At 39.5% G+C, this 72089-nt stretch overlaps 2 protein-coding genes across 2 annotated transcripts; both read right to left on the bottom strand.

Moving 5' to 3' along the window:
* Positions 1-16449: 16449 nt before the first annotated feature.
* LOC149285286 (G protein-coupled receptor 84-like) lies at positions 16450-17556 on the bottom strand. Its single transcript, XM_089495630.1, has one exon. It carries the CDS (start codon positions 17554-17556, stop codon positions 16450-16452), a length of 1107 nt encoding a protein of 368 aa, XP_089351756.1.
* Positions 17557-41426: 23870 nt separating this feature from the next.
* Positions 41427-67942, bottom strand: LOC149285285 (zinc finger protein 385A-like). The gene is made up of 7 exons (XM_089495629.1): positions 67850-67942; positions 65637-65747; positions 56099-56261; positions 43791-44075; positions 42876-43054; positions 42181-42276; positions 41427-41648 (listed from the first exon to the last, which is right to left on the bottom strand). The coding sequence occupies exons 1-7, from the start codon at positions 67940-67942 to the stop codon at positions 41427-41429; spliced, it is 1149 nt and encodes a 382-aa protein (XP_089351755.1).
* Between the last annotated feature and the right edge of the window lie 4147 nt (positions 67943-72089).

The following is a 72089-nucleotide window of genomic DNA, read 5'->3' as shown; positions in this document are numbered from 1 at the left end:
CCATGACTTTTTGGGTACCATTTTTTTTTTAACTCAATTGACTACATAATATTACTTGAAAATGTTTTAAATATCTCTCAAGGTTAGACTGCTTGGGGACAGCTCCAAACCATGTTTCTTTAATGAAACACACTTAAGAGGCTGTAATGATGCAAATGACAACATAGGAACTGAGCTAACAGTAGATTAGAGGCCATGGACACAAGTTATTTTTGGCAAGATCTCTCGACATTGTGCGCACATCTCCGGAGTTACTGCAGCCAGTAACTCAGGGTGGAGTAAAGAAAATGTACAAATATAATATATGGTTTTAATTATGTATTTTATACCAAGAATTATTTACATGGCATAGAATTCAAAATAGGGTGAGGCACTCATAACAACTTCAATAACATATTTCAGGTTAGTTGCTTGATTTCAACGACATCATTCCAAGCACGTACAATGTACACCTATATCAGGTCACAGGTCACACACCCGAAATGTCAGCCCTGGCACCCAGAGAAGTTGCTCACACAGTGAGTAGTGATTTCCAGCAAGCTTAAAGGGCAATATCCCACTAGCCTGCTCTGATTTAGATGATTGATGCCACTAGCAAAACACTTTTTTGTTAGTTTTTACTTGCAATTTCATATAGAACCATTGGGGTGTCACAAGTAACAAGTAACTGTAGACAAAAGTTACAGAATTAATGGATCCTTTCTGTGCTTTGTTTATGGGCTTTCCATTCAATCTCTTCTGAGAATACATGTTGCATAAGGATAGGAATATGGCTTGACAATGTTATGTCAAAAGACCAGAACAAGTTGACAACCAGGTTTTTTCTAAACCGGGCTAGCAAGGGTTGTAGTTGGTAAACATCAAGGTCTTTTTCCTATAATCATACATGATATGATTTAATACATGTTGATCCATTAGCTTGTGTAGAGGCATGTTGTAGCCTAGGCCAGACATTATGGGAATGCAGAATTTCTGGGGTGATTGGATCTTTCATGTGTCTTTGCTCAGTGGGCCGTTTAATGAGATTAGCGATCTCCCTTGAAGCCACCTCCAGGGATCCAAGTCTCCTGCTTACATGGATTATCAGAATACTGTATGATGTCATGGTTTAGCTCCCTGAACGTCGATTAAAGGATTCTTCCTGTAACGCTTTCTTAAAAGGGAATAATATACAAGAGAGAGAGTTAAATGTTTATGTTATTATATATTTCTGATATTATTTATAATACAATTACAATTATTTATATTACATAATAACTAAACAATTTCGTAAAATATTTTCTTAAAGATAACAAATTTCTATGGCTTGATGTCATGAACATAAGTAATCTTTCACAACAATCTTTCATAAGTAATTTTTCCCAGGTTTTACCACGCCTTTCTTGGTGTGTATGAACAAGTGATGTCACAATCCACAGTGTTTAGATTGAAGATCAGACTAATATTTTCATTATTATGTTATATAGTACAGACAGTGATATGTTGAATTATATATTTCACAAAAAGTTGATCAAAGTTGTAGTTTATACTTGTGTGAAATAATTCTCCTGAGCATCATATTTTACTACGAGGGTAGTACATAAGTGAAACAGCCTCCCAGCAGAAGTTGTAAAGGGAGTGAGGGAATTAAAATATGCATTTTATAGGCATGTGGCTATCCTGAAGACAATACCAAAGACTGATTAAGGCTTGAGTCTCTACATCAGGAAAAACAGGAAAACTATATGGACCGAACAGTTCTTATCTGCCGTCAAATTCTATGTTTATATTTATTTATTTTTATATTATTTTTACATGTTTAGATTTTTGATGATATATGTTGTAATCGTCTTGTGCCCAGATTTGGTAGAACCTTAGTGTGTTAGTCCTACTCGAAACTGAAGGCACAAACTAGAATGCCTGGCAAAGCAAAGTTTCACCAGGAGACTCCAGGTGAAACCTGATAAGTTTCCAGCTATGGTAAGGACGGTTACCCTGTCCATTACAAGGCACCATAATGACTTACTGTGTAGTAGATTTGGCTTATAGCTATTCTAATCAACATTACATAAAAACATTATATTTATATTTTCTTATTATATTTATATATAATGCAATCATATTCCAAAGCACAACATAATGTTGTGTTTTATTGTACATATATAGTACTATAAAATATAATTTATGAATTCTGTGCGTTTTATGAAAATTTTGGACTGTTATTTATTTTTACAATACCCTCTCTTAATTTAGGAAACTGCTTCATATAATAAACAGGCTGATATGTGACTTGACAAGCTGCCAGTCACAATTTACAAAATATAACCCTGTGTACGCATGTCTTCATTGCCAGGAATAACACCCAATACCGTACACAGGGCGGTTTCTACATGCGCATTCTATCTGTTACTATGGTGTCAAAGCATATTTATCAGGATCGAGACATACCGTATATCAACCAACCAGGAATGTAGTTCATGAATATTATTCTTACAGGCAGCAATGTATATGAAGTAAGATCATTAGTGGATGGATCCTGGAGACTCCAAGTAACTGAGGGGCTTAAAATAGTTATGTCTAGCGCAGGAATGCATTAAAATCTACACCCACCAATATGTGTATGAACAAAGACCTCTAATTCTCAACAGAACAAGAGGTTAGAGTGTTAGGCGTATAAATATTTAACATATGCCAAGACCGTGAGCCCAACTTGCCCATACCTAATACGTAGTATTTTTCAACTCCTTAAATGCAGAGAAACATATTATATTCTGAATCTTGTTGTGATACAATGAAACCTACAGAAACATCCGGCATAAAGGACTTAAAGATACCATGGTGTAGAATAGTCAGAACTTGAGGGCCACAAACAGGCTTTAATTTTTTAAACACCCAAGCTTGAGCACTGGCATTTTATTTTAAGAACAAACCATTAAGTTACTTGTGTTCAGGAAAGCATACACACGGTCCGTGTTTGTGGCCCATGAGGACTAGAAGGTGAAAACCACACTGGTGTAGAAATGGAAAACAATCAGGACTATTATTGATTCTTGATAACTGGTTTGAGAATGATGATGTATTTTATAAACTTCTGAAGTCTCAAGAAAGCAAGGTCCAAGAGTCCCCTGAAATAGATTTGATCAAATGTCACCAGTATTTTGGATGTGTTTTCTCTTTAAGTAATCGGGAAGTAAACGCACCATATGATTTTGCAGAAATAATGGGTGTAATTATAGCAATAGGAACCAAGAAGTACCATACATTTCACAATATTTAAGCACACAAAATAAACAGGCATTTTTCTCTTAGCCGTGAAAAACGGACTAAACAAAATGAGCGGGAATAATGGCAATATAGATTTTATAGGCTACATTATAATGCCAGTTCTAATAATGTGCAAATCAATTAATTTTCAATGTAATTTGTAATCAGTTAGATATGGTTAGATTTAGATTTAGATAGGGGTTAAAAATAAAAACAAAAAAATTAAGAAAACTTAAAATAAATAAAAAGTATTGGGGGTTCCAAATCAGTGCAAGAATATTTTTGGAGGCATTTTTTGTCATTTATACTATATATAGTCGTGTGAAAAAGAACGTACATCCTTTTTTAATTCTATGGCTTTACATATCAGGACATAATAATATTCATGTTTCATTAGGCAAATACAACCTCAGATGAACAACAACACATGACATATTACACAGTATCATTTATTCAACAAAAATAAAGCCACAATGGAGAAGCCATGTGTGAAAAATTAAGTACACCCTTACTACACCCATAGGAATTAAGATACTAGGCAGCAGACAGGTGCTGCCAATCAAATCCACTTGATTAGTTGATCATCAGCAAGTGTGACCACCTCTGTAAAAGCTGAATTGTGTGCAGTTTGCTGGTCTGAAGCATTCGGGTGTGTGTTAGCACAATGCCAAGGAGGAACGACATCAGCAATGATCTTAAAGAAGTAATTGTTGCTGCCCATCAATCTAGGACAGGTTATAACTAAGGTCATTTCCAAACAATTTAAAGTCCATCATTCTATAGTGAGAGAATTTTCAAAAGTGGAAAACATTAAGTTGCCAATCTTCCCTGGAGTGGACGTCCCAGCAAATTCACCCCAAGGTCAGATTCTGCAAAAAAGGTTACAAAAAAAACAAAAGTTACATCTCAGACTCTACAGGCCTCAGCGTGTTAAATGTGTAAGTTCATGACAGTACTATTAGAAAAAGCCTGAACAAGTATGGTTTGTTTGGAAGGGTTGCCAGGAAAAAGTCTCTTCTCTCTAAAAAAAAAAATACGGCAAATAAGGCTTTGGTTTGCAAAGTTGCATCTGAACAAACCATAAGACTTCTGGAACAATGTCCTTTGGACAGACGAATCCAAACTGGAGATGTTTTGCCATAATATACAACGCCACTTTTGGCGAAAACCAAACACAGCATATCAACACAAACACCTCAGGCCAACTGATGATTTGGGCTTGTTAAATTACAAGCTTTTGAATCATAAGACGCGCTTAGTTTTTTTTACACATGGCTTCTCCATTTTGTCTTTATTCTTGTTTAATAAATCATGACACAGTGTTACATGCCATATGTTGTTGTTCATTTGAGGTTGTATACCTGTAAAAATGTAAATAAATGTTTTTTGTTTTTTTTTAATTTTCCATTTTCCAAGTTTCCATTTCAATTAAGCAACTTTACTGGGCATTATGCATCCTGAAAAATGAAAGAATTCCAAACAAACTTAAATTTTATGACTAATGAATTGCTAAATGAATGTTAAATTGCGACATAGGTCCAAATATCTTCCCTACTTCCTGTGGAAACCCACAAATGGATGTTTTAGCCACAGAGTCTAAATGTAATACTGTGGGTAGGTGACATGACTGTATAGTAAAGGCAAGGCTCTGTTGGGGGCCATGGAACAATTATAGCAAGGACCTGAGTACATGCATGATACAAGAAACGTAGTAATTTCATTCATTTATATTCATGTTTGATGACACGGTCCCTTACTCTTCAAGTATAAATATTTATTTCTTACACTTTTGTTGCATGCTTGTATTATCAGGCATTATTTGTGCAACTAACACTTATCGCACGCAACCATACACACGCGGTTTTGTTCTGGGGTGGATGTGTATTCTTTTATAAAATATCTTCATAGTTTTTGTTTTCCCTATAAGCTTATGTAGTCTATATAATTAGCATGTGTACCCTAGTAACCCATTTTCTATGAGGTCTATACAGTTTCACAAAGAATAGAAGGAAGTAGAAAGATGGAAGGTCACAAAAATACTTGAAATTATTGCAAAATTTCTTGCAGTGTAAGATTAACTGCAGGTCACTCGTTCCAACCTTCCCTTTCAGAGTGCATTCTACCGAATGATACTGTATGTCAGTCCAGTGCTGAAATTATTAGAAATTCCTGACTCAGGCACAGGGTTGCTAGATTCAAAACAGAAAAATTAGCCTTAAGACAGCATATTAGTAACAGCACCCCACCATTGCAGCCATGATGCCTTGCACGCACCCATCAATCTGGCACATCCTTTACATTATACCATGCCACCCCGGCTTCTCTATGCAAGAAATGTCTCACTATATATATGGTCGGTGCCATGGCAGCAGGGGGGCCATGCGCCCGTCCCATCACCAAGGCCAGAGCCACGTCGAGGCGTCAGGGAGAGGAGGAGAGAGAGTGGTCGCACATTAAAAAGCTTTCAGCAACCGCTCAGCCACCCTGACTGCGGTGGTGGAAGCTCGAAACCTTGGTCGCGGTGCGGCGCTTCATGATGAGCGCCGGAATATGACATTCAGCGGTGAAGCTGCGCTCGCGGCGGCAGGACAGCAAAACTGAGGCCTCGTGCTCCTACCACAGGACTTCACCAGGGTAAGTGAACTGCAAAGGTTTCCCCAAGGTTTCATTATGTAAAGCCAACTAAGCTCTTCTAGCACTAGAAGCTCACTGGGGTTGAACTTTATTATTGAACAGTGACGTGAGTGAGTGAAGTGAGGAAGCCACAACTCTCCTTTTAATAAATACATTTAACTGTGTATAGTAAATAATCATCGGAAAATGTTTCTATAAATTGTGGGAATAACACATATTGTTCTTCTGAATCATTTAATTACATAAATAGCCATCAATAGGTCCGGTGAACTGCAAAGGGGGGGGGTAAATAGTAAGACGGAGAGGGGTAGATAGTGAGTAGGGGGAGGAGAGGGGAGTAGATCTCTCCTCACATGTTATCTCTGTTAGTCAACTTGTTATATTACATGCTACTTGTTATGTCCTGTCTACCCATTGTACAGCACTACGGAATTTGATGGCGCTATATAAAACAATAAATAATAATAATAGTGAGTAGTAAATCAATGTTTGATTTACAGCTAAACAAGCAGAGATAGGGTGCAAATGGGATTTCTGACCTGTGACTCATCTTCCATCACAAGCCCTCAACACCAAGGTATGCATGAAACTGAATAGGATACACCTATAAGGTAAATAAAAGAAACAGTTGCAATGAAGGAAATAAACCAAATCAGGAAAAAGTAATTTGCATATTGGAAATTATAATATTAGATGTCAACTCATGTGGAGAACATAATCCCTGAGTTATAATTTGTTGCCTATTCAACTGTACCACTTCTTCACCACCTCTGTCACTTATTTTATTTGTTCTGATGATTAATTTAAATCATTATTGATTGTTTAATCATCTTCTCATTGTTCTGCAGAATTTAAAAGACCTGGTTTTATTCCTAATATTAGGTGAAAAAGATGGTATCAAGCCCATGAAAGCAAAGAAGTTATATGGCTTTCTCTAGTATTGCCCAGGAGACTGTTTCTACTCCTAAAGAGTTGGTGCTTCATAGGATCATTCTCAAAGGACTTGTGGAGAATATCAGCAAGACAGTCAGGAGACCCAGCTAAAGATTCCTAGTTCCCATCACACTAGCGACATCGCAAGTTCACTTTGTGTTACACTACTCTCTCAACTCTCTCCTTCAACCCATTGTACAGCGATACGGAATTGGATGGCGCTATATAAAACAATAAATAATAATTATAACTCTCCCATACAATCACGCACCAAATTCTGCTGCCTACTAATAAAGGTAATTCCTCCACTTATATCCCTCCAATAGCTCCCAATACCTTCCAGAATTAAATTTAAACTAAATTAACCCTTACCCATAGAGTGTGTAACACTACTGCACCCCATTATATCCATTCTTTACTCCAAACACTCACCCAACCTCTTCTTCACTCTGCCCACAACTTGCGTCTATCTTCATCGGTTAACACTTCTTTCCACTTGCAGCGCCAAGATTTTAGCTGTGCTGTTCCCATTCCATGAAAGGCCTTACCTTATTTTAACAGCCTCTCACCTACATATTATTTGTAAACTCACAATACATTTTATTGTGTGTTTACCTTATTGTATATTTTGTATATTGTCAATTTGAATATTTGTTTTCACTACATATTTGTGATATTAATAAAATGAAATGTAAAATCAACAGATTATGTCTGAATAGTGAATTATTTTTATTTTTGTCAAAAGCACAAGAATGTTAAATTGATTGAGATAAAAATATACAGTTAGTAATGTGACTTCACATGGAGGAAGCAGACATACAATTCCAAGTGGATAGTGAAAAGCAACATTTTTGGACATATTTTATAGATTTTAAACTCTTGAACCAAAGACTTAAATGACAAAGATTATGTAAACCTACTTATAATCAGGTAAGTAGCCACGCTAAACCAAGCTGTGCCCGTAGAGGAGTGAATAGAGCAATACATACACTGCTAATTATTAAACCACTGAGAAAAATATTAGATGGACTGTATAGTATCCCAGCTGCTACTTATGGTGAACAAAAGAAATAGCTTTTCCATTTGTCAAGTGCTTCTAATTGCGGGGGCTTCTATGAAACCTTTATTACCAGAAGGATGTAGCCTGATTTCTTCACAGAGATATACCTTTGTATGGGTGACCTGGTACCTTTTGTGGCTGAACCGTGCTGACTGCATTACTTGCTAGCTATAACTAGGTCTTAGGGTATAGAACCTGCGCAGATTGAAACCCAACAGACATTGACGTTTTAAGTGTCAGACATATCTCCACACCACAGATGAACGTAACAGGATATTTAAATATACATGACCCATTTTCTGCTATGTTTTTACAAAGATAACGTCACAGAAAGAGACCCATACGTAGTCTGAAAATGAAATGGTTTGTCCAGTGAAATAATTTCATGTTGCTAGTTTTAACCATCCCATGTGACGTAAATGACTTTTTATTTTCCAAGGAAGAATATAAAATCAATATAAAAAGATACATGTTACAGCAAGAGTAACAGCACAGTGCAGCCAGCATTGACAATGAACATTTTATAGCAAAAACAATGAAAGCCCTTGGTACGGAATAAAACCAACTAGGTAAATATGAGCAGTTATGCCAGGGCAATCTGCTTAGACTTGGGCCATAGCCGTGGGGGAAGGGACTGGGTAGGTGTCAAAGGAATATTGAGGGAAAGAAGAAAAGAAACAACAAATCACCAAAAGAATATTTGTTCATATAATTAACCACCATCCCCCAACAGCAGATTGCAGACCTGCAGCCACCACAGACCCCAACCAGTGAAAATACTTATTTCAATACCTGTCTGCTCCATCATCAGCCAAGAGGACTAGTTGCAGCAGCTAGCACTCCCGCTCAACTCTAAGAACTAGACTTGGGCACCAGGGGGCTCTTCGTGTTCGTCTTCGTGCTCGTCTTCGGAGAAAAAAAAACCTTTGTATTCCGCGAATATTCGCCCGTTCCCGTCTTCTTTTCAGGCGAATATTCGTGGACATTCTTCGTGCTCATTTCATCTTCGTTTTCTCCCGGCTGCGTAGCAGGGGTTAATACGGGGTTAAGAACACATCGGAGCAGCAGCAGCAGCAGATGCGTTCGCGCCGTGAAGGTACGTGTGTGCGACTCTATTGGTCGCCGGAAGGGGGCTGGTCTGGCATCAACAAATGAATTGCAGAACTGCAGAATGCACCTCATTCGTTGATGGCAGGCGAGCCCCCTGCCGAAACGACCAATAGAGTTGCACACATGTACAGAGGTGTACTGTACACAATACACATTGCCCGAAACTGAGGGCCACGTTCCTCCGAGCAGTTGTCTTGTCTGAGACCTAGACAAATGCTCCAAGGAACTTGGCCTCCTTTTTATCATACACAATCACACATCCATAGATGTTTAATAAAAGAATAGGGATTATTTTACATTTTTAAATAGATTTTGCACCACTTGTAATACATGCCTAACATTTGCTACCTATTTAAAATGGCATACTTTGCAACAACCCAACTTTTACTGGACAGGACTGGAAAAAAGCAGGACTGTCCACGAAAATGTTGGATGTGTTGGCAGGTATGCGAATGGAAAAATGTTGGACAAGAACTAAAAAATAGCTTAGGGTTAATGTACGGTTATTTTTAAGATTATTGGCAGTGCACTGTTTTGGTTAAAGATGTATTATGTCTAAATAATCATTTAATTTTAATTTTAATGGGTTTATTAAATTTATATTTATTATTATTTACTTTATTATATTTATTTAATGTTGTAGTGCTACCCTACCCAGCTATACCTATGTGCACTAGCATACCTAGTGTTGGTTGAATTAATGGTCGAATTCTCCTCAGAAAGAGTTTTCCTTTATTTAGATCATGCGCATAATCGAGACAAGGCACACAACACACAAAAGTCGAAGCGTTGTCTGATTACATGTTTGAATTACATGGTTTATATAACCTCTTATCTACTTCTAATAGCATGCATCATTATGATTGGTTACTTTTCAAGCAAGTTACACCTCTTTAAACTGCATAATTAAGGATGGCCTAGACTTGACCCTTTGCACATATATATAGTTTCCAGTTTCCAGTCATAGAAAACACGCGCTCACTTTGAACAGTGGTTGGCGTACATGATAGAAGCTGCTGCGCAACCCATGAGAGTGCAGGCCACACACTCTTCTTTTCATCCCAGTAGCTAAGATGATCAACATTAGGTGCAGAAGGAACTTCACAGAGGTAAAGTTTGACCATTTCAGCAGCACTACTCTCCTTTCTGCTGCTAGCTCTGTCAGATGGTCCAACTATACTCCCATGTGCTTCTTCCCAAAACGCAGCTGCTCCACTCAGCTGTGTTGTGCTGCTTGTGGCACTGCTGCTGATGCTGCTGCTAGAAGTAGCAGACCACATAATCTCTTCCTCCTCCTGCACCTCTCCCTCCTCGGACAGCATTCCCATTTTACGCTGCCAGTCACGCACCTTGTTGACCAATTGCTCCTGGTAGCTACTGAGAACATTGAATTTCAAAGCTAGCTTTCCCTTAATTCTTGGATCGCAAAGGCACGCTAGCATCATTTCGGGACTTTCTTCCATGCGTTTGCGAAGGCGTACTTTTAGCAGATCCTTCAGCTTCCTGACTATGGCTGCTACGTCAGGATGTAGAGTGCCACCTTGAACAGCCTCACGGTTTCCAAGGAACACATCCATCTTGCTGCCTAGATGGGAGAACACTGGGATTACCTGGGCCAGACTGGCAGTGTTTGAGCTTATTTTCAGGCGCATCCCTGAATGGTTTAAGGACTGCCACTAGCTGGGCAATCACTGTCCAATCCTCCCTATTCAATGGAGATGTAATCCCAATATTATGCTCTGAGGCAAGATTATGGATTGCCCTCTGCTGCTCCAAAATCCTCTCCAGCATGTCTAACGTGGAGTTCCACCGTGTACTGACATCCTGACGTAGGCAGTGTACAGGAAGACCTGACCTCTTTTGCTCTTCCCTCAAAAGTTGGCTAGCCTTAACACTATGATCTTTCTGCAGTGGGACAGAACTACTGCTGCCACATTAGTTCCTTCTGACATTGCTGCCTTCACTACAAGATGAATGATGTGGGCTGCACAGCGCACACCAACAATATCACCATCTCGCAGCGCTTTCACCATATTGGCACCTCCGTCAATTACCACAAAAACAACTTCAACATTGGTGCCTGCCTCTGCTCCCACCCAAAGGCTAAACATTTTCCTCATCGCATGCAGAATATTTTGGGAAGTGTGCTTTTCATCCATCACTTCTGCATGGAGAAGGAATGATCGGTAGCCTGCTGCAGCAGCTTCCTTGGGCACACCGGGCTGCCACCAGTGTGCTGTCAAAGAAAGAAAGGCATGCTGCCCACTAGGTGCACTCCACAAATCTGTTGTGAAATGAACACACTGACCAGCAGCCTTGGAAAGCTCCTCTTTCACTGCTGAATCACAGGACCGATACAATGAGGGGACAATGTTCCTGCTGAAAGTGGAACGTGACGGAACTGTATATTGTGGAGCCACAGCCGCCATCAATTGTTTGAAAGGCTCCCCTTCAATCACAGAGAAGGATGCCCCTCCAACAGCAATGAACTGACCAATAAGTCGCGTTACTTTATTGGCCTGCTGTTTGGACATTGACCTTTTGGATTGGAATGCCACAAATTGTTCCAGGGTGGGCTGGACATGCAGTGCTCCAACCTGCCTTGGTCTCTGGCTGCCAGCACTAGCTGCTGCTGCTGCTGCTATTGGCTCAGAAGCAGCTGTTGGGGTTTTTCCACGGCCACCAGCTATGCTGCCTGCACTAAGTTTTACTTCTGCATCTTTCCCCAATAGCACAGCGTTGTGTTGAGTGCTGAGGTGATGCTTCATGCTAGCACTGGTAAAATGGCCAGACACTTTCCCTCTGCTTATTAGCGTCCCACAATGTTTGCACTTTCCATAGCGCCCTTCTTCAACATTTTCAAAGTGCTCCCAAATTGGGGCGCGCATAGCCTTGGAGTGTGCCTTGGTTGCTGCTCCTACTGCTTGGGGTGGATGAACAGAGGCAGAACTAGTGGTGGTGGGACTGGTGGTAACAGTACTGGCCATAGTGGGACTGCTAATTGCTTTAACTTTAGATTTGGTAGGTTTTGCTGCTGCTGGTGGTGGTGATGGTGATGATCGTAGCGGAGAAGGTGGAGGCTCAGGGGAAAATTGTGCACTAGTCATTTGGACACTGCTCCCTGATTAATCTGATTCCTGACCACTCATCTCCTCTACTTCCTCTGGCTCATAGTCTAGTTCTTCATTAGCCAGATTGAATGGAATTCCTGCTAGGCTGGAGCTAAGACTGATATCGTCGTGAGACTCGTGACTAGTAGTAGTGCGAGCAGGAAGAACAGACTCTGTGCTTGGCCTCTCAGTCTCAGGCTCCTCTGCTACCTCGCTAGGTGGAGTTCCACTATGTGTAGCCCTCTCTCTAACTGTCTCTACAAAAATATTGTAAGGACTTCGTGGCTTGCTAGAGGTACTAGGAGGACATGGCGTGGCGGTACCGGTGGGAACAGTAGGCGCAGCACTAGTGGTGGTAGAGGCGGTAGAGGTGGGGGTGGTGGTGGTTTTCCCTAAGAAGGAATGAGATTGCTTTGGTTTGGGACCCCTCTGAGTCTTGCTGCTAATTTGGCTCTGCTTGGTACCTTGCATCCTGCTTGTGAATGGGGAAGATGCTGCTTGGGGCAAAGGGCACTTCTTTTTACTCACTGGGCTAGTAGAAGTACTAATTGTTCTACCCTTTAACTTTGAACGTGCTTCTGGTGCTTTAGGCTTTCCGTAAAAAACCATAGAGCTTGTGGGCCTAGCCGCACTACTACTGCCTGCTTTTGGTGCCTTTCCTTTACTTGATGATCCTTCAAGCAATGCTTCCCCAAATGATAAGCGAGAGCTTGGCCTACTTGGCAGACTAGACTGACGCAAAGGCTGCATCTTAGAACTGGTGGTGGTGCTGGTGGTGGTGGTGATGGTGGTAGATGGAGCTTGTCCCTCCTTAGTCCCAAAAGGAGGATCCATTTCAAATTTTGTGTTGGGTGTGTAGTGTAGTGTTTAAAAAAAAAAAGAGGGATAAAAAAATTAAAGACTTTGAATTTACACGAGCCTAAGAGCCTATCCTACTACTATGCTAAACCTAAAGCTATATTTCTTAGTATTCTAGTCTAACTATAGGCAGACGCTCTCAAGCCCACTAAGCTAAAGTGAGGTTAAGTTATATATAATATTATATTATTAATAGATTAGAATTACTTATATTATGGATTATAGATAGAATAAAGATTATGAATTAGAAAGAATTACTTATATATATTATGAATTAGAATTTATATTATATTATATAATATATTATAGATTAAGAAGATTAAAGATTAGAATTATTTTAGTACTACAGCTAGTAGCTTGAAGCTTTGCTTAGTACAGTTGTTGTCGTCACACAGTCAATTTTTATTCATTAAAATAAAATGTCACAGCAAAACAGTTAGCTTCACTGCTTGCTGAAACACACAGCACTTATGCGGCTGCACTCACTAGCCCAACAAGTTCACTTCACTGATGGACTGAGGTGAGCAAAACACTAAGGGTACTTTTCATAAAATTAAAATAAAATGTAAAATAAATGAGAAAATCTTTGCAAAATAGTTAACGTCACTGCTTGCTGATCAAAAAAGAACACAGCACTTATGCGGTTGCACTCACCAGCCCAACAAGTTCACTTCACTGATGGACTGAGGTGAGTAAAACAAATGAAATAAAATGAAAAATTATTAATAAAGAAAAATTGACTTGGTCTCTTGCTGTTGCTAAAACAAAGCACAAACTATAGAGCTGCAGCACCAGTACTAATAAGATTAGCTGAACTATAAGCTAGTAGTAATTATTAATTATATGTATAGCTAATTTAATTAACTATTAAGATAAGAATTATTGATATTAATGATTTTAGATTAGACACTAGTAGATGTCTTGAATGTCTACAGTACACTCTACACTAGTATACTATTACTAACTATAGTATATATAACTGACAAATATATATATAATTTTATAATGTATTCAATTATTAATTATTAATATTACTGATTTTAGATTAGACACTAGTAGATGTCTTGAATGTCTACAGTACACTCTACACTAGTATACTATTACTAACTATAGTATATATAACTGACAAATATATATATAATTTTATAATGTATTCAATTATTAATTATTAATATTACTGATTTTAGATTAGACACTAGTAGATGTCTTGAATGTCTACAGTACACTCTACACTAGTATACTATTACTAATACTATACTAACTATAGTATATATAACTGACAAATATATATATAATTTTATATGTATTCAATTATTAATAATATATTCTATTAAATTATTTATAAATTCTATTATTTAATTTATTTAAGCAGGACAGGCAGTAGGCACTAGTGCCAGCCCAGGGCAAGGGCACCCCAGTGCCAGTGAGGCACTGAGTGCACTGTCAACTCAACAGCACTACACAGTTGATGACAAATTAAATAAAAAAAATATTAAATTAATCAAATTATTATTATTAAATATTAATTCAGTAGAACTGAAGTGAGGATGAAGTACACTGTGAGAAATGGCAGGCTAAGGCTTACCAGTCTCACACAGAACACAACAATCTCTCTGTAACGCTCGGATGCAGCACAGCAGTGTTGCCAAAGCAGTCACAGCAAAAAATGAATGGATCTCTCAGGCAAGCTCTGGTCTTATAAAGGCACCTTCAGAATTCAAAAAGCAGCAGCACAGGCATTGGACGAGACCCTTAGCGTGACGTCACAAGAGTGAGCTGATTGGACAGACAAGGATCAGCTCACTCCTGTTTGAAATTTTGGCGGCTGCGCGGAAAAACGAAGACGATCACGAAGAATCTTCGATTCTTCGTGGTGTGTGTCTTCGTCTTCTCCTACGTTTTGCCGGCACTGTATTCTCTTCGGCGTGTCTTCGGCACGAACAAAAAAACGGCCTCTTCGTGCTCGTTTACATGTTCGCCTGAAGACGAATGCGCAAGTCTACTAAGAACCCGCTCCCTGAAGAGGGAGGAAATGGGTCGCCCCAATGCAATGGAATCAGGGCTTTCGCTGCTGTCAAAAAAATGAAAAATTACAGATTTTTTTATACCGTGAACTTGGGCGTAGTATGCTGCAGGAGGAGAAACTGTGGCATAAATGGCAATCTGTGAATTTATGTAGTAGTGAGTGGATCTGGCACCAGAAGGGGACTATCTTACGACAAAGCCACCATAGATGTAGGATGATACCTGGGGATGCCCCACATCTTCAACAGGAGTAGCATCTCTTTTTAAAGTGTCCTCAGGACACTGCCTGCTGTTGCTGTTGTCATCTTTAACTTTGTGTGTTCTCTTGACTGAGAGCGATTGTAAGGGTCCCAGGGTTCGGCACCTACCGGGACGCCCGCCCGTCCAATCCGGCAGGTCCCGCGCCGTTCGCGGCGCCTCCTCCTCGTCCATTCGCGGCACGCCAGCTACTAAAACTTTATGCGTTCCCTGCCGCGGACGGCGGGGAACGCGCCTGAGTGACGTCACGCACGTAGGCGTGGCGTTCACAAGCGGGCAATTCAAAAACTGAGCACTGAGACTCATTCAGTGCTCAGTTATTGTGCTGTGCAGTTCGTGAGTTTCTCGCCCTTCGTTCCTGAATTTACCCTTTGTGTACCAGACCCGGCTTGTAGTAGATTGACCCTTTGTGCACCAGACCCGGCTTTGTATGAGATTGACCCTTTGTGTACCAGACCCGGCTTTGTATGAGATTGACCCATTGTGTACCAGACCCGGCTTGTATGAGATTGACCCTTGTGTACCAGACCCGGCTCGTTCAAGATTAACCCCTCGTATACCAGACCCGGCTCCTGTTCCTCAGCCTGCTTCCTGCTTTCCGGTCTCCACCTGTATTTGTTTTTAGGAACTCCTCTAGAGTTCCCTACAGCGATAAAGATTGATTTATTTTTCTCATTGTTTTATAACAATATATTAGCTGATCAATTCAAGGGACAGAAGACATTCCCCTTCTTAGGGCAACGGGGAGAAATGCATGTGTACAAATCCTCTCCTCATTTAAAGGCATTGGCTGTGAGGTTGTTAGCTTCCATTAAATGAACTGTTATTTTTTTTTAAATGTGTTATCTTGAGGAAATAAACAATTGATTTGAATCCAATAAAAAATTACTATTGCTTTCTTATCAAAACAAAGTTAGGGGGGAAAAAAAAACCAAAAGTAACAATAATATAAAGATTTATTATGTACATTTAGAAATATTCATTTTATATACATTTTTACACATATATTTAGAGTAAGGGAAACTAAGGTACAATGGAATGTTCTGCAATACATTAGTGAAAAATATTTCTGCCATTCATATGTCAAAATACCTCTTTTGTTAAGAGTTAAGTATTTGTATGTGATTTAAATATAAACACCAGAGTTCATAAATGACACCAGTTTGTTAAAAAAAAAAAAAAAAAAAAAAAGGAACAACCAACCACATGGTGTTTTCTTTATGATCTTGTTATCTTGCTCATGGTTAATGTAAGAACTCTTCTGTAAGCATCACGGAATTGACGGTTCATGGCTGCATAGAGAATTGGGTTGATGCAACTATTAAGCCAGGTAAGATTCGCAGCCATCATGTGAAGCATCTGTGGGGCTCTGCTTTTAGCATCAAAGATGTTGAGTAGTAGAAACGGGATGTAGCTGACCACAAAGAAAATAAAGACTACAAAGCACATCCGTGTGACTTTTTTGAAATCGGAACCGGTGTCCTTGGGCTGGGACAATGTGACAGATCTTCCATGATCAGTAGATTGTGAAGAGATGTTACTTTTGGAGGACAGAACCTGTTCTGAAATGATCTCACTGGAAGCTGCAGTATCTACTCCACTGTCCATGTCATGATATGAGCCTGGGGTGGTTGAGTTGACATCAACAACCTGTTCTTTGGTTTTTGACTTGGTTGTAAGTTTGTATTGGTCCAGGGCCTTAGCAGCGGATTTAACTTTGCGGTGAATAAGGAAATAAAAGACACCAATGCAACTGAGGCCAATAACAAAATAAAATGCCATGAGAATGGTTGTGTAAGGTCGTCCTTTAATGCGATGGAAGCTGCAGGTGCATACTTTAGGTACTAAAACAAAAACAGGCCAGAGTGGTGCAAAGCTAGCAAAGCCTACCACCCAGGTTGCCAGAAGAATGAGTGCTGTTCCAAGCCTGGAGAAGATTCTGTCAAAGAGTTTATTGTTGGTTATAAGAATGTAACGGCTGACAGCAATAAGACACAAGTTCAGGATGGACACTGAATTGGAGACAAAAAGCAACATCCCAAACACTCGACAGAAGGTGGCACCACTTCTCCAGTAAAGGTGGAGGTATGCATCTATTGAGAAGGGCTGAAGAAATGTACAATACAGTAGGTCAGCCAATGTCAGATTGACAATGAGCAAATTAAAACGTGTCTGTAATTTCTTATCCATAAGGTATGCCAGCACAGTCAGTATATTTCCAACTGTGCCCACTACAGACACAATGATTCCCCATGTCACTCCAAAGTAGCGGTACTCCACAATGGAAGGGTTATAGCAGGAGAAGTTGGAGTCTGAGTCATTCATTACTGGAGGTAGGTATAGCACACCAGATCTGAAAAAGGAAAAAGTGAGAATTTATTTAACACTCAATCCATAAATACCCATCAGAGTTTTAAATACCTATGCATTTTATATTGTCCCACTAGCATTCCAAGTTGTGATATGTTCTGTTAAAAATCTGGCATCGTATACAGCAAAGTCTCATCAACACTTATGGTGTTATTGACGAGATGACAGCTTTCAACACATAGAATAGTACAATCTATGTCAAGCCTACATAGATATAGAGCCAGTAATGATTAACTATAATGTTAGCGCCAGTAAAACTTCCTGTTTAATGCAAATATGGTAAATTATGGAACTTGACTATTTTTAGGTTCATCGCTCCAGGAAGTCTGCATTTTAAGCGCACACAGGAGGTGTTGTGCTTTCAACAGTTGCCATATTTTCAATACCTTCTTAATGGAAATTTCCAGGCATTTTGCAGTAGTAAAGAATGGGCAAAGGATATACTTTTTTTAATCTAGATATTTCAAAGTCTTTCTGCATGCTGTTCTAGATAGATTGTTCCCAATGAACAATGCAGATTCCACAAAAAATATTTGCCCTCTTTAGTATGTTATACACAAAAAAAGGCTTAACTGATCCATCATTTTACTCATTCTTTTTAAGGTTTAAATCACATAAAAACATCTCTGAAGACATTTTTTGTTTTATGGTAACCTATCAGTGTCTGCTTTTTTTTGTCGGAAGACAAGAAAGTGTTGCCCGCAATTAAATTTGTAATTCTGCATTTGGTTCCAAATGGTGTTTCATTGAGCAGATTAGGCAGAACAGAACTTTTAAAACATCTTATACTGAAAACCAGAGCATCAGCTATACATTACTGTGAAGGCTTTAAACATTTGTCACCTGAGAATTACAGATTGCCTAATCCATTTGCTCCAGACACCTGTGGATACATGTTATAAGAATGATTAACCGAGTACCCCAGGGCATGACTGCCGACAAAATAAGGAATGTTAAAAAGCACATTTAAATAGACAATATTAGAAATCCATTCTGTGCCTTTAAATGACTGGAAACAAAAACGGCTGTTGGTAGTTTAGAACAAGATATACTTGAAAGATACCTTACACCAAAATAATGAACATGCTCTTTATGCGACTCATTGTTTCGCTAGTTAAAACACCATAAAATGTAGTTAGAACAATGCCTTTTTTGTTTCTATCCATCAGACACACAGTGTGTGCCAAAGTCAACTGTTTATTTACTAACTTCCAATCATCCATCTGGTTAGTCACTAAAATGAATTCTTCCCACAATCTTGTAGAGTCTCATTTTATCAGCTAAAAGTGTCCAGACCATTTTCCCTTGATTTGCTCTTTCAACCCGTGACACCTACAGAAATTGTATACATTGCTGTGGGACAAGTTGCCCTTGATGAGCCCGGTTAAAGGAGCAATTTGGTCCACATGCTCTGGATGTCCTGGAGAACACTGTTCTAAAACATTAATTAATCTTCTAGCCACTCATTTCAATTCAGTTTGCAGTATCTGGGTTAATCCGGATGGGTGTATAAATATAGAGAATGGTGGCAGCAAATTAACATATACGGGTAATTATTAAAAACATCGGCTGTAAAACTAAGATAGACATTTGTATGGTGAATGTCGCAACCTGATAATAAGCTATTTAAAAGATAGAGGCTGTCTTAACTTCTTGTAGTAATGCTTTGCAGAGGGTCTAATTACATAATTTAAATGACAAATTTAAATCTGATCAAATTACAATAAGCAGCAGAAGGCACACTGTGTACTTTACTCACCTCGTTATAGGTCAGGCTCTGTAGATCTCTAGCATTTTAAGAAACCTACGGCTATATATACTTTCTTCCCCAGCGCAAGTCTTGGAAACCCCACCTTACTCAATCATTTCCCATAACTTCCGTAAAAACCTCACTTCTTGTTTTAACTTGCACTTTTTTCTAGTGACCTGCTGAATGTGATTTCAACCCTTGCACTGCTGGAACAATATGTTCCCCTGTGAATTACTCACACCTAAGAACTCCCGACACACACCAAGAATCTTAGTGATTTATGCCACATTTTGCCATTGCTTACAATCCAACCCAGTTTTGTGCCACGCTTTATCATCATCGTTTCTAAAAGTAGGTAATTGTATCTGCTGTGGACTACTGCTCCCAACACTCTAAGCCTTTCTAGATCCTAAAGGACAACCATTCACAACATGCTTACTAAAATTGTTTTCTACATTGTTTAATATGGGGAATAAGTGAGCATTATAGTCCACAGGAGAATTAAACGTATCCCTGCTATTTGCTCTTTAAAACAGATTTTAGTTTCACCTTATAACTCTCAGTATTAGTTATTGTGAAGTTCTTTCTTAGTTATACAAAATCATATTTAACATTAACATTGTGAGGAAGGATGTTATTGTGCTTGTAGCTGGTATCAGACTGGACATGTAATCAATAACTATATGAACTAATAAATTCCATTACATTGTCGGTCAAAGTCATAAAAACATTTTTTTTTAAAGTCACAATATTTGACAATAGAAAATTGACACAGAAAGGGGTTTCCCCAAACTGAGATTTAAACAATAGCAACATCTGACCATAAGCAGAAGTAAATCACAATTTATAGTGTCTGGTTTTTATTCAGCAATTCTTACAGGGCCAGTCCTCAAACAAATACCACCCCAGGGAAGAAGCCCTTTTGTCACCCCACGCACACACCATGACATATAGAAACATAGAAAGTGACGGCAGATAAGAACCAGTAGGCCCATCCAGTCTGCCCAACCTCCGAGTACTTTCCTTTAGTACTTGCCCTTATCCTATATCTAGCTTGGCCTTATGCCTATCCCATGCTTGCTTAAATGACTTTCCGTAAAGTAATATTTTCTGATGTTACCATTAAACCTTTGCCCCTCTAGTTTATGGTTATGTCCTCTTGTTGTGGTAGTATTTCTCCTTTTAAATAAACTATCTTCCTTTACCTTGTTGATTCCCTTTAAGTATTTAAATGTTTCTATCATATCCCCCCTATCACATCTTTCTTCCAGGCTATATATCTTAAGATCCTTTAACCTGTCCTGGTAAGGTTTATCTTGTAATCCATAAACCATTTTAGTAGCCCTTCTCTGCACTTTCTCCAACATTTCTATATCCTTCTGGAGATACGGTCTCCAGTACTGTACACAATACTCCAAGTGAGGTCTCACCAGTGCTCTGTACAACGGCATGAGCTCTTCCCTCTTTCTACTGCTAATACCTCTCGCTATACAACCAAGCATTCTGCTAGCATTACCTGCTGCTCTACTGCATTGTCTGCCTGCCTTTAAATCCTCTGAAATAATTACCCCATAAATCCCTTTCCTCACACGTTGAGGTTAGGACAGTACCAAATATTCTATACTCTATCCTTGGGTTTTTATGCCCATATAATTATATTATACATAAACATACACACACAGACCTATACTCTTGTGTATATCTCATAAGCATTATGGAGGCTACTGTTATACCCCTGTCAGGTACAAACCCAACTTCTACACATTGGGGCATTTTTTATAGTGACTGCTGGTGCCCCCTGATCCAGGAGCCCCGACAGCTGCCTGACTTGTCTGGCACGGAACCCTGCCCTGAACTCTAGAACATATTTGTTCTAGAGTTCATCTTCATTGTGGGGCAAAAGAGTCAGCCTGCTTACCTTAGAAACCTACAGCAGCTGAATGATGTCTGCACTTACTCTGACTCAGGTATGATTGAGGGGCGTCATCATCATCATCATCAGGGAAGCTTGCTTGGGGCCCCATTAGGTAGAATGACAGTCCTATTACCTCTCAACAACCTGTTGATGAAACCCTATTCTAACCTCTGAGCCCCCAAGTCACATGCTATGAGTCAATAGTATTACACATCTCCTCACGACTAAAAAGGATTATGTCATACGTACCGAAACAAAGGCACAAGCTACCAATATGAGCAAATGTTACTACTGCTATTAATAAACTGTCCTCTGTAAACACACTCACGGCTCTTCAGCGCAATAAAGCCAGGAAACAACACCATAAATAAAAGGTGTATTGGACAGTAAGGATGACATGTTTTCGGTCTTCTCTTTGTATATGGCTTATGCATAATTGTAAAGATAATCATGATAATGTGATCAAACCAAAAAAAAAAAAATCGTCTAAAACACACGATCCAATACAAGTTGGGAAAAGAAAGAAAAAGAACAAAATAAAATCCCCACTTGTTGTGAGCGGTTAAACCTATAGAGAGGGATCAAGAATAAAAAGCCATGGGTATAAAAAGTAATACCAAGCTGGTTTACGGTGGTCAGTAATTAACCATTTATGTGCACACACATGATATACATCAGTAACATCATGTGATTTGGTTTTACAATTACAGGTTCTTTTAGGCAGAGGTTGGCTACAGCGTTACTACTAACTCAATGAACATTAAAGTTAATGACAGGCTGGGATCTCTAGTAATAGCCAGGGTTGCCCTCATATTCTTAATCACAGGTGTGTAGCGCATGTGTTTGAAACAGCACCAACTCTAATACCAGTTAAAACACGTCAGGATTGCATGGTTGCATTCCAATTAAAAAGGATAGGAATGATGTGAATGTGACTCCCAGGTTAAATATAGACCACAAATTAGAAAATAAAAATATCAATGCAATATTCTAATTAGACACTCGCTAATATAAGCTCTCAGGGGAGATACAACCATCCAGCCTTTTGTAGACATGACACCCATCACACTAAGCCAAGGTTTGTCTGAAAGCTCCATCCCAGTTATTGAGAAAGGCTCCCCTGTCCCGCTTTACATAATAAACACATCTTACTTGGCACAGACAATATCCCAATCTAGTGAATGGTGCGATAGGGTTATTACATACCTGGTTTCTACCAAAGGATGGAGATCCTTCTCTTGGCTTATCCCAGCACCTTGTGCAAAGCCTGATGCTGGAGCTACTGGGTATCCAGACTTATCCTGCCTTCTCAGAGTAGACTGAAAACTTTCTGCCCTCTTCTGGGAGGCAGGGAAGGATCATCTCCAGTACAACAGAATGGGTTGGGCAGGGACATGACATGCAGGTAAACAGATTGTAAGAGTTTTAACCCATTCCTGCTCAGGGAACGCAGTCTATCACTTATCTCTCATTAGTCCGAAATAAACGATAGGGTTATAACACTACGGCAATGAACAGTAGGATTTCAAAGGTTTCCATTAAATACTTGACTTATGAAAGCGAGTAGTTTCAGAGATACAGAGTTTAGACTTATAAGATCATAACAAAGCAGTACTGTAATAATGTTTAATCAGATGTAAGTAAATATTTTGAAAAGATTGTAACAGAGCAAGATCAGGGCTCTCCTTCTGTACTAGTATGTCTTACAGCTGTTACATTTCTAGATTGTTTCTATATTTTTACTCTTTTCTATTGTAATAGCACTATGGATAGTGCCATAACAGTAATAATGGATATCTGTCTTTTACCAAACATGAAAAAAGTTTATTGAAATAACAGCTACAGCCAAAGACTCTAAATAGAGTATTTGGTTAATACACACTTGCACCCCTAAATGTTACATTGACTTGTGTATATATTAAATGAAATTAAGAGAGTCATAAAAAATATCCTCAAGGTGGCTCTTTATGCCATAGGCCCTATAGCTATCATGATCTCAATTCATTCTTTCATCCTTCATCGGCTATTTTATGCTCCTTAATTATTGCTACGCAGTTTCGTGTTGTTTAAATATATCTGTAAACTTGGTGCAAATATTAAAATGTTCTATACAGGAAATTGTCTTCGTTGCCTTTAAGTAAATAAGGATATAATTTATTCACACAAAAGAATGGCCCGTATGGCAATGGGTGATTGGCATACCCAGTATGAAGATCATCTTAGAGTTCTAGTAGGATTAGAGTTGAAATATCCTTGTATCATATATATATATATATATGCGCATTCACACAGTTTGTGTGACAGTGAAAGAATAGCAAACAATAATACTACGGGGCATTGTGAAACCACACATGACACATACTTAAGCCATAATAACTCATGTATACAGAGGACATCTGGCACGTATGCATGTAGAGCAATTATAAGATTGAACATCTAATAGGATATCATTGTTATACCCTCTTCTCATCTACACAACCATGTACTGCTTTTGTTTTCAGTTGTTGATTTTTTTTATCATCATTATTATTGATTAATAAAATGCCAATATATTCCACAGTGCTGTACAATCAGTAAACAGCACATAATAAATAGTGCACAACAATTTTCTTTTACCAAAAACAAAACAAAAGTTAAACAGCTCAGCAGGGGATCTGGATCCTCCTCTCTGGCAGCCGGTTGACATCTGCGCGATGCGCGTAGACAACCTCCCCTGCTGCCGCCACTTTCTCCGGGACTTCTATGATGGAGCGCAGGGTGACACAGCCATAGAAGCCGTGGCGGACAGCAGCAGAGGTTGTCTACGTGCATCGTGCAGACGTCCACCGGCTGCCCCCACTAGACACCAGGGAGTCTGAAGCACGGGGGACAAGTCTGGGGATGTATTGGTAAGTCTGGTGGGGGGTAGAGTGGCATATCAGGGGGCAGATGGGCTTATCTGTAAGTAAGGTGCATTATGAATTAAGGGGGGGACCTTAAAATGGCTATTGGCTTTCCAAGTTTCTGTTTGTATATAACATATGCTGACTAACTGCATAATAGATACCAAAAATTTTCAAATACATGGATTCCTGTTCATCAGATAAAATACTGTTTTACTACTCCACTAATGTGTATTTTTTCTTTAAAAATATTTTTTTTTCTTTAAAATAGCACCAAACTTTAAGGGTGCGGCCCAAAATTGAGTCAATACGGTAATAAGGCAAGGTGGACATTCTAACAATGGAAACCATTGTAATTCTCAGTATCATCCTGACCCACCATGAATATGGACTGAATGGCAAAGTAATACAAAAATATATGTATTATGTATGAAATTATAAAGTTAAAAAAAAACTATGTATTGCCTTCCATATTTGTTTTGCAAAGAAATAAAATACAACATTACTTTAAAAAATATGCATAACAAGACCACCAACATACAAATCCAGTCAATTTAATGATTTATGTTACCCTGTTTTTGCCTTCCCAGTGGAGATAGGGAGCAGAAACTCATTAAGCTGCATTGTATGTAACTCCTACACACATTTCAGGAACTCCCCAGTCTTGATGTAATTAACGTGACCCTCCCTATTACCTTCCTACATACCTTGTAACCTGTCTGGGTATCTGGTATTAGTATGCAAGGGTGTATGAGACTGTTTTACATCACTGCTGCCAGTCTTATGCTACAATTATTAGATGTAAGCACTAATAACCTTAATTAATAGATCATATTTAATACCAAAGCATACCGCTGCCCATTAATTACCTAGTTTTATTCTTCTGATGTCCCCTTCAAACCACCCAGCATTAATCATACTATGAATAATACTGTGTCCAGACCCTGCAAACCCAAAAACCACCTTCATATTCCCATAGAACTCTCCTGGATTCTTAGCAAGGCACTCCTTATTGGTATTAACAAGTAGTAACCACCACCCTTCATTCAACAGCCATCCTATCAACTTCTGCCCCCTCACCCCCTGTGAGGCAACGGTATGTTAACAAACATAGTACCTTTAAACAATGTGCTTCTAACAAGATGCAAAGTGAAATCCCTTCTTGAACACAGGTGAAGTCAATCAAAACAATGCTTCAGATCCACTATATCTCAGTCCTTTCTAGTGTTTTTTTTTTTTATAAAAGATATCCTCGTTACCTCTCTGGAACGCAAATGGTTAATTTACATTTTTATTTCTTGTGTAACCTGTTATATTGAGGATAAATTCTAATCATAAATGTCAGCTCCTTTTCTTTATGCTGCCTATTAATGCAAATCCCAACCTTGACATGAGGTGGGACACATAAAACTGCAGGAGTCTGGTTTAAGTCTGGATGCTCAAGCATTTCACAGAATGCTGCTTTTTAGAGTTTGAGAATGTTGGTACATTCACCTATTTGTATGTGTATGTGTATGTGTATGTGTTTTCTGCCAGTAGCTGGTTTGATGAAGGTTGGTAGAGAATTGTAGTTTAAAGGAATATTCAAGCCCAGGTATTAACCCCTTAATGACAAAGCCCATACATGTACGGGCTCAAAATGCATTGTTTTCAAAGGGTTTAGGGACTGCCCATTGTCCTTAAGGGGTTAAGAATTGATGGACATGGATGGCCATTAGAAATATGTAGATCAACGCTAATGATTCAGCATTGTTTAAGGGGTTGCTTTACTGAGTATGGAATGGGACTAACATACACAGTGCCCAGGGTTCTGGTCAGTGTGAACTGGGCAAAATAAATTAGACATTGGAATTGGAGGGGCTTTGAATTGTGCAAAAGAAATTAGACATAGGAATTGGAGGGGCTTGTCAGCAGGAATTAGATTGTTTCTTTAGTTTTAATGAATACATGACATTAAGTTTTTGCTTTAGTTATCTGGTATAAAACCAAATAGCAGTTTTTGAAAACAACTTTTAGATGGATGTTCGTGCGTCGTGTTAATGATTAAATCCTGTGAATCACCCATTTTTAATTGGAATGTGCAATTGTTTGGTTCATGATCACATCAAAGGAGAGCAAAATTTGAAAGCAGAAAAGTTTATTACGATTAAATATGGTAGTAATGGGACAAGATCTTAGGGATTTAGAGTTGCGTGTAATCAATCTAAAATTGGTATGAGTCACAAAGTAAGGTGAATGCTTGATGCGAACTAAAAATATGAACATGGCTTCACAAGTAATTTATTTTTGTCCTCGATACTTCCTGCTATTTCCGCTACGCTATGGTACTATGTATCTTATTCTAGGTGTGTCTCTTGAACCTCATGTGTGTCTTGACTCTTCAGGTGGTGTACTTACGGCAATTTCTTGTGTATGTTCTTTTGTTTCATTTTTCTCTTAGTTTTTGTATTTTTATTTTTTTTTTTCCTCTTTTTCTTCATGGTTTACTTTGTCATTTCTCTGCCCATGCATGTACTTTTGGCAACTAATGTATCCGACGCTCGGAGTCACTTTGTACATCGGGTGTTATGCTGTTTCCATAAGTTCACTTCCATATTCCTGTGCCTTTGGGTACTTTTGGATTGTATCATGATATGTGTTGGCCCTGAAACTCTGCGTTACGCCTGATTGCACCTCAATGCCGCTGTATTGCTATACCGATGTTACGCTGTCACACTTGCACTGTACATCTGTGTTTATGACTTTTATTTTTCAATAAAGAGAATTGAAGGTTAAAAAAAAAAGGAATTTATTTTGGTCAAACCACATGATCAGTATTTATACTGCCTCAATTTTTATTTGAACACCAATTTATGAAAAATATATTTTTTATAAATTAGTGTTTTATACAGTAACATAGGATAGTGTTGGCAAATGTCTGTCTGATTTTATTTCCCTTTGTTCCAATAAACTTTCCTTGTTCAAACATCGCATTGAGCTGATTCTTTATGGCCAATATATATATATATATATAGACTCCCAATAATATAGTGTTCCAAGGCATTTGATTAACAAAGGCAACAGTGTTCAATGTTCACAATCCAAAAATGGACTGCATAAAATGATATAGTGATCAAAGGCCTTGTTATGCTAGACACCCTGGTGGCTATATGTGGAACTGCACGTAAAACACAGAAAAAAAACTAAATATTCAAAGCAGTCCCACTTGCCCGCCTCTGTTTATGTAAAGCCTAATTAAATTTCAAAAGTACGTCAACATTCCCACATTTAGTATTAATAATTTTATGTGGTGCTTTAATCTCTAGCCAATTATAATATACCTTTTATGTTTCATTGTGAATACATTTCTATTAATCTAAAACTAATATTATCTCTGGAGTAAGCTGAGGGATGATTAGCGGCGACTGCTTACAGTGTGATTTTGTATGTAGAAGGCCAATACCGATAAACCTCTCCTGTAAGAATTAGGTGACCTTGCAGAATGCATAGTTAGTGTGGGGAGCACACCTTGTAACTTGCCAGTTGGGACTCTGAGCGTGTGAGTGCCATTCGATCACCCCCACTCACTTCCTGGGTAATACCCACTTCTCACTTACTCTGTTCCCTCCTGTCACACCTTTAAAGTCTAACCCAGGCTAGTCCCACTCCTACATACAGATAGCCCTGTTTCCTGATGCCAGCCACAGCCCCAGAATAATGTGAGTTCCAAACATTGGAATTTCCCAGGTATGCGAGTCATCAGACTGATATGTAAGAACGTAATCCAAAACAAAAGACTAACCCATCTTACTTCATATTCATTGGCAGGACAACTCTGTCACCACACTGCCTGTAGCATCAATCTGTAATCCCTGACCCCACACACGAAGCCTTTAATAATGCTGCTCCATAAATATCTATACTCCTAGGAAAACTCTGCCCATATTTCCTAATGCAAGTCTCGTCTTAGTTTCAGGATAGCCATATGCCTATCCAATGCATGTTTAAATTCCTTTGTCTTTCTACTATACTGTTCCAAGTATCTACTACCCTCACAGAACCTTACATTTAATGTAAGGAAGTTTTACTTACTTAACATTTATTATCCCTGAATACTCTTGCTCTTGTCATATATTATTGTCCCCAGATAGCCTTATTATTGCCCTATTCATTTTTGGCTTGAACCTACATTCCATTAGATGCTCTCAAGCTTCCAGGGATTTAGATATTTCCGAAAAACACCTTTTGGCCTAAACTACCCTTGTCATTTTTATTTTTTTTTTACATTTGATCTGCTCCTTCGAAGCAATGTGCTAAGAGCTCAGTGAGACAGGACTGCTGGAGAACTATGAGACCAAGTGTGCCTGAATGACTTTTTGGAAACTGCATAGATACGATCCAATTATAGGCCAAGTGGAGCACCAATTTTCCTTGATCTTCACCTTGCCTTACTCCATCACTGTGTAGCTCAGATAAGAGGCAAAGTCTAATAGACTTGTAATCTCTCAAGCTCCTCTTCTTTATAAGTATGTCTTAATGTGTGTTATTGTCCATTTTATATATTGTGAGTTTTAAGGTTGTTAATTTTCCCTTACATTTTATAACAGGGCTAGCGTTCAATGAATAAAATATAATGCGATGTAAAGCTCCCTCCATGCTATGAAAACGCACCTATTGGGGATTATGCATTAAATAAAGAGTTGGCAGGAGAGCTGTGGTTTCAAGTCGCCATATTAACTATGGATTATGAAAGCCAACCTTGGCAGCTTTCTCCTATCAGAAGGTACATAGTTCAATCAGTAAGGTGACTTACTAGAAAGCTCTTTGTACATTCAGAAAAATAATAATTTAAGATTTATGGCTGTTGGTGGACTACATATTTATCTTTGTTGCTGCCCTAAGCCAGGCAAGGCCACCACCTGTGCCCTCTGTATGGCTGTCCATACTGCTGAGTGCCAGGATATGACATCACGTCCCAGTCCTCCCCCTGTTAAAAATGCATGGCGTCAGCTAGAAATAAACTATGGATGCTATGCAGACAAGGCACAGTCCTCCATAATGTTAATAGACCGATTGGGGAGGTCATTGATCTCCTTTTTAAACCCGGCTCATTTAAGAGTGGAGCTACAGAGAGCCTGATCATTCAAGTGGCCCCCTGGACTTGCCCCCCCCTAGGCCAGACTACACCACTGACTACAGCACTGTAAGCTCATGAAAGCTGCTGTCAAAGGAAATGCAGGAAATGTATTTTATACAGGTACAGTATCTTAGTGAGATGCTGCTCAACATATTTCCACTAGGTGGCAGAAGTGAGTTAAGACAAATCATTCTAATACAAAATCATTCTAATAAAGCAAAAAGCTTTAGTTTGAGTCATAATATAAAATAATCACTTATATAGTTCTGTGTCCATAGAGTGTTCTCCTTGAAATTTGTTAAATTATGTCACACAAAAGTCACTAACATCAATGTATATGATTCATTTTTAACAATAAGGATAATATTTTTGAAAGTTTTTTTCAGCTTACTGTTTTTTGTTATTCGCTAATTAGCATTGTTATTATCATTGCACATTGAGAGCATTAGCGTATTTTTCAGTTACGTGTAATGGGCAAAATGTATTTCAAAAGATACAATGAACTGGTAGTGCAACAAATTGTTTATCAAGAAGAACCCAGGGGCAAGGTCATAAATCAGAGGAATATTTACGGAGACCGTTGGTGAGAACTGCTCACTATAAATATGAGCCTTTATGGTGGATAGGGCACTGCTGGTATCTTAGTTTTCCTTTTAATTAGTCATTTAGTTATTTTTGTCTTAAAATAAAGTTCTTCATGGTTTTGAAACACAGAAAGCTAGCTGTCCCTGAATTCTCTGTGTATGTTGGAAGACCAATACATGTGTCCAGCACTCATTCCGTTAATTGTATGATTACATCCCAGGTAGATGCAAAGGGCCCTATTGGAAACAACATCGGAAATTTTGGAAGAATGTTGGATTTTTAGCTCCTGATCCAACACATTTTAGCACTCCTGAAATATGAGAAACTATTATTCTAGGTGTGATCACTGGAAGGCTGATGCATCTTAAATAAAATGAGAATACAGGGCTGGCCCCAGGATTTCTAGGTGTTTCTAGCTACCTAGATGAATTTTGTTTCAGGTGCCCCCTACCAGCATCCTGTAGTTTGTTAGCATTGGAGAGGAATCTGTTAGGTCCTTAATAAGGTAAAAATGCAATGACCGTTCCAATATGTAACTGATGCTTTTTTATTTCAATGTCTGCTAACTGTTACAAAGAAAACAACTGTCAACTACCTTTATGTACCTGCCAGCGTCGCCCAATTGATGACATCATGCTTGTACAGAAGCCAGTGTCATCCATTCAAGCAGGCAGCAAGCACAACACTACATCAATACCATTTACCAGCTTAATTATAGTTTTAAACATCAGTGGAAAGAATCAATAAGAGGAAATCCTGGCAATCAGTTATGTTTCAGAATCATTTATTTTAAAGAAAAAAATATATATATTTATATATATCCCACTCCTTCTTCACACTCACATTCCTTCTTGTCATCCCCTAGTGTCCCTTTAGGATTTGGTTGGCCTGACTTGATACATTTGTGAGCCCATTTGTTTTTAATTACTTCTGCATTATCTAGTTCATGACAATTTGCATAGTGTTCTTCTAAAGCTGACATGAAGCCAGCAGTGATGTCACAGTATCAGAACAAATGCTGTGATGTAATGTGTGCCGTGTATTTAACATTTTGCCGATGTGTGTCTATGTTCCGTTGTATGCCGTTGCTGGTAAAAAAAATTGGTGACCTCTCTAAACTGTTACTGTTACTAGTGGGGTACCACAGGGGTCAGTTTTGGGTCCTATTCTTTTTAATATATTTATTAATTACCTTGTAGAGGGATTGTATAATAAAGTATCAATCTTTGCAGACGATACTAAGCTCTGTATCGTGGTTAACACAATAGAGGACAGTGCACGATTACAAATGGATCTGCATAGGTTGGAGGCTTGGGCTGGGATGTGGCAGATGAGGTTCAACACAGATAAATGTAAGGTTATGCACATGGGGAAGAAAAATCCAGGCTGGGAATATGTATTAAATGGGAAAACACTGGGGACGACTGACATGGAAAAGGACTTAGGAGTTTTAGTAAACAGTAAATTTACCTGTAGCGACCAGTGTCAGGCAGCTGCTGCTAAGGCAAATAAAATCATGGGGTGCATCAAAAGGGGCATAGATGCCCACGACAAGGAAATAATTCTACCACTGTACAAGTCACTAGTCAGACCACACATAGAATACTGTGTACAGTACTGGGCACCAGTGTACGAGAAAAATATAGTGGAGCTGGAGAGGGTTCAAAGATGGGCAACCAGAATAATAAGAGGAATGGGAGGACTACAGTACCCAGAAAGATTATCAGAATTAGGGTTATTTAGTTTGGAAAAAAGACGGTTTAGGGGGGACTTAATAACTATGTATAAATATATAAGGGGGCAGTACAGAGATCACTCCCAGGACCTATTTATACCCAGGACTGTATCTATAACAAGGGGACATCCTCTCTGGCTGGAGGAAAGAAGGTTTCTACACCAGCACAGACGAGGGTTCTTTACAGCAAGAGCGGTGAGATTATGGAACTCTCTGCCAGAGGAAGTGGTAATGGTAAACTCAATAAAAGAGTTCAAAAGGAGCCTGGACGTGTTTCTTGAAAGCAATAATATTACAAGTTATGGATATTAGATTAATAGGGACAGAACGTTGATCCAGGGATTTATTCTGATTGCCATATTTGGAGTCGGGAAGGAATTTTCCCCCTGGTATGGGGCAATTGGCATCTGCTTCATAAGGGTTTTTTGCCTTCCTCTGGATCAATACAGTAGGGACACAATATGTATATAGGTTGAACTTGATGGACTTTGGTCTTTTTTCAACCTTATGAACTATGTTACTATGTAAACAAGTAATGCACTGGGAGCCTGCGTAGCTTCTTCAGTAGCAGAACAGTTTATGTATCTATTACTTTATGTTTCATGGATCATATCTGAATTACACAGGAGTATTTATGATTTAGAAGAAAACTGATGAAATTTGTTGTCTTAGTCAACCAGCTTGCTCACATCTATAATGTGCAGACTTTGTGAACAAGATGGTACTGGCACATATTGAAAAACAGCAAAAGTTGTTGGCAATATTAATCAAACCACTAAGCTCCACTAAGCTTTGAATATGATAAACATTTACTATAAATATTTTATATATTTTCTGTATAACAAAACAAACACATCTTGAGACCTCATAAGATGACCATTCTTGCTGGGAACTCTATGTAAAAGTTTCAAGGCTAGGTGGAAAGCTTGCGGGCAGGGTTCTCACTCCTGTTGTATCTGTATTAATGTATATTTGTTATGTATGTGTTAACCACCTCATTTAAATTGTCCAGGGCTGCCTAATTTGTTGGTGCTTAGTAAATAAAATGTAATAATAAATATGTGTATGTTAATTCCAGCTGTGCACTTACAAAAATCTCCACTAGGGGGTAGAAGTGTTTTCTTTCAAAAGCAATACTCTGTCTTCTTTTTTATTTAATATATGGTGCCCTAAAGAATGAAAATTGCATTGTCCTCTTGGGCTTTAAAATGTTATGACACTACATATTGAAGCTGCTGGAGGGGAAAAGAATAACTTCTCCCTGTAACAAAAAGTAGATTAAGCCTCAGTTACTAACTCGAATAATTAAACTATAGTTTTTTAATGAACAATAGCATTTCACCACCAGACTATGAGAAAAGGCTGCTGCAAAGGTTTGCAATACATAGAAGCAGGTCCTGCACATGCCTTGCCAAACTACATTTTCATATCAATTAACTCCAATTAATATGAAAGATAAACTTTTGTTTTATTCATTTGTTACCTGAGGTTAGCATTGCTGTAGAAATGACAATAAATCTCCTAAGTGTACCTATTTGAGACTCAAGTATCCCCTCCCTTCTTCTACCCCTGATGTCCCTGATCTGAAAGAGCTCAGAACCTTTGCTGGTTACACGTGTCTACAACCATAAAATGTCATAACCTCATTAGGTAGACATTGCTAGTACCAGTTGCCTTCAGAACTGCCTTCATTCTTCGTGGCATACTTTCTACAAGGTGCTGGAAACATTCCTTAGAGATTTTGGTCCATATGGACATGATGGCGTCACGCAGTTATGTCTGGTGACTCTGGAGGCCATTGTTCAAGAAACCATTTTGAGATGATGTGAGCTTTGTGACATGGTGCATTATGCTGCTGGAAGTAGCTATCAGAAGACGGGCACACTGTGGTCACAAAGAGATGGACATGGTCAGCAACAATACTTGGGTAGGCTGTCACGATGCTCAGTTGGTACTAAGGGGCCCAAAGTATGCCAGGAAAATGTCCCTCACACCATTACACCACCAACACTAGCCTTAACGGTTGATACAAGGCAGGATGGATCCATGTTTTCATGTTGGACCCTGTTATCTGAATGTCGCAGCTGGAATTGAGACTCATCAGACCAGGCAACATTCTTCCAATTTTGGTGAGCCTGTGCAAAATTGTAGCCTCAGTTTCCTGTTCTTAGCTGATGGGAGTGGCACCCGGTGTGGTCTTCTGCTGCTGTAGCCCATCTGCTTCAAGGTTCGGTGTGTTGTGCATTCAGAGATGGTATTCTGCATACCTTGGTTGTAACGAGTGGTTATTTGACTTATTGTTGCCTTTCTGTCATCTCAAACCAGTCTGCCCACTCTCCTCTGACATCAACAAGGCATTTTCGTCCACACTGCTGCTCACTGGATATTTTTTTGTTCTGTAAACCCTAGAGATGGTTGTGCGTAAAAATCCCAGTAGATCAACAGTTTCTGAAATACTCTGAAGTACCAGCCCTTCTGGCACCAACAACCATGCCACGTTCAAAGTCACTTAAATACCCAATGCTGATGCTGGGTTTGAACCATGTCTACATGCATAAATGCAATAAGTTGCTGCCATGTGATTGGCTGATTAGCTATTTGTGTTAACAAGCAATTCAACAGGTGTACCTAATAAAGTGTCCAGTGAGTGTATATTATACATATTAAATATAAAATGATCTAATTAAGATACATTTATCTTATTCTCATACCCCACCAAAATATCAGTTGTCGAAAGCTGCACACCTGTGTTGCAGTGTCAGGAGGGGGCAGGTCCTTCCTGGTAGTGGATGGGAGGCATGAATAGCCATGACGAGGGAAGCTTTATGCAAGCTATTTTGTACGAAATCAGCAGATTGCTATAAATCTCCCAAATCTGAAATATGTACATTTCTCACGCTTGAGTCAGATATGCACAGATGGAAGTGTGGTTGTGGAGCTGGTAGAATTTTCACATATGAGAGCAATAAAATTGGTTCATGATTTATAGAAAGAAAAAAATAAATCAGATTTTACACTGCGCAGGAAATGTGAAATAGCTTGTAGAGTATGATCTTGCTATCTAAAAGAAGGCTATCCAGGTCATAAACAGAATGCTATATTTAATGCCTATTTGATATTTTTAGTTGCCTTGGAGCTACTGATATGGTTATTTCATGAATATTGAAAATGTTGCATTGCGCCACCCGTATTATTATTTTGTAAACTATTTGAGCAAATATATAAATTGGCTTCTCATAAAAATAGATTTAAAACATGATGGAAACGCATGGGTTGATTATGCCATTAAAAACCCATGGAGACGTGTTTTTTTTTTCTGTATTCTAGGTTTCTGGGCTGAGGCATTCCAAAGAAGAAACAATGCAATATTTGTGATATTTGCAAAATTTATGGAAAATTCCTGCTTGATTAACACATTTAGTTGACAGTAGACATGTGTTTTGAATTGTGGGTCTTGTCAGTGCAGGAATTATGTCTGGACCATCACTCAGATTACATAATTGCTGGAAATAGAAGAATTTAACTTGTCTGTGTTTAAAAACACAGTGTTGTCTGGTATCCTCCAAAATACCCTCTTCATAATATTCAGCAACCTGATAGCTTTATAAGAAGCCATCAAAACCCACTAAATTATGTAACAGTGAATACTAGTATACTATTGAAGAGTGACGTGTCTAGTTGCTCATCAGTATTGCTGTTTGGCTGATTAAGTTCAGACTCTCTATTCCTCTACCACTCCAGAATATCATCTTCATCTCTTCATCTGCTTCTTCAGCGGCTACCATGTCTATCAACATCTCAGTGGTGGAGTAATTGGTATGTGTAATCATAAAATCATGTCAACATGGTGGGTATTTAAACAACACCTCTCTTCAAGCAGGACAATCAGTACCTTATACTAAGGGGCAGCTGCATTTATTATATTCATCGATTAAGCCAGTTCTTTGGGAGTTGTAGTCTACCAGCTAGGAGGGTCGCTGTTGCCCAGAACTGGGGATAAGGGTATATGAGGACAGGGCAGGTTTTTCCTGTAGGATGGACTGCTCTGCATGACCTTTATAAGATCATAGTAACTGCCTGTTGCTTGGAGTAAAACAAAAATACATCACTTCTAGTAACATAGACTAATTTAGATGCAGATTGAGGAAACTAGCAGTTTTAATGTATAGAAACAATATCTAAACGAGGAGTTGATGAGGCTGAATGTATTTTGTTTCTTTACAACTGAATTGACTATATATTTTTAGAGAAACAGTTTATGTTAATGTATGAAACTGCAGTGACCTCACCGGTCATAAAACATTAATATCCTTGGACCTGTTACACTGGTTTTGGTTATTTCCTACCCTTGGGGCTTAGCGTAACAAAGTCTGGCTGAATGTCCATCATAGCAACCAAACATGAGTCATGAAGCTGTTACTCAATGTTTCTTAAAATTAGCACCCACAGTACCACCGTTCTCCAACTAAGACCCAATAATACGGGCTGGCGCTATACACAGGCATGACGCCAGCACGTCAGTTCATCTTTGGAGCGTCTTTTGAGAGTTTCGTGGAGAAATTACCTGCCGATTGCAGTGCCGCACGTGCATTGATAAGTGAAAAAATAAAGTGCCTCACTTTAAATACATTTTAGTTTTCTAAACATGGTCTGGACCCCGTTGTGTATGTTAATGTGGGGTATACCTGTAGTAGATGTCACCGTTAAGTATGTGTCGCTCATTAGAACCATATCTGTTTTTTGTAATTGGGTCCTAGGAAAACGTTGGGACTCCTACGTGTAACCTATGGAATTGTGAGGACAATACATGGCCATGCGATCACATACAACCTTGTTGTTTTATAGGGCACTTCACACTAAGTCACACTCATCCTGTGGGCCGTCTTTAAACATAATGGGACCCGGGGTAAGCCCTGCTGTGGCCTTGTCTTAGCCCAGCCCAACCATGCCTGACTTCTTTAACGGGGCAGCTGCTACTTTTTGCCTTGCATTAAAGGCAGCCCTGTGCATCCTAAAAATACACTATTTCCATATTTCACTAATTTTTCACATGCATAAAGTATTTTTGTGTGCAAAACTCAGCATACATTGTCATGTGTTTTAACACATAAGAGGGGCAACACACAAAGCAGACAGGAAGTGCCAATGGAACAAACCACTTGCATCAGGAAGGATATAGAATCTATACTATGCATGATGTCATACCGGGACAACAAGGGGTCAGATGAATAATTTAAAGGCATAATTGAAATAATTGTTTTGTGCTTAAGACCGCTTTCATTAGAACTGGGCTTTAACTTTAAATTTGGTATGTGACAATTAACAAATAATACGTGTCAGGGCTGCATATACTCAAGGTTGGTGGGATGACCTTGTGATTATTTATTGCGCACCAATAAATGTAAATGGATGTGTTGGCTTCTAATCTAAGAACCCTCAGGAACCGTACTAAATGATCCTACTCTGAGACTCTGCAAATATCATGAAGATCCATGTGACTGCTAATTAAACTTTGTGATTTAACGCTTTTAATACTCTTCCTCATGAATGGCCTAAACTGTTAATATCCTTAATGTTCTAACCTCATGCAGCGTTTTCACCTATGGCCCTCTTAAAGCACCAACTGGGGTGTAATCTAAGAATATCCCAATCAGAGTGTTAACCCAGGCAGTTTCCAGGTATTTTCAAAACTTTGAACGGGTTACGACTCCTGTGTTTTACTTATGTTGTGATTTCGATTTATGTTGCTAATATATACAAGGAGATTTGGCTGCAACATTTGAAAAGTGGTCTTATCGGCATAGCAACCAGTGCAATATTATAGTCAGTACAAATATTCCATTGGTCGCAGTGGTAGTAAAACCAATATTTTTGTCCCTTAGTCTTATAGCACTGCAACGTGCCTTTTTATTGCCCTATTTTAACCTCCTCACCAAATGTCATTACATTTTTTTATATTATGCCTTAAGCACTAGTTGTACAGTAGATTGTATCTTAGTGACTTCAATAGTTTACGTTTGCAAAATCCAACAAAGAATGTTAAGATGGCAATAACATGATTTTCATATTTTTCCCAGGTACCACTGAGGTAAGAAAATTGTTCTTAAAATGACTGCTTGCATTTATCCCAGATTTCAAAGTTCTCCAATGACATTTGTGATACCAGACCAACAAAAATGACACATTCTTAAAAAAAAGAAGGAAGACACGTGTTTTATTCGGGTTTGCCAGTAAGATGCCAGAGACTCCAGGAGCCTGCGGTGTGGTAAGAAACAGTAGCCATAGGTGCAGCTAGGTAACATCTATAGGATTCTCAAACATTAGGAGAGTTTACAATGCTTTCTTAAACAGTCCGCGTTACATATAAATGTTCTCTCCCGTTCCATATTCCGTCTTTCTTCATCAGCCGGCGCCATTTCTTTAAAATACATAAGGTTACCTGAAGTGCTCACTCCCGAGTGCATTACTGTGCCACCCATGACACATATAGCTTATTGCAATGGCAGCTTATAGAAGCTATTACTAATTATCTTATTAAGATAAACATCTAACACAGACTCTGAAGGGACAACAATGTGGCCAATACATTGGTCCTGTAGGTTGTACACCAGTAGCATTTTTTATTTATCCCACACAGCAGCTCCCTCAGTCCACTGACAAAACAGTGTGTACCCGGGTGCAAAATAATACAAGAGGCTTAGTCCAGATCTGGTTGACTTTTCTAACCACACAAAGGTAACAGTGAATAAGGAGCAAAACATATGTTATCTGTAACATGGTATGTAACATGCATAACAGATCCCTTAAATTAGAAGTGCTCTAACTCTGGCTGCTTTACTAACACAAATTACATGAATAAATCAGAGTAGCTAATGGCTTTTTCGTGTAGTGTATGAATATGTAGAGGATATCAATGTACCATTATATCTACTGGCCTTCATGAGTTTTCATGGGTTCTCACTGAACCGGTATAGTAATACATGAGTTGGTGAAGATCTTTCTTATTGTAACTCTGATATATTATTAGATTGGTAATAATAATGTGGAAAACGGATATAGCCGTAGTATCCGGAATAGAAGACTTTAGTCAAAGCTAATAAGTTTTACTAGGCCAACACGGAAAAAGATGCAAAAGCCTTTGGAACCTCCGAGTTCTCAGATGGAAACCTCTGAAGTCCTTAAAAGCATTTGTGACTTTTTGCACCTTTTTCTATGTTGCTCCAATAAAAAGTGTCAAGTTCAACTAAAAACACCATTTCAAAGACAGTCATTGCCCCCCCCAAGATAAGAACTTTTAACTGTTAAAAGGCTGGAAGTCGATAGATTACTAAGACTGGGGCTCCTGTAATCGTTTCCCCCTTTGCATGCAAAATGGCAAAGGTTTACAGGAACTGCATTGGAGTAATGGTGGCAGTGAACTGTTTTAACCCTTCACTGTCAATCACCAGAGCAACTCTCCCTTCTGGCACAGACATGTATGTGCTCCTGTCCGTGCATCTATTCTCAGTTAAAATACTCTGATAGCAAGTTATCCCACCCAGGGCCGGCCGAAGACTTAACGCCGCCTGGGGCGAAGTTTAAAATGCCGCCCCCTGCCGACGCCGAGGGGGGGGCGGCGGCATTATCTACCCCCCCCCACCGGTACTTACCCTTAAACAGTCCTGCGGCGAGTCTCCCTGTGCTGCCACGGTGCCGGCTTGTAATGCTGAGCGCCGGAAATTCACGTCACTTCCGGCGCTCTGCATTACAAGCCGGCACCGAGACCGAACAGGGAAACTCGCCGCAGAGGAGAGAGAGAGGGGCGCCGAGCGGGTAAGCGAAAACCACTCGGTGCCTCTCTCTCTCTCCTCCGCTTCAAAAAAAAAACCGCTTGGGGCGGCAATTGCCCCAGTCGGCTCCATTGTAGGGCCGGCCCTGATCCCACCATATTGACGGTAAATTGACTGCTTGCAAAGTGGCTGGGGTACCGACATACATAGACTTTACTCAGACATTAATGCTAATCCATTCTCTTCTACAGCACAAGTAACTATCTAAGCGCGTGAGTGATATAAGTTCCAACAGAAAAATGTATGTTCATGGCAACAACAAAAAAATGCACAAGCATCGCTTTAAGAATTGCATAGTCTTTAAATTATTAATTTGCCATATAAATAAATCGATTGTCAAAGCACACAAGCTGCAGAAAAAACCCCTCTGTGCCTGGAGCCCCACAATCCCTTCCAGGGATGGAGAAAGTGTACTTATTTTTTTGCACCCCTCTGGCACTTAAAGGTCTTAGGTACCTCAGTCTAAAACTAGTGTTTGACACAGCCAAGAGGTGAGGGGGTTAAAGGGTTAAAATCTGCTCCCCAGCACTGCCTGGAATATATATATATATATAAATTATATTTCCATAAATCTGTTATCTAGGGGGGCTTTATTTCTCAGCGCAATCTGTATCAGATGTCTGCTGTAGGTTAGTTCTCTGATATTCCTCAAGTATGGCGATAAGGGCTTAAATAATTCACTAGACCCTCAGCTGCTTTTTGGTTTTGGGGCATTAGGTTTTATCATGCTATTACAGCACCACTGTTTGCAGGAAGTGTGGAATCAGCAGATATAGTGATTTACTATGCCAGCTCTTCATATTTCTGAGATTGTTTTTTTACTTTATTTCTGAAGTTGTACCACAGTGCATAAGACCACATGCAGTCAAAGAAAGCCCCGCCAATGCTGGGGAACGGTCACCAAAGTGCTATCAGGAGACAACACAGCAGTGTGTGTGTGTGTGTGCTCTGTAGGATAAAGTGTGAGGAACCATAACTATTCTTTATTATTACTGTCCCTTTACCTCCCAGACACCCCACAGCACTTAACACTTTCTTCCACAGTCTCAACTTTTGGACTGTGGAAGAAAGTTCTTATCAGTTGATACAAGAAGTTATCTTTTTTTGGAAAGACTATCCCTCTAATGTATATATCCCAGTACATGTTTTGCTCTCATTTTAAACACTAAGTTATGAAGAGGCTAAACCCTTATATACCAGATGTCTTTGTGACTGCAGACTGAAAACAAGAAGATACTGGTGACTAGGATTCTAGCCTCGTGCTTAAAGGGTAAAGTACTAAACGGATTATTTGATAATAAACTGTGCACATGAATATATACAAGGGCAATTGTAACTTACTGACTTATACTCTTGCCTTCTCCTGCCTCAATGCAAGAGAAAACAGTGGAATCTTACAAAGCATCTGAACGGAATACTGCAGGGACCATCAATCCAGTTAAGCGACATCCCTGTTTTGCCTTACAGTGAGCAATCTCTTTCTGTAAGAGTCTAGATTGCTCAGATTGTTCAATTACATTTTTCGAGGACATTGTACCTTTCAGGTTAACCAAAGCAAAAGTTTCAGCCCCCCCGCCCCTCTATCATCTTGGTAAGAGGTCTAAAGGAACAGTTCCAGTACCGCATATGTGCATCCTTTGACCTATAATGCCCTAGAATTGTATCCCTATATATATATATATTTACCCTGAGCTATCCATCCACTTATGAGTGTTTTGAGTGTTTAAACCAATGCTCTGCTTCATTTCAACCTTCAGAAGGTCCAAAAATAACAGTATGTTTCTTTTGAGGTCATTGTTTACGACTGCGGGTAATTAAGTTCCTTCTCTGGTGTTGCAGGTCTACTAGTAAGAATAGACTCTATGCATTGGGACCATGTTCCAGTTACAAAATACTTCTGAGGAAAGATCAGGGGCTGAGATAGGGGTGTTAGATCAAGTCCTGCCCCAGTTCACTGTGTGCAGGCTTAGGTTCCAGTGGATAAGTGTGGGAAGTAAAGGTGGAGATGGCTCCTTAGTAAGGGGAGAAAAGAAAAGTCCCATGTGCAGTTCTGATGGGTCCGGGAGCTGGTCGGAGAAGATGTGTAAGTGGTGGAGCTTGGAGAAGTGGTGGTGTTGGGGCTGGACGTAGACTTAGCGGAGAAGGAACAGCGGCTGCCATTGCCATTGCTAGCGGATTGGGAAGAAGGCCTGCAGAAAATGTTTTGTGGAGGTTCTTGGGGAACACAAGACCACCCTGCAATAGAAACACAAAATATCATTATGTTAAAAAATGTTCACTTGCAACTGTGTGGGAACACAAAACACATTACCAATACTATGTCTTGTGCTATTACTCATTAAATGTATTTAATGTGTATGTGTTGTTTTTTTTTAAGAAAAAGGAATATAGATTGCTAAAAGAAAATTGTGACTATATTCTAATAAAGTAAAAATTGGTAGCATAAATCCTAGTAGGCAGGATCTTGTTCCTACAACATTAGAAGTCCTACCAACTTTAATAAAAAAACAAGAGACTGCCACTAAATAATGTGTAATGTCTCAATGTAAGAATTTGTTCAACACGTTTATTCTCATTACTCTTATTTTATTATATAAACAGGAAATTACTGTTCCACACAGTGAGAAAATATAGATTTAGGTAAGTGACTCTTTGTAATGTGTTTAAAGGGTGGAATGTTATTTTTGTCACCAGATAGTGATTCAGGGATTTCATTTTACTATATATGGTTCCTCTAAGGGAGACCCATCCCCTCTTAGACCATTACCGTAAGCTCTTGTAGGGTTTGCTGTTTCTTGTGCCGGCTCAGAAGAGGGTTGGGTTTCCCTGCCACACCATCACGATGTCTGCGACTTGAGATGTGCTGGAGGAAAGATAGCAAGAATATGTACTTTATTAGAAAAGAGCATTGAGATCATCAAATTTACAGAAGCGATTTGTGGCTCACATTGATTTGAACATTTTTTTTAATGTAATTCATTATTTGTTCCAACATCTGAGGTTCACAGGGCTCTAAAAAAAACTGTGAACTAATTCATGATCTAAAAGGGAAGTCAAGAACTAAAAGGGAAGTCAACCTAAACAACTCCATGGGCTGGTTACACACTATGGGGCTCTCCAATAACAACTGCTGGGGTGGGTTGCCTACCTTTACCTATATTACTATGACAAGAGTAAACTTCAGTTCTGGACTGTTGCCTGCATATAAAACCAATATTCAAGTATCCCAAAATTCACATAAACATGTATGTGTTCTATACAAAACATGTCATTTTAGCACATCCTATCATATAACCAGTCTTTAGCTATATCACTCCTCTTGTATCAGGCTCTCACTTTAAGTTGTATGCTTCCTTAAGCAAGTATCTCCACACCTTAAATATGCCACTGTTTGTATAACCTCAATGGGCATTCCTGCAGAACCTGTTGGTGATATATAAATTAAACATAACGATATGCTACCTGTTTGAGTTGCCCTTCAGAAGTGACTCTAATGTTACAGATCTCACAGTGAAAGGTCCTCTCTTGGTTATTGGAGTCAGTTGGTCCAGTGGAACCATTGCTCAAACCACCCATTCGAGGGTAGGCTTTGATTGGACCAAGCCCACTGCGAGCCTCCAGGATAGTCTTGTGCTTGGTTCCTGTAATTAATATGACTGCATTAATATTACACCCAATCTAACCTTCAAAAGCTGTCAAATTCAGCTAACCAAATACTGAACAGTGAGGTGTAGTTGAGTTATAAAAATGGATACACTACATTAACTATGCATTATATTGGGCAAACCTGACCCTTTTACCAAGGTATGCCCTTTACACAAAACTGGTCGGGCAAAATAAAATCCTAGTTAGTTAACAAAACTCCTTGGGTTTTCTATCTGAATAAAAATGCCATCTGTTTATTATATTAATCCAGGGCTCTGCAATTGCCCAACACATGCAGGAGCCAGCCACAAGTGACGTTACATTACATGACCCCACTGAGCTTCTGATACCGCTTGGAAATACTTGGAAAGAAATACTTGGTTCTGTATATATAGAACCATATGCTTTAAAGAATCAGTTTGTGTGTCCAACAGGTAAAACTTTAGGCTCCAAAATGGCTAGCTGTCATGGCAACCGTGCACGTGGGGTTTGTCAAGCCCTGTATTAATCCTTATTAACTCATTATAGCAAAAAAATCATATCATTATTATATTCATACAATAAATAAAAAAAAGATTAATATATTTTGAATGCATCATCAAAGCACAGCAAATTTCTTATGTTACATGTATCTTTGAGAAATCCACCTTCTTCCAGCCCTTATTTTGACATCTAAGCAGCTCTGATGCTTATTTGATGGCGCAACTTAATTAAAGCTGTAAGAGGTCGTACCTTTGTTATGAGCCTCGAGCTGTGACGCTGAGTTTACAGACACCTTGCAGAGGGCACAGTATAACAGTTTCTTGGCTCTGTCATCATCACTCTCTGATGCGGAAGTGCTTGTTCCACTGTTAGCAGGCGCTGAAGAGGAAAGTGGTTTTGTACACCCCATATCTGCCTCAGATGACACATACTGATACCCCTCTAGATGTGGGGCTGGGTTCTCATGCAACGGCATCATTGGTATATCAAGGCTCTCAGCGGGTGGCAAATCAGCTCCATCACTGCCATGTTGATCTATTAAAGTAGAAGAAGAAAATGATGTATGAATTGAATTGTTGGTAAAACAATGCATTTAACCGCTAAAAATGATTTAAGGGTTGCATTATAGTGTGGGTATTTTCCAGAACATACCACGAAAAAGTGGTCCAGGACAAAACCACAAATGATTATTTTTTAATATCATTCATCTCGGGGGGTTTTGATACTCATGATTAAGTTGGCACATCTGCAAGACCAAAAGATCAATTCACCCAAGTTGAATGCCTTGAGATCATGAGGACTCAACTAAGGCTGCCTGCTTGAGTTCCAATAATACAAGCAAATCTATAAGTTTGATGGTTCTTCAAGCCTTTAATCCTTTTTATATACACTTTGCCAAAGATAAAACATATAATTTCCATATGACAACAATTTAGAATCTAAATCATTTTTAGAATAGTATATTTGTCTAAAGTGCGAAGTTGTGAAGATTTTTTTTTCTGCTGGTTTGGACAATATGTCATATTGAGAATGTTGACCTGAAACACATAACTCAGGGTTGTTTCCCAGTGCATCCTTTCATTGCTCATTGATCAGTGACATCCAGATCAGACCAGCACATAACTAAACGTAGATATATAGAATTGTCTTATATAGTCTTGGTGATGTAAAATAATAAGTCTGAATTGCACATTTGCTCTATCTTTAAACGCTCTATGGAAGCTTAACTCAGAGGCTTCATTCATGATCACTCTTTTGCATTGTTACCTATGCCAACGCAATGGAGACCCCTTTAACACCACTTTGAAAAAGACACCAGTTCAACCAATGAGCTGATAGGGCCAGGTTTCCAGATTCTACAACTCTTTCTTGCAGCGGGGAGATAAGTGGCCATGAATTAGACTGACGTAAGTACATACCGAGAAATAAATGTCCCAGGCTAGGACTATAGGAAATGCCAATGACTATATAAACTACATTAACTGAGATTGATGGGTAGGGAATTCTTCATCCCCATTATTAATAATGATAACACTAGTTTTGTAGCAGCAATAAATAGTGGTGAGTTCAAGGTCTGGAAAGCCCCTAAAATTAGAAAAATATGGCCAGCAGACCCTGCTGAAACGGAGCCAGATTATATGGGAAACAGTTCCTAGAAAGGTTTTTTAAACACAGATTTCTGTAAATGTAAGCAGCATTATGGGTCTGTGAGTAGATGTCTTCCATACACCAAATGTGTTTCAAAGAGTGTATAATGGTTGCTATGTGAGTAAACGATTCTGCTCTCAGGGGTTGCTGGCTGGGATACTTAGTGTGTTTGTGTGTATTTTATGAGATGAACACTGAACTCTTAGTTGGGTGAAACCCAACACTTTGAGACATGTTAACAAGTCAGCTAGTGTGACATTGCCATGCAGCCAGAACATGTGTTAGAGACTAGATTAAACAAATGAATTAAAGCCCAACCTAATGTTCAGGAAGGGCGAGCTGTGGGGAAAAAACATATACAAAGTGTGCACACGAAAACAAAATAAATAAATGTCAGGAAGCAGGGACAATGAAAAACTTGCCCAACAAAAAGCAGTTGCAAACAGTGTTCTGCTGTGTGTTCTACAGTCGAAAAAGAGTGCTAGAATGTGACACTTCCATTGCTCCGTGGTCCAGTTCTTATGCTCACTTGCTACGCAGCCCCATACGCAACAAACAGCGATATACTGTGTGTTCTGATACCTTTCCAATAGAACAACAACAAACTTGCCTCTGCCAGGGGGCAAAGCAACCAACAAAAAGCGGAGATCTGCTGTGTTCTTATGCTCACGTGCCCATATGACGTACAGCTTTGGCCCATAAAACATTTTTTTTTCTGCGTAAGATTGCCATATGTAACAGGAACTTTTGTTAGGAACCTATCTGTGGCAGGAATTTCACAGGAGATCATGCAGCACTCACAGCTTGCATGATACCTCTGAGGCAAAGTAAGGCAAGACTAAGTGTGTTTACTTGCCAGTTTCCAGGGAAGGCTTTAAATTGCACGATAGTCTTTTTTTGGCTTAAAATGCAGCACAGTCCCACTGATTCAGCTCCTTGGTAAACAATACAGTCAGGAAGAATTAGATAGGGGTACTTAGCAATATATGGCCATACAGCGTGACGGAATCCCCCAATATTTATGCTTCAGATGGGCGTTTTTTGAATGGTATTCAATTCTTGCCTTTTTTTGGTCTGTATACAGTACAGATGGGCAATGAATGAGTGAACAGATTATGATTTTCCAGCGATAACAAACGCAACTCTACGACGAGCATGGGAATAGAAATCCAAAAAAGTTTGTTCTTGACAGGCATCCAGAGAATTGATGAATATTTTATTTTCTTCAGTCTGACACTTACAGGCTATGAGATTTATCAACCGTTAGCAACATGTTACATTGCAAATATATTTGATATTGGTAACTTTGTATTTATCTACATGTAAACTGTTACTATAAAGTATGTTGATTAAAAACACCATTCAAAGTTGAGGAAATTGCATCATCGCCATTCCGCTATTATCAGCCAGACGTAGAACAAAGTGCAGAGCAGTACGAAGACAGCCCTGATCTATGCCAGGATAGGAGGCACAGGTTCCAAGAAATAAACTAATGTTCCAGGTTACAAAACTCGGGTAAAAATAGCATCATCTGTTGTAGGAGGGAACTATTACTTTTGAAAGCATTTTTATTGCCTGATACATCTGGTGCTATTTCTGACCTAGACTCAGAAGTTCAAGTGTGTATAGGGGGAAGGGGTTGAAGGAGACATATTAGACACAAAGACTCTGAATTGTTACTGTGATCTTCCAGCGCTGGTTTTAGGGACACAGAGATGTTCGGAGTAGATGGTTTTGAAGCCTCCACACCCGGAAAATTGCTGCATCCAAGCCAAGAAGGGGAGGGCAGGCATCACACTGAGCTCATCTCTTCCTACCGTGATGTTTATACAGAACACTCGCCCTGGATTTATTGATGACATAAAAAAAGAGACCAAGGCTTCATGAGGGCAATGTGGTATATAACAAAAGGGATTTCCTCAGTCAACACCAGGAATTGCCTCAAACCTCCGTATAGTTACACTTTTGGTTTATATTGCTTTGCTGGGTTGTACGGCCAAAAATAATTGGTCTATTCAATACTCGTCAGTCATAAAATGACTTTTTCAGCTAGATATTCAATAACATTCATCAAAGATGAGCAGAAGGACATACGTTGTACAGATAATTCTGTTTGAGAAATGGAACAAACCTAAACTGAGGGTGAACGCCTACTGTGAGTAATGAAAAGATAGAAGGAACAGAAAAACTAGGGAGGGCTGGGGATTTAGAAGCCATTTGTAGCAGAAGACAAGAAGCAAAACATGTATTATATTTATGAGCGATAAAGGTATACATCTACATCTGCGTTAAATAATATGTCCTTTTTTTCTGTTTAAAATGTGTATTTTTTACTGTATTTCTCCCCATCCCCTAATCTGGCACAAGTTCAAGAGTATATATTTAATGCTTTTAAGATGGGTGTAATTAGATATTGTGCCACAGGACCAATGATGTGCGTAATGAATGGTTATCGGAAAAAGAACAGAAGGTGGCGTGCTTTGCTGGAATGAAACATGCGTGTTTGTGTGTGCAGGAGGGGGGTTTGGCGTCAGATGTGTGCTGTGCTTTTGGCATTACCGAACGTCATTTGCAGCACGAGTGGGGTGTGCCAGGGAACGGCAATAACCACTACAGGTGAGGCCATGGTGCAAGGGTGACTTTGTGTATGAAAGCAGAAGCCAGCAGCAGGACAGAGGTGGAAAATGCAATCACAAGTTACAATATGGATCTAAAAGATTCAGAATGGTTCAGAAAGTTCAGAGAAAGTAGATGGCAAACTTTAGGTAATTAAGAGGCTGACATCCCCATCCCAAAGGATTAGCCTGGTAATGCTTGCCGCGGAAGAAGATCAATGTGTTTCACACTTTGAGAGTAAATATAAGTGATACTCACGCATAAGCACTGCAAGGCTTGCTGTAAAACAGAGCTCTTGTATCCTAATTTGATTTTAAGCTAGCAGTAAATTCTCTATTTTTAAATCAGTTCCATGGCTCCATGATATTTATGACATATTATTATAGCCCTTTGAAAACGAAATGGGGAAAGTCGGCCACCCATAAATCTCCAGTACTCATGGATTACATAAATACAGATTTATAAAGGTATATTTCAAATCATATGCAAGTTATCATCAGACTGAGGAAGAGTTGGACAACCATAAGAATTAGTGAGCAGGAGGCTGTTGTGAGGCCCATCTGGTGAAACACTAAGCAATATGGTTTCTTACAATTGTTTAAATCACAGTACACAATTCTTACTATTATAACAGTGCATACATATTCTACAGCCGTGTACATCTTAATAAGATGAAAACAGTACATGAAACAAAATGGAATGCCACAATTTTTACATGTGATTCCATAACTGATCACTTTTTTGAGTTTTATTTTTAAGAATATTTGTTCTCCTGGCCAAGTGGTTTTTGTGTCTACTTTTAGATTGTGCAACCAGTGTAGAAACCTGCAAAGCCTCGGCCTTTCTGAAATGCAGCGCAAGGAAACTTGGTTCACTTTCTATGTGTGGGGAGCGCAAGAAGGAATGCATGACAACAAACAAACACAAAAATTACGGGATTCTCAAAGGAACAGAGAGGACACTGTACAAATCTGCTGGCTCGCTCTATTACACGGATGTGTTTACAGTTTAACCGTCTGAGAGCTCACAGTATGATAACGCAAGCAAGAAAACCTAAAGGTGTTAGATAAATCTTGAAAAGACAATGGGGCAAAGGCTGTCACACCAAGTTGTGTAGTGCATACATGGACTTGCTACCTGGTAGAGATGGTATGGCCAATTTCAGTATGAGAAGGGTTAATTTGATTGTACAGGCATGTGGTGCCAAAAGGTCTTGTAAGATAAATTTGTCCTTTGAAGCTCGGACTCCAACCAGGGCCTTCTACAAGGTGTGAAATCCTACAGTGGAGCTCCCGCTTTGTCTAGGTTCAAATGTAGACGATCATATGCCTGTATCCCCTCATAGATACTGGATTCTTTGATATGCTAAGTGACCACTAGCAGTCAGGAAAACCGTCTCATATCCAGGTCATATCCAACACATATCAATAATAACTGATATATTCATTATCATACCTCCTTGTGTGCATACCTAGAACGGGGAAAGTGCACCCTACAAAAAGAGTACAAACACGGCGGCGCAACGTAAACCGTTTGGAAGGAATTGTGAAGTCTATGATGTTCAGTCATAAGTAGAAAGTTGTGACATATCTATGGACTTCACAATTTACAGGAAATTCATAAATGCATGAATTATGGCTGTGGCAAGCACAGGAGGGACGGTAAAATAAAAATAAGTTATTTGGACTGATATGTTTCCACCACACAAGGGGGAGGTCACTTATGGTACACCTTCCCTCCGCTTATACCACCTCTGGGCCGGCTTGGAAACTCCAGATGAACTGGGAAAGGGTATAAAGTTAATGAAGAAGATTGGTCAGTGTGCTTACTAGGGTCCAAGATCTAATTTTGAGTAAGTCGCCATCTTTCCTTGCCGGAGCCCTACGGACAGAAAAACTGTTACTTTACCATTCAACGAGTAGTTAGGCTTTCTGTAATTTTCTCCTTTTTATTTTTATCTGTTGGTGTAAATAATCTGTTTATCATCTTTTTGTGTATGCACTGTGATTTTTTTGTTCATAATAAATATTCCTTTATTAAGTTCTGCCTTTATCTGGTAAAGACTCACGTTACCTGATTAGACCATTTTATCGGTAATTTGAAATCACATAATTATTGTGTTAAAATATATTGTGTGGATTTTGTTAGTCTGATTCGTTTGGGGTACCAAGGCACCCCATTTCTAAATTGTCTTGGTGGTGGAAGCGTTATTTTGATATTTGTTATATCATTATAGTTACTTGCGGGTGGTATTAAGGGTGGATATTTGTATTTTTATCACTATTTCCGGTCTAGGGCAGACAGATTTTAACCCTTTTACCACCAGAACCAAGTCACGCGCACGCTTGGAGTAGAGTGCGTTCGTGACAAAGGCTATGAATAATTGGAGTGGGGTCAATGGTGGAAAGAGGGTTGGTTGGCACCAAGCCATGTAGAGACCCATGGGGACGAAGGGGTCCGGATTAAAACAACAACAGGTTAAACAGTGGGGAGTAAGGAGTAAGGGGGAACGGATGTTTTTCAGGAAGACAAATTCCAAATCCTACCCGTTGGACATACATACATTAAAATGAAGAAAATAAATTAAGCAGCATACAACTTGGGGATGATCAGGAAATATTCCTTTTGTTTGTACATCGATGGCTAACTACTACCCACCAAACAAGCTGAGATGACAGATGAGGCTGTCTGGCACCCAGAGTAGCCTGAAGTAAGTGATTCAGTGGAAGTTTAGAACATAACCATTGTCCAGCAGAAGGAGATACGTGTGATCAATGTGTTCTTCACTACTTGTTTTCAGGAGTTGTGCACCCCTGCCCTAAACCAGTGGTGTATCAACAGGGCTGGAATGGGACACAGTTGCATCTTGCAAGTCCCCAAGTACCTAGTAACAAGAATGGTACCAGGGAGCTCTGTTTCTCACTTAGCACAGAAATCTCTTTCTCCGATCCAAATAGTGCACTCAGGATGCCAAATGATAATGTCATCAACTGGCACGCAGAATGTCAGTGTGGTAGGACTGGCACAGAGCAGCCACGTATCTTCCTGATGCCAGCTGGATCACCAGGCCTAGTTACATCACTGTGTACATTGTAGAACTTTAGACAGGGTAATACAATGGTCAAATCTTGAAGCCAAAGGCATTCATGTCTACTTCATAATTAGCAAACTATTCACTTGTTACAGACAGACTACACTGTCTTACATTGACTGGATCTTGCAGGAACCATGCTAAATATTTTGCTAGTGGTTGTTGTATTATTGCATAATGTGAAAATCATCAGTTTGTTAATCTGGTACCTGCCTGACACACAAAAAAAAAATCCCAAGTAAATTAGTCACGGTATGCTTGCATCACACTAAATGCCCATAGTCATCCATGCTAAACAAATAAAGATCAGGATTTATGTAGCTTAATTGATGCTTTTCAGTAATGAAGATTATTATTTTTAGTAGTATTAGATACATGCTAGCGTCCTAAGAGCTGATTTAACGACAAAACAGAGAAGTTCTATAGAGGATGTCTACCTATCTTATTGGGTTTACAGTATATTCTACAATCTTGGACAGATGCCATTAGGGTACTCCCTGGTGCCACCAGACACTGCACTCCTCTTAAACTGGAACGTAATTCCCATGCCTTATCGCTTTTAAACAGACCCCACGCGTCTGTAGTGTATCCTTCCTTTCTTGGGTTTTTATTTTGATCCAGAAATGATACGTCATCTGCCTTTTCTTCATCTCTGACCTCAACCTTGTAAAACTTTAATAGACGTTAAAACTGTAGACTAAGCCTCATTGGCTGAACACGGCTGAATTCCCTTCTAAATGAGGGAAAGCTATTTCACTGCATCTCAGCCAACTCCCTGACAGATATCTTTTAATTGTGAATGGGTTAGAGGATTTAGGACGTTTTTCTTTCCTGTTAAGTAAAGGAATTCACATTAGAGACTCATGTCAATGTGTCAAATGCCAAAGGAATACGTGTCCGCGATCATTGATGATTTTTTTTTTTTTTCATAATGCCCATTTATACTGAGAAACTATAGGTTGTATTAAATATATCTTTTCTGTAGTAAAAGATGCCTATAAGATATCAATTGCTCTTCTTATACTTGCCCCTTACTGCTGCTTTGTCTAACCTTTCTCCTCTACTGCTCTTATGTACAGCTTGCTATTAGATCAGACCCCATTTTTTCAGATACCCATCATTCCTGACATAAAATGTGGCTAAACTTGTGCTACGTTTATCCGATACAACTCCCCAAAATCATTATTTACCAAAAGGCTACACACCCTACAAGGCCACAAATACAGCGAAGCTCAAATGCTGAGTCTAGGGCTGGGGTCATTATTTGTACACATATTATATTAAAATGTGAGTTTTTTCGGAACAGAATTATAAGTTTAGTACAGGACAAAAATACAAACTTATTATTATTATTTATTGTTTTATATAGTGCCATCATATTCCATAGTGCTATACAATGGGTAAACATAATGCAGAATGCCAAAAAAATAAACCTAAGGTATTAAATTGCCATTTGTATACTTATTACCAAGCAACAAATGAATACATAAGCATGAAAGGCCAAAATGAACACTGAGAAAATGGAAGTACACCCTGGAAACTTTTCTCAAAATTACATTCATTAGAACATTTTAAGACTGGGAACACTATAAGAGACAGATGTGTTATTTCTGTCCAAAAGATCTTCTCAAACTACATAACGTAATGTATGCCGATCTAAAATTACAGACACTATACTAGTGATTATTATCATTTTAATAGAACAAACTAACACTAAAACCCAATTCATCATCTAAAGAGGCCTCCTTTCAGGCAATTGTGAACGTGGGAATTCACCAAGGCAAACCAGGAACCAATTCTCTAGATGAACTCAGCAAGGTCCCTCTACTGCTGGAAGGTCTCTCAGATAAATACAAAGTCCACAAACAAATGACCTTAAGAAGGAAACTCTGGAGGCAGACTAGATTCCTTAACGGGAATTGTGTCTGAACTTCAAAGTACCAGGAGAACAGATCTGTGAAACTAATGGATGACCACCACTGAATTTTGATTTGGTGTCCCTCAGCTATAGCCAGGTTGCCTTGAGTTTTGAACTCGTGACTCCATAAGAAGATGCCATAGATTGCCACCTCCGAGTATAAGTAGGGGTTTCAGTTGACGTACTACAGACACACACTGTTTGCATTCCAGTAATGAAATTGAATGGAATATGTCTGGATATAATGGGGGGAGTTATATGGTTTAGCCATGAAGTGTTTTATGTTCCTTAATGTTATTACAGTCCCAAGCAGTACGTGTCTTCATTACTCAGCTGGCTCCATTACCGTGGAAGGATTTAAGGCCATTAAAATTGTTTGCATAAAATATACACTCAGCTGCATGCAAATGCACACACATAGTGGACTATTTTTGGCAACGCACATTTGTCCTATAAAACTATAATAAAGACGTCAACACAAACATGCCTTTGTTGGTAAACACATTTATGCCTATTTCAGTTCAGCCAACGGTGGTTAGGAGGCCCCCTCGCTAGATTACGAGATTCCTCCAACCTTCATTTTTCTTAAACATTTTGTTGAGTTCAACATATAACATATGTAGGCTTTCCATATTAAATCAAGACACGCTGCAGACAGAATACTGTATTCACAATCGGACATAATTGGGTGCATATGCACTACGATGTTAGAGTGAGGGCACTGTATTTTTTCTCACGCCGATGGTCAATGAGTATGTAATGGGGGGGAGGATTTTTTTTGGAAGATTAGCTTCTCTGGAAACTTGTCCAATACTTGATAAGTGGTCACAGCTGGAAAAGAAATTACTCGTTTAACCCCTTTTTTGGAAAGGAACTAAGCCAGGAGGAACGCCCATGTTAGCTAAATCTAGCTAAATGAGACTTAAAGGGACACTTCACTGTCCCAGAGAGACCTGTGAGCAGCGAATATATATTAAAATTACTTTGTAAGTATTTTCACATGCATTTGACCTGAAAAACTAATAATACACTTAATGGCTTACCTCAGAGAGACGTTGCGGTCAGATATTTCTCGCAGCTGACTGGCTGCATGAAACAGCCAATCAGTGGCAGGAAAGCACTCTCATCGAAATGGGGAAAGGGAGAAATTGGAAATCAGAGAAAGTGGCAAACACGTCATTCTCTTTTTACAACTTCCTTTCGCTTCTACTCAAACTTTTCATACATATTGACTTAATAGAAGGTGAGGAATATCGTTAATAACTTAACGAATACACATTCAAAGCTTGGTGAAGCTGAATTACGATGGCTGTCCACATGGTATATTCAGAAGGTTGTGGTTTCTTATATATATTAAGAAAAGCAGCAGTTCCACTTTAATGCTTTAGGTGAAAAAAACACTAGCAGGGATTCACATTGGCACAACTTGGCAGCATTTTTGTACAACCTTATAAATAACTAAGAGGAAATAACTAAGACAAATGCCACCAATGCTGGCGCCACTACATAGACGGCTGCCATATTCTCTTCTTTTGTTAGTAGTGAAGTGCAGGAGGGTCCTGGGAAACATAGTTTCTCCACGCGTGGGTTGGCTCTGAATTTTATAATGAAGCCTTTACAGTTTTGAGAAGTAATACAGGAAATCCATGAGATAACATATTCCCTTACTGCTGCAGTTACATTTCCTCATCTCTTCTCTAATCATTTCTTTGTTATCCCCAACAAACCACAGAAAGGTCTACAGGGCTTCTTTAGCTTAAGCCCTAATTTCCCACAGGTATACGTCCCCTTTTGTTCAATGTCTTGATATAAGTCTCGGCATTAGGACACAAAGCACATTGTAAACTGAATTAGAGACCTATATGACGCTTGCCACATTTTATGAATCCAGTATATATATATATATAATTTATTTTTTCTAACGGTAACACTATTAAACAATGGACTGTGATTTAACGAACCAATGCAGTTTACGTAATTTGAAGCCAGTTGATCAGAAAGCTTCCCATATAATACCTTCAAGGTCACGTTCCATTACAATTTCTAATTTTACCTCTGTCTTGGTCACATGGCAGCTATTACATTTGCCCTTAAATCCACACTCTTTAAGAATGTCCCTGGGGTCTGACAGTCAATAATAGCTCTATTTAAAAAGGCTGGGGGGAAAAAAAGGAAAATACATTTGAACCTAACCAGAAGGTAGTGTGCACTATGATGAGCCGTGATCCGGTAATGATTGTAACGTATCCCACATGTTGGTTGCTTATACAGTGGGAGTCGGTACATGCAGTATCAGACGTAAAAATGTGAGCGAGATAATGCCATAAACTGCATCAACGATTCTGAAACCTTTTTACCCTCGACTCTAATGTTTATTTGCTAAATTGTGCAGTTGTGAGCTGGCCCCATGTTTGGAATGACCAAACAGACCTACGTTTCCCTTGGCGTCCATCAAAGCTGCTAGGTGTACCTGTTTACGAGGGACAGTCCCTTCTTCACCCCCAGGGTGTTGCTCTTTTGTAGGAGCTTAGAATGATTGTGGGTATGAATGTATTACAATGTTCTACATCCTAAAACGCCATCATATGCTGTACAACAAGTAAACAAAGTGAAAAAAGTGTAAAAATAAGCACTGTGTTCCTAAATTACATTGTGAAATCCATGTGTCAAATACACAAATAGCTTCTAATAGGCCACAAAGTGTTGTAAAACATGTTGGTAAAGCCCTGACCCCTGGCCACACCCCTAGCGCCTAGTAATTATGACACTTCATAGCCACTTAGGCAAGCTTGCCATTTAGTGAATACGACTCCAAACTTACTGTACTTCTTGCGGTGGAGAGTGTGATTTGCCCCTTCTAACATTTAGTGCACACTTATGTATGTACATGCGAGTATTTTTATTTATATAGAGCTGAACTTCATATAACAGGTTAAAAAATGAGTAACAAAGGGTTTTTACCGTATAAGAAGTCCAGGTCATTTTAGCATTAAATCTATTCTCTATAGGATGCCCAATGTATGGGAGCACAGCTGCTTCTGCTCGTCATGCTGGGTTCTCATGACACGGGATGTCACAAACTTAACCCTGTGAAGACCAAATGAGCTCTGCTCCAAATGAACTAAAATGGCCAAATACGATACTGAGGTGCGTACCTCCAAAACGGATGGACAAATGTCTTTAAACCAGTGACATGCACTGAAAGAATGACTTTTCACGGCATGTCTGATATAGCACATAGTAAGGGCCACTCATCCACCATACTTCAAGCCACGTCTCACTCACCTTTGCTGTCTGTGTCACTCTCGCTGGCACTGGGCACCGGACTGGTCATTGGCGTGGTCCTGTCCCCGTCTTGCCCTCCCTCTTTCTTTCGGGTCTTGGCGTTCTCTATTCCCTTCACTCGCCGAGCGTGCCGGTTGCCTTTGTAATGTGCCTCCGCCTGGTTCTGCAGAGAGACAAGGCAAGCAATTGACAGATCTGTCTCGAACCTTTATCGTGATCCGGCTACGCTTAAAACCCTTGGGGCTTGTACAAAACCAAAATGTACACGTCCAAACCCCCAGTGTGCATTTTGTACGTACCACGTTACAGTAACATGCGCACTTGTCTTCACTTGTCATATTTAATGCTTCTTCATCTCTACACCGTCCAGCTGTCACTCCTTATGAAATCATATATATGGCTCTGCATGCGACAGGAACCATTTGGTAACAGCAGGAGGGTGTGGATTAGGGGAAGAAAATACTAGTTATTTTTAATATGAATCTTTAATATGCCACATTTTCTCTAGCAATGATGACTCACCAGCCTCGGAGCTACAGATAATACTTGATAAATGGCTCAAGGTGGTATATTTAAGGTACGCCTTTACACTCTAAGGGTTAACGCGTGTGGATCTCAAGCACAGAATCCGCATTGTAACGATCAAGTAGCGAAAGAGAGCCGCACACAATATATATATATATATATATATATATATATATATATATATATAAAATCCCAAGTCATTTATTGGTTCCACTCATTAAAAGAATATTACCTTATATGACCTTGTATGCAAATGAGCTTGTTTAATATATATATATATATATATATATATAAAATAGTTTTTCTCTTGCTCTATACATGTTATTCTTTTAGTGGAAGAGGTGAATAATGTATGACTTGATGAACTTCTCAACACTCTGCTATGCAAACTATTCATAAACCTTCATTTAACTCCCCTCCTTCCAATAAAAAATTCTATAAAAATGATCTTCGCAGGCAGTGGAAACATCACAACTTGTTCTGCTTTATTTCTACAAATGTTATGACGTGAAAGAATTTATACCTCCTGCAGACCCATCTCAATAAATTATTGCTTTATTTTTAAAACACTTTTGTGCAAAACACAGGGATTAAGCTAACTTGCCTTTTTTAACCATTCTGTGAGTGTTTACAGTGTTTGGCAATAAAAACACACATAGATCTAGATCCAAGAACACGTTGTCAGTGTTCATTAGTTCATTATGACTTCAGATCAGTCATTTCTCTTTTTTTGTCTGGACTGTTGGAGCTCTATGTTGCCATTTAATTTGTTCTCTCCTTGCTAGAGTGAAACTGTAAAAAACAGGGTGGAAGACAAATGGAACAGCCTTCCAGCAGAAGTGGTAAAACAGTGACAGTCATACATACATTGGATAGGAATCTAAGACAAGACCAAGGGTTCATTCTTCACAGCAAGAAAAATAGGTAGACTGGATGGGCTGAAAGGCTCTTATCTGTTGTCAGATTATATGGTTCTATATAACAAATCAAGAAAGAAGGACCTGGGCCCATCGTTGGTTATCAAATGTTATTAAACTTTAAATAACTGTTAATCAAATCTGTGCGTTTGCTTGGGTCCAAAATTGTTAGATCTGTCTGGGAAACCATAAATGGACAGACATGCATAATATATGTATATACTTTGTAAAGAAATCTCGGGTCAATGACTTCCAGATTTTTTACCGTACACAGAAATGATAAAAAAGTCAACAGGGATTTATGAGATGGAGAGCTTTGTATACCAGATCCATGGCAGATTGCATATAGATGTGTATGTATATACGGTATATCTATCTATATATATATATATATATATATATATATATATATATATATATATATATATATATATACACACAATACATGTGTCCTGATACAGAAATAAATCTATGACCTCGCTACGCAGACACGCGCCCACCTGGCACATTTACCAGATTTCAAAGATCTTACAGATCCATTGAGAGAGCCATTGGCCGCAGTAACGTGTTGAGTGAACCGACATGACGTGCCAGAAACATTTATATGTCATTATTGGCCTCGTACCGAGCTCTCGCGGGGATCATTCCTGCAGTCTGGCCCCATTCGTTATTGATAACAGCTCTCTGAATTGGAATGCCAATAGATGATGGGTCTTTCATTACCTTTTTGCAGAACTTTACAAATACTACTTTTATAGGAAATAACTTTTTTTTAAGTAGTCAAGGGAGTTGATTCTTAAAGCTAGAGAGGAATAATGGCTGCTGTTAAAGTGGATTTAAAAAGCCCCTTTGTGGATTCATATGCTGTTAAAGTAAGGACAGAATGAAAACAGGATAAGTCAACTAAATCTAGGTGTTTTTATAGAGGAATAAAATGAAGGATGGGTCTGGAGACATCGCATGAAAGTCAGAATCTTACGTAACGTGGGGAGAACAGAAGGAGATGGAGTCACTGACACGGAAGACGCAGCAGATTGCGAGCGAAGGAAAGAGAAAAACAAGAGAGACAATGTGACTAGAAAAATGCAAAGCGAGCGGAGAGAAATAGCAATAGAGCAGAAGGAGCAAGCAGTCTCCCCCTTTTGGCTGCCACTGAGTCGACATACGCTTAATATCTCCCCACGCAGCCCTAGCACAGTGTTTAGATAACTAGGGATTAACAGGAAGTCGCCTCCAAAGAATTCTTGGCCGGCCACAGCACACCAGCAACCTCCTGGGTCAGAGGAGAATCTGTCAGCCACCTCACTGCCAGAAACACTGGCCTTGAAGAGACACAGACCCGACTACAACAAAGGCAACTTCATTTACTCATCCGAAACACTTCACTTGTAAATGAGAATTATACGATACTAGCTGATGTGCCAGACATTTAGGGCTGCAACTAACGATTATTTAAATGATCGATTAGTTGGCCGATTATTTTTTCGATTAATCGGATAAAAAAATGCAATTTTTTTAAAATTTAAAATAATGTAATAAAAAACGTACAATTTACACTTTCATCTCTTTATTGCAATGGCCTCTCTCTATTCACCTTCTTATTTTACTGACATAATAATAAAAGCTACAAGAACCCAAACACAGTGTTTCTCAAACTAGGTTTTAATGCAAAGTTATTAGTAAATTTTAATTCATATGTTAACTATTTTTCATATTTAATAAAAACTATGAGAAAAAAGCCTTGTTTATATTTTCTTTTATTTACCAAACTGCCGAAGGTACGATAGGGGGCGCTCGTGTATTCCGTTCCGTGTAAATGAAATGAAAAAATACAAAATAAAAATAAAAATAAATAGTGCAGGTGTACAAAAATATGATGTGCCCTGCGTATTGCAGATTTTACACTCACAGTGTTTATGTGGATCAATGCGTCAAACAGGTGTACTCTCAGGGTCCACGTATGGGGTATGTCACCGAGAAAGAGACAAAAGAGGAACCAATAGTGTATATAGTATATATCACTAGAGGCGCAACAAGTGGAGTAATACTTACACTAACACCAGTGTCAAGGTGCCCGTAGTAGTTGGTGACGTTTGGTCACATGCGTATCCTCCTCTGTTTGGTGGATCCGATAGTAAATATTGGTGGGTGTGTGGTGTATCAAACAGCCACTGTCCACATAGAGATGTATGGTAAAAAATATATTTATTCCAAGGTAACAGTAAGCTGGATCTATACCAGATGCAGCTTAAAAAATAAACAACTAAAATGAATAAAATCAATAAAAACAATAAAAAGGCACTGGTACAAATAAAAAATGATAAGATAAGTCCAAAAAAAGGAAAGTTATTATAGCTTACCACTTTTTCTGTTCACTGTTCCACTCCTCCTACTGGTCTTCTCACTTTTTACACATACCAATTTACCAAACTGCCCCCAGTTATGCACATCTGACCCCCAGCTTGCCACTCTGCCCCATATATGCCTTATACCTCCTATATGCCAGATTCCACTGTGCCCCCTGATATGCCTTATACTACGTATATGCCAGTGATATGCCTTATACCCCCTATATGCCCTGAAATTCATAATACCCCCCCATACACCACTATAACTCACCCATACACCACTCTGGCTCCTCCCCCTCCCATGCACCGCTCTGGCTCCTCCCCTCCCATACACCACTCTGGCTCCTCCCCCTCCCATACACCACTCTGCCACCTCCCCCCTCCCATACTCTACTCTGCCTCCTCCCCCCTCCCATACTCCACTCTGCCTCCTCCCCCTCCCATACTCCACTCTGCCTCCTACCCCCTCCCATACTCCACTCTGCCTCATCCCCCCTCCCATACACCACTCTGCCTCCTCCCCCTCCCATACTCCACTCTGCCTCTCTCCAGACTCCCTGGTGCTTTGTGAACCTCCGTTACTGACAGGCACTTTCACTGCAGCTTCATAGAAGCCTCAGCGTAAGTGAAGGGCAGTAATGGAGGCTGTCTGTGCGATGCAGACCCCCACCGGCTGACAGAGAGGGTGAAGCTGCAGTGAAAGTGCCTGTCAGTAACGGAGGTTCACAAAGCACCAGGGAGTCGGGAGAGAGGCAGAGCAGTGTATGGGAGGGGGAGGAGTCAGAGGGGTGTATGGGAGGGGGAGAGAGACGGAAGTGAGAGACCGGCGGACAGTGAGGGGAATCCAGGTCCCCTGCAGCGTTGCGGGGGATCAGGATTCTAGTATTATAATCCGATCTCTGTTTGAGGTCGGATTATATAAGGAGAGGAGTTTTTCAGAGCATTTGCTTTGAAAAAACCCTCTTTTTATAATCGATAAAAATCGATTAGATTAATCGATAATGAAAATCATTGACAACGATTTTCATTATCGATTTTATCGATTAGTTGTTTCAGCCCTACAGACATTAAAATGACAGTAGGGTTGTCCCTCTTCTTCCCTCAGCAGTGGACGTGCCTCCTCCATAGCGCATCAGTAACAGTTACTGGTGGACCAACAGAAGAAGGCCTCATGCAAGGAGAAGAAGGCCTCATGCAGGGATGGCAGTGGTGCCTCGGCTGCAATTCATCTTAATATATAGTATATATATATATATATATATATATATATAACTTCTATATGAGAAAACCTCTTCATTATGTCTGCTGCAATAAGGCTGTGGGTTTGGGTCATAATCACAGTCAGGTTCTGGTGTTAGTCCAACTCATTAGCACCTTACGTTCTGATACAGATTTCCCACCGTAAAACATAATAATGACATAATAATAATGGAGAAAATGATCATTTTTTCCCCCATCACTAAAATGGGGTTTTATCAATACATTGGTAAATTCCAGGAATCCCCATTTTACTCAGTCGTGATATTTCTAGCGTCTGATACAGAGCAGTTACCATTTTTTTCTGAATCTTTCCTATATAAACAGCTTTTCATAGAGAGCTTCTGATAAGTGACATGACAATGTCTACATCCTTTCTCCAGCCCATATCTATGGTCTTATTAAGGTAGAAGATGAAACAAGCGACTAGGCATGGTAGAATCCACATTGATGAAATCTGCCATTCAAGTCGCTCCTGTACCAGTCCCATGCGCGATCGGGCTATAATGTATGCAATTGATTAATCCTATAAAAGCCACAGACTGAAGAGCAGCCAGTAAATAAATCCAGACTTGCAGGATCGAAATAGCTTCCCACATGTATAGCGTCAATACATGTCTATGAATTTCAGCGCAACCTGTCATGTTAAAGAAATTGGATCGTCAAGTTCCATCCTTGAGTAACCTGACCATCAGACTTAAAATAAAAACCCAGGAACATTTCTAATGCAAGCTATAGATAAAGGATTGGAAATTATACATTGTATTTAGTGGTATGAAGAAACCACCAAATAAACTTGTTGTGCCAAGGTGTCTAAAGGTGCTGTCCAACTTCAACATCAACCTTGAGTTTCTAATAAGCTAAGCAAATAAACCAGATCTGTCACAAAACCGTAATCTTAAAGTTTAATCCCATAAAAACACCACAGAAACGGACATCCTTTTCTGTTTCTATGGCAACAACCTATAAGGTACCTGCTTTTGTGATAATTAGGTGTTCCTGGCAAAAATTCTAAGTTTGGATCATTCAAGAGTTAAGGGAATGGTTTGGGGATTCAGCGGTAGTAGGAAAAAATGTTTTAAGTACTGCAGGTGGAACAGCACCTTTAATGGCTTATAAACATGAATTGAACCTTTGACGTGTTTCAGGTGATGGCTCCGGGGACAAACGGTGACAGGAGACAGAAGTCTCGATCAGGGCCTGGGAGATTTGGTCTTTCTAGCCTTGGCTACTACGCAACTGCGTTCAGGTCATTGATCCCACATTTTCATTATTTTATTTAATAATATTTACAAAACTCTGATTGGTTAGCGTCCCTCAAGAGCAAGACACCCGAGCCAATGGAAAACAGAATTACAATCCCTGTCTCTGACATGCCCTTTAGTGCAACGTCTTTTAAAATGTTCATTAAAGAACCAACAAAAGCGACATTTTCAGAAGCATCTATTCAGCTTGCTCTGTGAGATATGAGTGAACAATCAAGTTGCAGCAATGCTCCAGTGTGAAAAGCCCACTTAATGTGGGAGGTAATTAATCAAGTTTTTACAGTCTTTTTGCACGTACAAACAGTGGCTATATATAATTAGAAGCGTCTTGTTATACACTGAAGGAAAATTGAGTTGCAAATGAGGATAATTTTAGCAGCGGACAGGAATAGAATGATCTTTGATGGATTTGCTAAGTTTTGTGTTTTTCAGTAGAACCGCGCAGGGTACAAGACACCGGCAGCGGTTACCGGCACATGTCAAGTACTGTTGGGAGATGCTGGTGCTTGATTTCAAGATTTAAAACAGCTCAGAGAAGATGATCTTCGGTATCTTCTAAAGAGGAGCTTTCTGATTAGCATCCTTCTTGATGAAAAGTGTGACACTGCAGGTATTGCTGAACTGCAACTCCCAAGAATCTCAACCGGGGATCATTGGAGTGATCAAGTCAACTGCAGAGATATATATAATCAAGGAGACACAAATGAAAGGTTTTAAAAGCTTAAATAGGAAGCTTTGCTGAGACTCCTGGCTTGGTCGCGACAAACTCCAGACAGAATATAATTCTAGGCAAGCTAACCATGATGCATTTTAGATGAGGGTGGTAGACACGTGGAACAGCCACCCCAGCAGAAGTGGTAGAGGCTAACACAGGAAGGAATTTAAACATGCATGAGGTAGGCGTATGATTATCCTAAATCTAAAGTAAGACCAAGAACTAAATACGTTTTAATTCTTTAAATTAACTTAAAAAAATGTTTTCAAAATCTAGGTGTCTTCGCTTATGTATAAAATATTAGAAAAAAAGATGAATGAGGTTTCTGAGCATACAGAAGGATTTCAGTGAGACGGTGATGCTCCAGTCTAACTTTCACCCAGTTTCTTCCAAAACACCCTTTTCTGATAAGGATTTCCCCCGCTCTCCTGTAAAGCGCCACATCTGTTCTTTGCTACAGTCAGAGAAGACATTGATCAATGATTCGGCACACAGTGCAAGTATTTCTGTAGCGTGGATATTTATCTTAACGCTACATCAATATAAATATATTTCCAAGTCCTTTAAAGCATTATACCCTAATACAATGCGTGAACAGACCCTGCAAGCTGGATACCCATCGCTCAAGAATTACTGCACATACCTATGTCCCACTTGATACTCATGATGTCACCTAAATTGTGTACAAATTACAGAAAATGAAATCTGGAGACTCTGTAGGAGTTGAGCTTTCCAGACCTTATTGCATACCCCATACTGCACACATCAGTGAAATGACTTTAATGACATCTCCCCACATAAACAATCCACCGTGCAGGGCCATCTTAGCCCTTCCTCCACTAGAAGCCCACTGGACTGGAGCTTCTCATGCTAACTCTTGGGTTAGTGAATACACCCTATACCCATACACCACAATCTTTCCAATATAAAACACGAATACATTGTCACTTGAACTATATATATATATATATAATTTAGGGGTAAGAATTGTCCACATAGGGAATAGAAGCCCCTGCGGCAGAAGAAGACATTTAGTGGCATAAATCACTGAATCCAAAAGTCAGATAACTGTCTTTTTTTAAACGTATAGCCATGAGGTTACTGATATACTGTATAACATAAAACAATGTGTACTCATTCATTATATAGTGTGTGTGTAGACATTGTGAATGCACCCCCACATTCCAACGGTATTGCTTTCTGTACCCCAAATATTTTTCCTTTTTTTTATTCAGGAATAAAAGAAATAAAAACTCCCATTAAAAATTCTATTTTATTGTTTTAATAGAAGAATTATGGCTAGCATATTCATTAAAATACATAAAGCAAATGAACGGATCAATAGTATCCATGAGATATGTAATTACGGCAGCAGCTGCAGCACCACAGCCTTACTGGCGAGTATAAATATTGCCGTGGTCTTCTCTGGATTTTTGTCCTCAGTCAGGGTCTGCAGCTGCGGATGGGAAATAAACAGAAAGCAATCTCAGGGGCCCCCAACCTCCTTCTCTATCAACCCCCCTCAGCTGGGTGCTGGGAGCTGAAATATCATTAGAAGGAAGCCAGCTGTTGAGACAGCTGTTCCAAAAGCAGGACAGTTAACTAGAACTAGCAGAGGCGGATTACATGGGAAGCAATCAGACAGAGATATGGTTCTGCCGCAATTAATTCTCCCTGTACCTTCTTACTATCGAAGATCAGCTCCGTTATAAATCCTCTGACCAGCAAACATATCTAAGCCCCTGCTTGGGGCCACAGTCCGCTGCATAGCGCTTATGCACTAAAAAGAGTCAGCGTTAGAAATAAATATGTTGCTCTTAAGGGCCGTACGATGAGCTTCTGCATTGTTGTTTCTGTTAGCCAAATTGTTATGTTATATACTACTTGCCATGTCCTGTCTACCCATTGTACAGCGCTACGGAATATGATGGCGCTATATAAAACAATAAACAAAACAAAAAAATAATACACATAATGACATATTTCCACAAAACAGACAGAAGGTGCAGAAGAGCTCGCCAGAGCTCACAAGAAGAGGACCCCGGGCGGACCTGCTGCAGGACACACGCGGAATTACCAAAGAGGAGGAGGTGTTTTTAGATGGCTTTGGTTGGCATTCATGACATTTGGACAAGTTGTACCAAACTAGGCTGACCAAGACCTGCACACAGTGGCTCCCCCAGCGATGGAACCACCCCCGAAGGTCTAAAAGGGTTAATAAACCACATTTATTTAATGATTACTAAATATGATTATTGGCATACGTGCCCATTTCTAGAAGGAGATGACTTTTGCAAGTTTACACTATTTACAAGTCAGCCTATGCATGTTGTTCTTGTGTTGACCGCTACTTGATGAGTATAACTAATTAGTCCTAATAATGCTAGTATATTCTAAATAATGAAACATGAACATTAAATATACAAGACAATGGGAAGAACTCGAGGTGCTGCGGGAAACCCAACCTCATGAATAATAAGTAGAAAGGTTAGGAGAGCTGTGAGAACTTACCTCGGAATTGAAGCGGATCTGACACACATTGCAGGAGATCACTGGCCTCTTGGTCTTGACAAAAGGGACTCCGAAATTAGGGCTGATCACAGCCTTCTGTACAGGGTCCATCTGTATAGAAACAGCAGGCAGAGTTCAGTGAAATTCAGAGTTAAACACCACATGCCAGAACAAAAAAAAAAGTCAGCGGCCAGGAAAACTTATAATCCGCTTTGCTTAGATAAATTTGTCCAGAGCCACTCGGTTTGTTAGGAGAAAAGACAAAGCCAGAGTATGAATGATGCTATCGCACAACTGCTAATAACTCTCTCCAATAAACTAGATGCAGGTGCTCAGTCCACTGGAGGTTCTACGGGTAAAGAACGGATCAGTCCAGGCGTAAGCTCTGCCTTTCGAGCGAGAGGAAGAATGCCGGGTTAGTGCTTAGGGAAGGTTTATTCAGCAGGAATGTTTTATAAAGGAACTGGAGCGAATGTTTGATTCTCCCACCCTACCCCTGGGGAAATCCACCCTCATCACTCATCCATAAACTAACAAAACCCACAGCCAATCGGCTGAGATAAACCATGCCTTAAAGCGGCAGTATCACCAAAAAACCCTCAAATGGTCCATATTCATTAAAAAATATACCCCCCAAAGTAGAGGGAGCTATCTGATCTCACATGAGTTATCAACAAAACTACAAAAAATACATTTTACAGGACATGAACTTCATGTGAAGTACATTTGTTATAATTACACAGCTGCATATGCATCATGTACTGGCCTAGACTGCCTATCTGGCACACTGACCAGTACACCAGAGGGCCACTGGCCATCGTTGCTCCATACTCAGCCTATTTGCCAGCAGCAGATTGAGCGCTGCAGCGTTCGACCAACGGCTGGGTATCCCTGTCCACATGCTGCGTGAGCATAAAAACGTAGGGTGTCCAAACATCCAAACGCTGGCCAGTCCGGCTCTGGCCATGTACTGTATATGTCATCTTCGCCCAATTTATTTGACAAATACTCTAACTCCTTATCATACTACCTACAATAGAATGGCTTGGTTTAAATCACCAAGAAGGACTCACAAAAGTCTATGGTGGACTTGCACTACCATCAGAGTCAGCACCCTTGAAACTGCTTGACATTCACCTATGCTCTTGCTAGAACTAGAAGATCATATCTGAATTTAAAACATCTCACTTTTATTGTTTTAATATTCTATATTTTCATTGTATAGATGTGTATTTTCCAGCTTTTTTCACCACGTCTCCCTCTTTCACTGACATACACAGAGCATTTCATGCAAATTCCTATTTATTTCCCGTTATCCCTATGTCAGCCAAAACATAAAATAAATAAAAAAATAAAAAAAAACCCACACCACACACCATTATTAACAAAGCGCATCTGTCACAATTTGATGTCTAAAGTGTATGTTAACATTTCTTTCGGGTTTGAGAATTGTTTTTTGTGCACAATGACACCCCCACAAACTGTGGATAATAAAACTAATTCTATCCTTTTTTTAACAATGCGGCGTAGTGAACGCCTCGGGTCCACTTTATGGGTTAAACATTCAGTTTTCAAGAAGCACAAAGTGTTCATAAACTGAGCATAATATTTACAGTACATTCAGATAGGAGAAAGCCAGCATGACATTCCAAAGCAGTAGTGATTAGTTTAACATTTTAATCAATATAACCGGCTCCAAAAAGGTCACTTATTTTGTATCATAAAGTTTTGTAACTACTTTTGATTTAAAAGTCAAAAAAGAAGAAATAAAACTATTTACAGAAGACTAATTCATGTTTTGATAAGGCCCACAAGTTCTTTTTTTGGAATATTTTTGGATTTCATTCCATTGATTTCACCCCAAAGTGCACGCAGGATCTGTTTATGCCGGGGAGTAAATACAGAACAGAGTTGCGGGTCCTCCAGGGACACTTCAACAAAGCAGACAGCAGGAGAAGAGTAAAGATGGACAAGACGAGTCAACCTCCTACCTCGTCTTCAGGATAACGCTGCATTCCTGAATGGTAATAGCAGCTTTAAAAAATCTAAATAAACAACTGCGTGTATTTGTAGCCCAAAGAATGTATTTACTCCCACCCAACAAAGCCAAAACAGTGATAGCCGTGGAATTCTCAACACTGTGGATTGTGTTGCAAATGTACCTTTTTTTGCATTATCATGAATTAAGTGATTTTTTTTAAAGGACCACTCACACATTTAACATGCTGGAGTCCATTCTGGATTGCGGATCTATTCTTATTTTCCTCCTTCTGTGCCTTACTCTTCAGAAGCATGCTTAAGTACATGTTCGCACTGTTAGTGCACCTTTTCAAGTCAATGGGAGATGACCTCCCACTGAAATCAAAGGGTTAACAACGTTCAGTTAGCCAATTGAGTTGAGAAAGCAAACTTAAGTACGCCAAGTGCTTTCAGTAAGTTTACTTATATATATATATATATATATATATATATATATATATATATATATATATATATAAATATGCCCCAAATATATACTGTCCCAACTCTTAGGTTAAACTAGATCTTCATCAGGGCAGCACACTGGGCAAAAAATGGCAACAAAAGAAAGGAGAGAAGGAGGAAGATGAGACTGAATATAAAAAGGATGCTTTGGAATCCATCTCAAATGGGCTCAAATATGCATTAAAACTAGACTAGACTACAGTAGACATTCTCATTGAGTATAGGATATTACTAAACTTACTAAATTAGCAAAGCAGCCAGAGAATCCCCAAAATTGTGTTTTCTAGGTAAGTATCAAAAACATATAGCACCCAACACATAAAACAACCACGGATACAGATAATTAAGGTCGTATGAACAAGGAATGATGAGGTCCAATTCTACCTGATTATTCCAAAGAGAACCAGTATCAGATCCGCAGCAGTATATGTGTGAAGCGCAATCACAGCGTAACATGGTACATAGAGAACCATCAGTCATTGCTCCACCATGCAGCAGAAATGTTCTTTATAAGACGAGGGATAAACCTTTTCCCAGCCCTGCATTCTGCTAATGAAATCTCAATATGTAAATCTGTGAATTTACAATAATTGGTGGTCTTTTCCCCTAAATGGAGATCACAATCTGGCTAACAGCTGTGAAATATGTATATAGAAAACACAACACAAAAAAATAGATCCCTATACATTTTTTCATGGTGGCCAGCAAAGCAGCTGTCATCAGAATGATACTGGTCACATCTTGGGGGTTACTGGTCACATCGTGCCTTGTATTTGAGACAGGATTTGATGCAACTTGAAGGATTGAAAAAATGACATCATTTCCAACCTCCAGGACCAACCCAATTCCTCTACTGCCATTGAGTGATTTCAGATGGGTTTAAGAATTAATCCCAATGGCTGGATTAGTCTATGGCGGCTAATCCTGACCCAGCAGCACGGTGCGTTCATCTAATCCTGTTAGGGTACACTGGCATCATAGCCTTTGATACTTATTCTCCACACACAGAAGGCATATGGCAAATGCTATACGAAACGCAGCTTGGAAAACTGAACATAGACAGAGTTTCCATAAATCTGCCAACATTTCATTTCTCTTTGTTAAAGGCTTTGCTGGGGTACCTCAGGGATCTGTACTCGGACCCATCCTCTTTATTACTTTTATTAGTGATATTGCAGAATGTCTTGATGGTAAGGGATGTCTTTTTACTGATGATACGAAAATTTGCAACAGGGTTGATGTTCCTGCCGGGTCGCGGGGTCTTGACACGCCCCGCTCCCCGCCCATTTTCCCTTGAAATGGTGGTGTTTCCTGCTGCCGTCAGTGGGACCGCCCCTGACATCAGCGGGAACTCCCACCGACATCAGGGGGACCTCCCACTAACATTACAGGACCACCCCCTGACGTCAGTGGGCAGTCCTGGCCACATCCCGCAAGGGAAGGCTCCGGGTAGCCGGAGCCCAGAAGTTCCCAGGTATGCCGATAAGGTTAGAGACTAAGGAAAGTATTCCGAACTTGGGCAGGCTGGATGGATTGAATGGTTCTTATGCCGGAACATTCTATGTTTCTAAAAATGTCTGAATGTCTTGTAGTCATATCTTTCTGCTAACTATTTTCAAACAGTGCTGAGCAGCTCAGAGTTCAATACCGTTATAAATCAGTGCGCTGCAAATTTACACCAGCGAGTCACATAAATAATGCAGAGGGTTAATTTCACCCTAAACTCATTTTATAATTTCATTAGAAATATCAGCAACATCAGCCTGAAGGTCACACCACCGGCACTCATAAAGGGTTTTTATCTTTGTACATTCACAACAGTACAAATAGGTCCAAAGTGATACAAGTGGAGCAATCAGTATGAACATTGCACTGGTTACTATGGTGACTGCACCATTTTGACTTGAAATACATAACCCTATTATCTGTAACAAAAGCAACACATAGCCCTGTTATCTTTAACAATAGCAACCAGCTTTAAGTAGATTGCAAGCCCACAAGATCAGGCCCCTCTTCTCTGTCTGCGCAAATGTCTTAACCCGTGTTATTGTGTCTTCTCCGGTTCTGTATATCGTCAGTTTTAAAGCTATTCCATTTTATTCCTCCCCTATTGTAACAGTGCTACGGAATTTGCTGCCACTCTATAAATATAGTGTAAAATCTGATAATTGTTTGCTTCCAGGCACATCTGTGAATAGACTATTGTGCTTTTACTCTTCCACTGGGTTTATTGCATAGGAGCCAACGTTTAAATCCCAGACGATACACCGGTGCTTGTTTTATTGCGATATCAGAATTTGGTTTTTGTGCAACCGGGTGGGAAATCAATTCTGTCGCCAGAGTCCTCGTTACTAAGGCTCGCGTCCTTCCATCTTGGCTTCCTGGCCTTCATGCCCAAAAGTGGAATTAACCTTTTTTCGCCCAAAATCCTCCCTATGTATATAGCGCATAAGAAGCTATTCTGTTTTTTTACTTTGTATCCCCCGGTTTGTTACATTGTATAAAAGGCCAGCGATACATGGTACTATATACACCGTGCCTACAAATGCCACCTGCTAAGGCCGCTGAGAAATCCTCAAGCGCGCTTTTATGTCACAGCGACACGAGCGCAGATTGGCTATTTATGATCACAGCACCACCACCTTACATCAGATGTTCCTGCTGTTCATTTGTGTTATCCCATAATAATAGAACACCTTTTTAAACTCCCAAAAAAGCAACATAAATACACATTTTATAGACGCCTTTTGATTTCCAGAGATTCTATTCTTCTGCTAATGCTTGACACGTCCCCAAAAAACAAAAAGTACCCCAAAGCCTTCACCGTCCTAATGCAGAGGTTCTATTAAAGCGCTACAGAATCTGATATGCGCTATATAAATCAATAAATAACAATAATAATAATAAATATAATAGTAATAATTCCTAACTGGAACGACCCCTGCCTCTAAGTGAATTCAGAAACTGGCTGGTATTGCTGCTCATGCTATTCTGATAGGTTTTCCTAGCAATGAATGAGTAATGAAGCATTCTGCTGCATCATAATATATTTAGAACCCTTTATTAACCTCTTCTTGACTCGCCCGAAAAAACACATATGCCCCACTTTTGGGAGTGGGAGAGAAGCCAGCATGTCATGGTCACGGTGACAGAGGGGAGACACCAGGGACAGGGGAAATACATATGGGGATAGGATGGAGTGAGATGAGTGGCCCAAATGTTACTGGGAATGCCAAACTGCAAATTAAAAAAAGGAAGCGTATGAATAGAAACATACAGAGGAAAGGGTTAAGTCTTCGATCCCAAAATTATAATCTTTGCCCCTCTCCACATACATTATAGAGAAGTCATAGACAGCCTCCTTGGCAGGTGAGCTAAAACTCCCATCACTCCCAGTTGACCAAAATAATATTACAGATTCTATTCACATGAAGCATGGCTATATGACCAGCACTTGTATGGCTCACACAGGAGAACTCTGATCACCCTCAGGCAGCCAGACTGTGAATGAAGCCGGCATGCACATTATTACTATTTAGTTCAGACTTTAAGTGGAAAAGACGATATAATGACGCCGAGGCGGATAACAGTCTGTTATTGCCTATGAGCAAGAGAATGTCTGCAGTAACCATTTGACTGCCAGATTGTGTCTACCCAAAGGGACAGAACTAGCATATGAGATGCACTTGGTAAAGTAGCCCAAAGTGGCCATGATGGCTACGCAAACTTTTACTGATACAGACTGTGAAAAGCCCTAATTGTGTAGCTGTTGATGAAAATAATAAAATGCCAAGCAGTAAAAAACACAAGTGTGAGAGAACTGCTTAGGAGAAAGTTAGATGAAAGAGACGGGCAGATATCAGAGGACGGGGGTCAGAAATGGAGTTAAAACATGCTTTTTAGAGAAGGAGTAGCGAGGGAGAATAAGATGGAAGGAGGAGAAGTGGGGACGACAAAAAAGGCAGCAGA

The sequence above is a fragment of the Sceloporus occidentalis genome, unplaced genomic scaffold (genome assembly GCF_023333645.1).
Source record: "Sceloporus occidentalis isolate IW3139 unplaced genomic scaffold, rSceOcc1.0.p SCAF_82, whole genome shotgun sequence".
NCBI classification, from domain to species: domain Eukaryota; kingdom Metazoa; phylum Chordata; class Lepidosauria; order Squamata; family Phrynosomatidae; genus Sceloporus; species Sceloporus occidentalis.
Note: the sequence above shows the minus strand (reverse complement) of the source record. Positions and strands in the feature narration are given on the sequence as shown.

What these genes read in the sequence shown, in the direction of transcription:
- LOC149285286 (XM_089495630.1), bottom strand. Translation starts at nt 17,556, where the DNA reads ATGAATGACTCAGACTCCAACTTCTCCTGCTATAACCCTTCCATTGTG.
- LOC149285285 (XM_089495629.1), bottom strand. Translation starts at nt 67,942, where the DNA reads ATGTACTTAAGCATGCTTCTGAAGAGTAAGGCACAGAAGGAGGAAAAT. An exon ending in AGATCCGCTTCAATTCCGAG is followed by an intron (nt 56,262 to 65,636) that starts GTAAGTTCTCAC and finishes GTCTCTCTGCAG; the next exon opens with AACCAGGCGGAGGCACATTA. An exon ending in AAACCCTACAAGAGCTTACG is followed by an intron (nt 41,649 to 42,180) that starts GTAATGGTCTAA and finishes TTTCTATTGCAG; the next exon opens with GGTGGTCTTGTGTTCCCCAA.